The sequence below is a fragment of the Lolium perenne genome, chromosome 2 (genome assembly GCF_019359855.2).
Source record: "Lolium perenne isolate Kyuss_39 chromosome 2, Kyuss_2.0, whole genome shotgun sequence".
Lineage (NCBI taxonomy): Eukaryota > Viridiplantae > Streptophyta > Magnoliopsida > Poales > Poaceae > Lolium > Lolium perenne.
The window spans coordinates 56,424,287-56,494,369 of NC_067245.2; the positions used below are offsets into that span (position 1 = coordinate 56,424,287).

At 44.1% G+C, this 70,083-nt stretch overlaps 5 protein-coding genes and 1 long non-coding RNA gene across 8 annotated transcripts; 2 read left to right on the forward strand and 4 right to left on the reverse strand.

The window, feature by feature from the left end:
• Positions 1-2,790: 2,790 nt before the first annotated feature.
• LOC127332683 (uncharacterized) lies at positions 2,791-5,104 on the reverse strand. The gene is made up of 3 exons (XM_051359004.2): positions 4,666-5,104; positions 3,314-4,519; positions 2,791-3,232 (listed from the first exon to the last, which is right to left on the reverse strand). Exons 1-3 carry the CDS (start codon positions 4,863-4,865, stop codon positions 3,046-3,048), a joined length of 1,593 nt encoding a protein of 530 aa, XP_051214964.1. The 5' UTR covers positions 4,866-5,104; the 3' UTR covers positions 2,791-3,045.
• A 6,003-nt stretch (positions 5,105-11,107) lies between these two features.
• LOC127332684 (uncharacterized) lies at positions 11,108-12,358 on the forward strand. The gene is made up of 4 exons (XR_007870607.1): positions 11,108-11,419; positions 11,671-11,720; positions 11,872-11,933; positions 12,037-12,358. It is a non-coding gene; the product is annotated as an uncharacterized lncRNA (long non-coding RNA).
• A 546-nt stretch (positions 12,359-12,904) lies between these two features.
• Positions 12,905-20,381, reverse strand: LOC127332685 (uncharacterized). The gene is made up of 4 exons (XM_051359005.2): positions 18,089-20,381; positions 17,464-18,013; positions 17,160-17,382; positions 12,905-13,242 (listed from the first exon to the last, which is right to left on the reverse strand). The coding sequence occupies exons 1-4, from the start codon at positions 20,326-20,328 to the stop codon at positions 13,097-13,099; spliced, it is 3,159 nt and encodes a 1,052-aa protein (XP_051214965.1). The 5' UTR covers positions 20,329-20,381; the 3' UTR covers positions 12,905-13,096.
• A 2,429-nt stretch (positions 20,382-22,810) lies between these two features.
• LOC127332686 (elongation factor 1-delta 1) lies at positions 22,811-25,932 on the forward strand. 2 transcript variants are annotated; one of them, XM_051359007.1, is made up of 8 exons: positions 22,811-22,911; positions 24,109-24,218; positions 24,299-24,415; positions 24,516-24,600; positions 24,762-24,885; positions 25,069-25,182; positions 25,273-25,434; positions 25,724-25,932. In XM_051359007.1, coding segments are annotated over exons 2-8 (687 nt in total). In that variant the 5' UTR covers positions 22,811-22,911; positions 24,109-24,135; the 3' UTR covers positions 25,726-25,932. The 2 variants fall into 2 exon arrangements, with proteins under 2 accessions (XP_051214967.1, XP_051214966.1); XM_051359006.1 differs by lacking the exon at positions 25,724-25,932 and having other exon boundaries at positions 25,273-25,472.
• Positions 25,933-31,959: 6,027 nt separating this feature from the next.
• On the reverse strand, positions 31,960-35,115 carry LOC127332689 (protein NEGATIVE GRAVITROPIC RESPONSE OF ROOTS). Its single transcript, XM_051359010.1, has 6 exons — positions 33,819-35,115; positions 33,649-33,730; positions 33,002-33,546; positions 32,705-32,894; positions 32,464-32,526; positions 31,960-32,334 (listed from the first exon to the last, which is right to left on the reverse strand). The coding sequence occupies exons 1-5, from the start codon at positions 33,822-33,824 to the stop codon at positions 32,507-32,509; spliced, it is 843 nt and encodes a 280-aa protein (XP_051214970.1). The 5' UTR covers positions 33,825-35,115; the 3' UTR covers positions 31,960-32,334; positions 32,464-32,506.
• Positions 35,116-35,321: 206 nt separating this feature from the next.
• LOC127332688 (uncharacterized) lies at positions 35,322-43,312 on the reverse strand. 2 transcript variants are annotated; one of them, XM_051359008.1, is made up of 13 exons: positions 42,714-43,312; positions 41,654-41,803; positions 41,344-41,556; positions 41,155-41,244; positions 40,834-40,947; positions 40,154-40,423; positions 39,895-40,051; positions 39,518-39,595; positions 37,701-37,801; positions 37,055-37,225; positions 36,777-36,851; positions 36,039-36,125; positions 35,322-35,925 (listed from the first exon to the last, which is right to left on the reverse strand). In XM_051359008.1, exons 1-13 carry the CDS (start codon positions 43,095-43,097, stop codon positions 35,596-35,598), a joined length of 2,220 nt encoding a protein of 739 aa, XP_051214968.1. In that variant the 5' UTR covers positions 43,098-43,312; the 3' UTR covers positions 35,322-35,595. The 2 variants fall into 2 exon arrangements, with proteins under 2 accessions (XP_051214968.1, XP_051214969.1); XM_051359009.2 differs by having other exon boundaries at positions 41,654-41,790; positions 42,714-42,920.
• Between the last annotated feature and the right edge of the window lie 26,771 nt (positions 43,313-70,083).

Genomic DNA, 70,083 nt, shown 5'->3' on the forward strand with positions numbered 1-70,083 from the left:
CTTTTCCAGAAGACCCTCACGCGTTGGGGACAACGCTTCTTGAAGGGGAGAGGATGATACGGGCATGGAGGCCTATGTGGAGCCCAGATTCAGGACTCCACCAGCTTATTTATCCTAGTTTATGTAATGATCATATATGGGCCAATTAGGATTTTTAATAAATTGAATCAGTTTGGTTTGGACCTATCCAAACCAAGGTAGAGAGACCCACTAGGGCTGGCCGGCCACCCCACCCCTCATATAAGTGGAGGTGCGGCTAGGGTTTAGGGAAGAACAAGTTTAGTCTAAAGATTAGGGTTTTCCCCATTGCGTGTGTTCACGTGTATCATCCCTCCGGGGGTACGGCGCTGCCGTTTATCTATTATATCCGCTGCGAAGGTTCTTGTGTTCATCAAGGATTGTCTAGCTCAGGTTTGAGGCGTACCGTTCATCGATCCGTTGCTTGCTGGATCCGTTCCCTCTTCTCTAGGGCTGCGTTCATCGCGTTGTTGGGAGGATTTACTACCCCAGGTTCTCGCTGTGAAAGATCGGGCATCAACCAAGGAGGATCCAGTGGGTCGCTCCCTTATCAGAAATTTAATGGTGCCTTATATTTTAAGATGGAGTATTATTTTCCTCACAACTGTTAAGAAACGAAGAGGGGAAATACAAGCAAAGACTGAAAGAGCGAATTCATGTACTTTATGTAAATTGTGAACAAACTTAAGAAGTTACTATTTGTGTATCTTAGAGTAAACAAAATAAAGAATCCATCAGATGAGTAATGAGAACTAGATTATATATGGGTCACCGTATAGACCGGCAAAACAGCAGTACTCACATATACAACTCTCAATTAAAAAGGACAAAATGTAATATGTGTTTACATAGCTATTGGTCAAAGAGCATCATGTGTGGCTCAAGTAGTAACTAATTTCCACGAGGAGGGGGGCATTGGATTATCTTCTTGCAAGACATTTTGTGGGAAAAGTGTTGCTAAATTTCTCCATTCGTCCATTTCATATGCGACTGCAGGGCGAATGGAAACAAAATACTTTTCCTTGCTCTTGATAAAAAAAATTCCGTTGAACATAGACCCAATTTTTGCTATTTTTATTCCTTAGAATCTTTTTTTGTCTTTATGGTGGTATCAAACAGCCGCCTAATATCTTATCTGCCTCTTCAGGAAAATGAATATCGTTGGAAAAATATTTTGAGTTCGGTATGGCTTTTTTCTCTTCACTCGGGGGGTTTCATTATGGGGCAGCTCATGATCTTCATATCGATCTATTATCCACCTATGTATCTATTCTTTCTTAGCTAAACCGGTGGAGGATCCACCCAATTTATATCATGAACTCAAAAAAGGATCCGAATTTGACTGAAATGCACGATCTTCACAGGTATCACTTTTCACGATACCTAACAGGTGGAATAGAGATTTTCGAACCATTACCTATAAGAGAATGGTTTCCATTACTTTAATCTCGCACCACGATGACTTTATAAGCTCCACATTGTATATCCAAAACCCTTTACCCCAACTTTTGCATTCGGGATGCTCATCTCCAGTGGCGAAGCTTAGTGCAAGTCAGAGATGGGCACCGCAGCTTCGCATCAAACTTTGAAGGATTTTTCAAAAAAAAAAACTACCACTCTGTAGAGACTGTATTTACTAAACCTACCACTCTGTAGATCCCTTTTCTAAAAAAAACACTACGGATTATTGTTCATTCAATAATCCGCATTTAGGCTAGCAGTTTGTTTAAAAGACTCTTTCAGATACAAACCTGTTGTATGAGGTGACTGTTATGCTCTCTCTAGGTGACGTGGTAGAGCCTTAGAGACAACCTCCATCTAAACAATTGTACATGCCTTACAGGTGCCACGAAATCGATCATGCGGCAACTACACTCGGGTGTCCTCTTCTAGCTAAAATTGGATTCGACAGAAATACAGCTTTAACCTTCAAACATACATCGGTTGTCGTACTAGTTTGTTTTTATGGATTTGTGGGGACTATCTTGGCTAAACCTCGAATCCCCACTTATTTAAAAAAACATGTTTAGTTCTAAAATATTGGGTAGGTTTTATTACTAACTTTCCCGAGAATTTTCCAACTAGTGGTGTATTTTTCTTCAATACCTAAGGGCATGAGCAATGGTGGCATACATAACTAGTTGCTCCATGTCAGAAACAACATGGTGAATTTTATCTCTCCAATGGAAGCTGCAACTTTAGTTACTTCCTCCGGTTCACATTAATTGACTCTAATATGGATGTATCTAGACACATTTTAGTTCTAGATACATCTATATTAGAGTCAATTAATATAAATCGGAGGGAGTAGAAAAAAGAGAGAATGGACCCCACAAATATGACACTATGTAGCTCTTTCTCTCTACAAAAAGCATGCTTTTAAAACTTAAGACCCCACTTCCTGAAGAGGAGGTTGCCTCTTTATCCGAACCTACTTTGAACCACCCGAACCTAGCTAAAGTTGTGAGACGGTAGCTCTAGGGCAGTGCATTGGGCATTCCCTAATGCACTACCCTTTCTATTGGATTGGGAATTGAAATAATATGGGGATTTAAGGGGATTATTCGATGAACGTATGGGTTTTACCGAATCCCTGTGTGGATTATTTTTCCAATTAATCCCCTTAAATCTTCCCTGGCTTGAATGTTCGGTAGTCTTCTTAACATTTCAAGCTAAACATTTACAGTATTTCCCTTTACTTCGAACAGATCTGCTATATATGTTTTTTTTTTCGAAAAGGGGAAGCCCCTCTGCATCAACCTGCTATATATGTATGTATGTGATGATTTCTTCCAACTGTCCATTTGATCAGTTACACGCACTGCATGAAATTTGTACAAACTGCAACTATGAGCTATATACGGAGTATATGGCATTATGTTTCTTCTTCTGCCGTGCTAACTGAAGAAAACCAGCAGCATGGCATGTGCAAGTTTCTAAATCAGCGTCCTAAGCCACCTCTGCGAGGACGCTCTTGGTTCGTGGTGCTGCTTTGGGCTAGACAGCGCATTAAACATGGTCAAGGAGCTAAACTCTTTTGTCCTCCTCGCCGGCTTTGGCATACACGCCGGAGTCGGTCCTGAGGATGATCTTGGCGTCCTGCGTCACGTAGCACGCCCAGTTGTCCACGTACGACAGCGGCCCAGCCCTGATCATCACCGGCCTTGCGCCATCCTCGCCGTCGTCGTCGCCGCACTCGTCGGAGCACGCGAACCTGCGCAAAACACATATAGAATATTAATTAATGAGCTCAAGTCATGAGCAGATGATGGGCAGGAGGAATGGGATGGTGTACCTGGTTGAATCATGGGACGGCGCCCATACGAGGCAGATGGCGCAGAGGAGCGCGAAGGAGATGAGCTGCCACACCGCCGGGATGACCCACGCCACGCGCCACCGCTCGCTGTGGTACCCGTCCGTCGACTTGAAGTGCACCTCGAACGTGATCCACCCCAGCGACACGGCCACGCCGATCGTCAGCGAGGTCGCCAGCCTCCGGTACGTCTCCACCTTCGCCGTCATTCTCCTCGCCTTGAGCCTGCCGATGGTCCGCGACAGCGCGGCGAAGATCCAGCAGATGAACGCGGCGTCGAGGGCGGCCACGGTGAGCACCAGGAAGAGCCTCCTCGTCCTTGAGTGGTCGTGGTCGCTCACGGCGCCGACGTGATCGCCGACCTCCAGGGCCTCGGACGCCGCGAAGAACGCCGCGCCGAGGGCGGCAACCCTCGCGCCGGCGCCGCCGCCTCCAGGGAACGTTGGACGTACCACGCCGTACCCCATGGCGACGAGGAGCACCAGCACGCGCGACACGGTCCGGCGCACCGCCCCCGCCGTGGCCGCCCAGAATGTCGTCCCCGCCGGCCGGACGCCGGACTCGCTGAACTCCGCGAGGTCCAAGTACCAGGTGGTCACCTCCACCATCCCGAGCGCGATGACGACCGTGACGAGGTTCTGCAGCGGCGTCACCTCCCGCCAGAACCGCGTGTACCGGAGGAACCAGAACGCGGCGAGCGCGGCGAACGCCAGCGACATCGCCCCGTAGAACGCCAGGAGCGGTGCCATCCGGCCGGGGAGGTAGCCGTAGCCGCGGCTGTTCTTCCATATGGTCTTGCCCTCCGCGGCCACGTCCAGGGACGCGTCGCAGTGGACGAAGCGGAGGCTGTACATGCCGGTGCGCGACACGGCGACCGTCTCGTCGGGGAAGACGGCCTCGAGGGCGCCCGGGAGGAACGATGCGGAGAGCACCTTGGGCCAGCTGCCCGAGCTGGCGGTGCCGTTCGGCGCGCGGTGCACGAGGGAGCCCTCGGTGCACGCGCCACGGCTCGCCATGTCAGGCGTGCAGCAGAGCGCGCGCACGCCGGTGGCGGTGACGTCGGAGCCCCCGACCGCGTCGCGGTCCGCGGCCTCGGAGACGACCGCCGTGATCGTGGCCGTGCGGTTGCCGTCCTCCTCGGCCGCGGCCGCCGACTCCGGCGTCCTCTTGAACGCGACCTTCTCGAATCTGCACGCCACGCACGCACGCGCCCGTCACTCCTCCCCGAGAAGAAATCCAAGCAAGAAAAGAGATGGCGATGACGAAATCCACACAAACAGTAACTTCTCGCCGTCGGCTCAGGCTTCAGACGTGCATTTGATTTGCATACATACCGGATGAAGGAGTCCGCGGCGGGGGAGGCGTAGACGCCCTCGCTGCCGCCGTCGAGGACGAAGGCGTTGCCGAGGGCGGCGAAGCGCTCGCCGGTGTAGTCGTGCACCGACGCGTCGGCGCAGAGGAGGGCGCAGCACAAGGCGGCCACCACGGCAGAAGACGCTGGCATTGGCATCGAAAGAGATGAGCGAGCTACCATTCTTGCGTGTGGAGTGTGCTCGTGGAGTTTACTAGTACTGCTAGAGCATTGAGTATGATCTGGACGAGTGAAGTGGAAGAAGAACGTAAGAAAAGCGACGACTTGGACGTGCAGATCGACCCGACGAAATGTTAGGTCCACCCCCAAACCCTCTTGACCGGCAACATGAGGGAACTGTGGCGGAGTGAGATGGAAGTAGGGAATTAGGCAGCATTGCACGACAAAATGAAGAGGGAGAAGGACAAGTGACAGGAACCAAAATTAGGGGAGAATTTGCAAATTCTGGGAGCACTTCTCAAATAGTGTGGTTTTCATCTCTCGGCTATAGCATTAGCGCACGACATGCCCTTGAACTCTAACACAAGACAAATCAAATCCTCAGCTATATTATTTGGGAGTGAATTCAAGTTTATGCCTCTGTTTTCATAACTCTACACATATTAACCCATTTAGGGTTTGTTTGCTACTAGAGTTTTCGTGAAAATTAGTGGGGGTAATACTCTAAAGTATTGGGTGAAATCGCTACCGTCACTCAATCCCCATAAAATCTCATCCCAATCCACTAGGTAGGGACAGAGTATTGGATATTGAGAAAAATACACTAAGATTTGAGAAAAAAAAATAGAGATAAAGGAGGATTAAACTCGCTCAATACTCTAGTACCAATCATTCTTTTATATAAGTATAAGTGGGGATTTAGAGTTTGGTGGGGATTATCCTCACCACCCCCACAAATACTGTAGTACCAAATAAGGCCTTAGGCCTTGTTCGCTTAATCCCCTCCCATGTGGACTGGAGGAGATTGGAGCCTGGGAGGGGATTTCAACTTACCGAGGATATAATTCCCTCAATTCATGTCAATTCTCTTCAAACCCCACCAAACCTAACACGCCCTTTGCAGATTTCATCCATATTATCCTAATGTATAGAAGCTAGCTTTACCATTTTTTACCCTTCATAATATATTGGGAGCACTCTCCTAGGTTGGTTGCATGCCACATGTACCTGAACACCAGAATCCACATAGAAAATCGTCCCCAAAATACTAGAAAGGGTAAAATTGACCATTTTTTTGGCTAATTATGGTTATCCGTTAGAAAGTTGTTAACATTGGTAACATGTGTAAAAAACGTGAAAGAATGGGTCAAAGTTGGTATTCACTCTAAATTTGGCTACACCATCCTTGTCCATTTTGACGTGGTTTTCACCATTTTGCAGTGTTATAGGTGGCACACGAAAAAAGTTGTTACGGGTGATGTGATGTCACTTCACGGCCCTAGCCCCTCTCTTTGTAAATTTCTTCCTTTTCTATCATTTCTTAAGTATCCGTCTTCTCGTACCGAGTACTAAGAAAACCAATACTTAGCGTGTCCACTAGGTATTGCTGACTATACCCACATATATGTTATTTCTTTTGTTTTTAGGAGGGACAAGAGCCCCTCTACAAGATAGAGGTTCCAAGAGAAGGAGTTAAGGGCACCTCCACATCATCAAAACGATATAATCACATGTATATATTGTAGTTGGAATGATATTTCTGGTTAAAATTATACCATCTTCACTTCTATTTTATGATAACATTTATATTTATGGAAAAATTATGTGAAATAGTTGCATGGAAAATAGACAAATATTAGAGCTTCTCAGTGCTTTTGAAACCGAAAACATTTGACCAACTTCGTTTTATAACCTGGTTTTGGTAAATGAAGATTCAATTTGCCAGGTATTAAAAGTGGTATTAAAAGTTCAGGCGTAATATATATGGTGTTAGCCATTAGTTAAGGTGTGCAAAAATGTACTACCTTTTCTCGTACAGAAAAGCACACAATATATGTACCTTTTTAAAGGGGATGTGTGTAACTTTTTTTACTTACTAAAATTGCTAATGATAAAAATATGTTTCTGACATCTTAGAAAAAAAAAGAGCAATCGTGAAACAGGTGATCTTCGTTAGAAGCTTACTTTCATAAGTTTAAGCTATGCTTAAACCGATAAAGATGATAATGTAGGTATGCACACAGTAACCAAGAGAAATGTTCATGCATCTAAAGGTATAAACGATGCCCCCCATAGGGAGCATCACAGAGATTAGCACCTCTCGGCCGTCGGATCTTGTCTTCAAAGAATCCTGGCCATCTATTTTTTTCACGTTCAGTATAAAAAGGAGCAGCTCCCGGCTCCCGCAGTGAAACCCTAGCCGCCAGCCCCCCAATGACGTCTCGATGCGCCTCCTCCAATCTATGGTTCCGCTCCTCTCCCCAATCCCCATCCTTCTGCTTCTCCCCCAACCCTCTTCCTCCTCGCGTCGCCGCCACCACCACCAGCCACAACCTCAGCAACATCCCTCTCCTCAGTGCGCCTCCTCGCATCGTACCGTACTCCCAAGAGCAGAGCAGCTCACCGTGGCGGGTTGTGCCGTTGCCGCACGAGCGGCTGAGGGCTCGCAGCTGGAGGAGCGGTTGGGGGCTGGAAGGAGCCTCCCAGGTCGTTGGGATGAGCCTCCTCCCGCCATACCATTGGAGGAGGAGCGGCTGGTGGCCATTGAGAGAAGCAGCTCGCTGGGACCATTGGAGGAGGAGCGGCTGGTGGCCATTGAGGGGACCAGCTCGCTGGGATGAGTCTCTCCTTGTTGTACAGTCGCTAGACGACGTCCGGGTTTGGCTCGACATACAGGTCTCTCTCCCTCCCTCTCCCTCTATCTCCATGTTTCTTTCTCTCACACAAAATATCACTGTCCTTCTAGAAATTCAGGAGGGGAAAATGGGAAGGTTGCAGGGAGATGAGATAGACCACATGGATTTGCCTCTAGAAGACATGAATAACTCGATCCAGTGACGGTTAGCTTCTAGGGAGATCTGTGCCTTTTATTTTGGTTGTTCTGATGAATGAATTGCTTGGATATTTTTCAGATTATTGCTAATTATTTTTCTATGAAAATCGAAGTATACTATATGTTCTGTATCCATGTAGACCTGATGGTTCTCAAATTTACACTTTTGTATAATGAGTCTTGATTTGCATCCATGAGTTTAGTTTTGATCTTTCTGTACATATCTTGACATTTAGCTTAGATCTTAGTGCTTGAGCATTTCTATTGTAAAATGTTTTCATAGCACCATCTATAGAACTTTTCTGGAGTAAGAGGTGAAAGCTTGGTTCTTTTCTTTTTTTACAGTTGTGGCTAATTTTACATGTCCATTGTCATGGAAGAGATAGATAATAACTTCAGGTAACTACTAAATTGTATTTCACATTTCTTATTTTGGTGGGTTCTTCTTAGGTACCACTAAATTGATCTGATGCCTTTATCTGTTCTACATATTTTGTTTTGATCCGTGTTTTTTACTGTTCTAAATATCCTCTTTTTTGTTGCAGGCACATAATGTATGTCTCCTTTATTTGTTTGAGAAACTACTATTCCCTCTTGTGTGTGATCCCATTGTAAAGTGTGTGATCCCTTTTTTTACCGCTTTGCTCTCCACTTTGCAGGTTCTGATAAATGTCTACCTATCGACTGATATTGTACCATGAACTTTCCTGTTTGGTGATCATGTGGGTGCTTATCAGCGATCTACGCCTTGAATACGTAAAGCGTATTGTTGGGAAGGTAAAGTAACTATGCAGGCTCTCGGACGATCTTAATTTGCATGAAATCATTTTTGTATTGTGATTTAGTTTTGCTGATTGAGCTAGAATTAATCATCTATCACCAAACCTTCCACCTGGAGCATGCTTGTATGATTCTGATGTCGGTAGTAGCAACGACCAGCATTGGTGGTGATTGTATGATTTGTTTTAACTGTGCTCCCATTCTCCCATGCTCCCTTAGATACTCCATATATTAGGAGATCTAATGATTTTATTCCAAGGTGCCATAGATATTATAGATTATGTTTGTCTTCGCTACTGGGTGCAGACCTTCAATTGGCTATTTGACATCAATGCACTTTACTTAAATCTGCAAGCCGTATGTGGATATCTCTTCTATTTGATTTCTTCCTATGAATTACTATTTGGAGAGCTAAAACATATCAAAAGCTTATTGATTCGAATTATGTTATAACTTCAATAATAAAGCAGGTATGGGACTTTCGCAGGTGAGGTTCAGCATTCTAATTATTGATCCTTCTCTAGAAATGAATCATGGTTATTTATGTTGTACAAAGAAAAGAAGTGTCAAGGTTTCACCTTCCCTTTTAGGAACGTAGTATTGCTAGGACTTCACTGCATACTATTCTTGTTCGGTTATGATGTGTTAGTAGTCAGAAATATGTACCGAGATTGTGTTGTAGAAATTAAATAGAGATATGCTTAAGCATATGACTCTGGGGCAGCAGGTTCGGTTGCTAGCTTTTTATCCTCTCTCCAGATAGCCTGCTCTCAAATTGAAGCACAGGGGCCCTGCAAAAATAGATTACAATAACCATCCATCTCTTCTTTTTATGCATCAGTTAAAGTCCAACTATAATGCAAAATTGATGCGGCGTTTGTTTTTTTTACATTGTTGCTTCTACAGGTTCTAAAAGTTTCCTTCATGGATCCAGAGTTTTCTGGTGTGACTTACAAAGCTTGGTGTGATCAGTACCACATGATGATTTGGTTTGTTTCATTGTTGTGCGTCTTTGAGGCAAGCACTTGCATTTGATTTTGTAATTGTGAAGATGGATGGGGCAGACCAACATGATCCACCAGGGCATCCCTGCTGGTGCCGTGGGAGAGGCCAGATTGCCAGGTTGTCGGTCCAGTAGATCGCTCCGGAGGACAGGTCAGAATTCAGAAAGAGGTACTTCCGAGTTCCGATGAGGGCCAGGATCGATTTCTAGAGCTATGCATCATATTTGTTGGATTTTTTATTCTTCCTTCAGTTTGTGCAGTCAAATTTAAGAAACAGCTACTTATCTAGCAAGCAACACACATGTTAACTCTAAGGGAGTATCACTGACCTATATTTTTATGCAAATCTGAATAAAACGTATGCTTTCCCTTTATCGAAGATAATCTCACAACTGTGCTGAAAATAAAATGGTGTTAGTGCATTATTGTGGTTGGATCATATGTACCTAATTACAGTATTGGTGTAGTGAAGAGACGAACTTTAGTTATAATCTAGCTTACTAGGTACTTACTTTTTTTCCCTCAAAATCAACTTCTGCATATCCTAATATGCCATTTGGTATATTTTTTTAGCAGTATTATGTTATCCAAGCTTAATTTTCCATGTTAGCCACAAACCTAGCCATCTGTCTTTCAGTGACTGATACACATTTTCACCTTTAAAGTGTGAACAGGGGCCAGTGTGTTCCTGCGTTGAGGCAGGTTTCCATCTGATGTGATCAACCAATCATTGCATCTTATTCAAAGAGGTCTCTCATTTAGTATGGTACTGTTTTCTTTTCTGGTTCTTTTAATTTTGGCCACTTCATTGTTAACTCAATGTTTCCTCTTTAGATTTTCTTCTTTTTTTACTGATTCTCTGTTAGTGCATTTCCAGATTTGAAAACATGAAATCTGAGATATGAACCATGCAAACTGAAACTATGTTATGCTTACCGCTCTTTTGCTCTATATTTTTGTAGCTCTAATGCTCCAAATATTATTATTCCTAAATTAGGATGATCGGCCCCTCTCAGTTAAGCTATTGCATAACCTGGCCTGATATATTTTTACATTTCATGCTGGAACGTACTTTTGCAGGCAGCATAGGAAATTGGAGTTTATATACAGCAGCCGAATGAATCAAAATAATATCTCTGCTATGTTTTTTTTGCAAGGATTAGGATTTCCGTTCCTCATGTGCATTATTACTCCATAGACAATCTCACTAACAAACGAATTGGATTTGAGCCATCCTACTATCCATTCTTAGTGTTTCAGTAACAATCTCACAACATATATTTTGTCGAATTAAACTTTGCTTTTATTTTTGTTGTACTGTTAAACTTTGCTTTTGTTTCAGTGACAATCTCACAACAAATCATTAAATTCCTAGGACTGGAACCTTTGCTTTTGTTGTACTGTTAATTTTTATCGTGAATAGTGATGAGCGCTTGTTAATCATTTGCTGTTTTGGGAACCCTGGCAGGATGATTTTCTGTTTTGGGAACCCTGACAGGCTAAATGGATACTCCCTGGCAGGATGATAGCCAACCTGCACCAGAGGAAGGGCCGCCGCTGCACCGCGGGAGAGGCCGATGCCGTGAGGTTTTTCTTCCCCCATTGAATTTTCTTGGCACTGTTTTTGCTCTATGTTTTCTCGAGCTCTCCATCTTCACAATAATCCCTTTTTTTCTCCATCTCTTGACTAGGAGAGGGACCACGGAATCGTCGCTCGAAGAAGAAGGAGCGCCAGCTACAAACGGAGCTGCAGCGTTGGTGGCCTCTGATGTGCCGTTGCCGCCGCCCAGAGTCTGTTGCTGCCATCCAGAGTCTGTCGCTGCTCTTTGCCTTTCTGTTAGGAAGGTACATGGGTAACGCTCACATCGCTGCTGCTCTGCCTCTGCGTCCTCTTCGATGTTCAACATGAGGATCATGTGCTGCTTCCACATCGAGCCAGGGTGAGCAACTGCCTGCCCGCTTTCATCCAGTGCTCTCTTTTGATTTAGTACGCATATAATCTCTGTCTTTGTTTGTCCAACTTTTTAAATTAATACTTACATGGCATTCGATGAAAAAGCAAGGCTGTAGGGGAAGATTAATCTCTATAGTATTCATTCTACCAATAGGTTCTCTTTTCTGAAATTTAGTTGTAGTTATATTACCCCTCAGCTATGTGACCTGAGATCGCAAACTTGTGTTCCTGAATCAGGGGATTTACACAAGAGACGGGTATCAATCTACATTAACAAGAGGTCACAGGTAGGGTCATTTCCCTCCAGAGCTTAGTTTCTAATAGTAGTACAAAAGGCTTATTGTTGTTTAACTCTTGCCAATTATGGCGAGTGAATATGAAAAGATGTACATTGTATACATTCATATATTAATTAAGAGTAAATCTGGATAATTACAGGTCATACTGAAGTTAAAGAGCAAACACATTGGAGGTGCGCTATCAAAAAACAATTGAAGTAGGTTCAAAATATTTAACAACTTAGCTCCTTCATACCTCAACAATTAATACATGGCAATGCTTCTTGAATCTGAGTTTTGACCTGATGCTTGAAAATACTTGCAGGTGTTTCAAAACCTATTTATTGATATGATAGGGTCCTCACTAGGAGGCATAAAAGGCAAGCATAAGATCACCTCAGCAGGCACTCCTGATACTAGACCACTTCTTCTTGACAATACATGCTGTTGCTCAAGTATGTCAAGAGGTAATTTTATCTTTGAGCTACTGGAAATGGATGCAAAATTAGTGTGGCCTCCTGTATGTAGCTCTAGGTTGAACAAAATACCGGTGGATACGCTAATTTTACATCATTCCATCCAGTGTTTGCTACTATAATATATTCCTCTCTTTTCCTGGTTGTATATAAATGTTTCCTACTTTGTAATTTTGTGTGCTTTATCCTAAGATCATCATATCGACTTCGTTTGCTCAAACCTAAGAAACGGATTATTATTTTCCACCTAATTTTTAGCAGTGTTATACGAAGTGTGCATCGGCACGAGTTTCACGGGATCGTGCGCCAAGACGCACATCTAAATCTAGTTCATGTCATGTTTACCTAGAGATGGTGGCCAGGTCGATAAGAGTATAGATTAGGATTATCTTACTGATCGTGTAGGAGCATGCACAGTCGATTTACCTGTACGTGTTAGAGATGCCAAAACGGAGTGTAAGCAAATGTTTTTGGTACCTAGAGCGAATAAACGTCTCTTCTAGGAGTACTCTTGGGCGGGGAAGACGACCTCGGGAGAAGGAGATTTTGACACGATCATTTGTTTACGGTTTGTTTACTGCCGTCTTACTGGCATCCTGCGTGAGCGTGCAGCGCAAGTCCAGCTGAAGGTGAAGTAGAGGTTTGGGGCGTGTGATCAGGGTTTCAGGCGTGGGGAACCACGTGTCCGTGATGATCTATCGTGCATGACTTTTTTTTTTCGATAAAGGAGCAATAGCCCCAGCCTCTGCATCAATTGATGCACACGGCCTTTTATTAAACATATAAAGTATCAAGTATCAAGTAACAAGTACGAAAGAAAGAAAAACAATCATGGGTCCGTCATGGTTGCCACATAAACCAACCAACGGAACAGCAAACATCTAAATAGGCTAGCCATACTCTATCATATTAATGTGTCGCCACCCAGTAGCCCGGTAATAGAAGTCCTGAGTAAGCACCAGCAGTCTGTTGCAACCAGTATCCATATCCTTGCGCTGCTCCTCCGGTAGCAGGAAAGCCCATAACTGTATCCAATGCACAGCTCGAAGAATGACCTGCAAAAAGTTAGTACCCTTTTGATTATTAAAAATCATATCATTTCTAGTATTCCATATTGCCCAACATATAGCAGATATACCAATCCTAATTTTCTGCTTATCTTTCTTCGGAACTCCATACAACCAGTTCCCAAACATATTATTAATACTAGTTGGTGGCGGAATATTATAAGCAAAGTAAATCATCCGCCAAATAATAGTAGCAAAGGGGCATGTAAGAAACAAATGATGGACCGTTTCATTAGTACTACAGAAACAACACTTTTGAGATCCTGTCCACCTACGTTTTGCCAAATTGTCCTTAGTAAGTAAGACCTTATTATTAAGAAACCACATGAAGATTTTTATTTTTAAAGGGATCTTGAGTTTCCATAAATATTTGCGTAAGAATCTAGTATGACCATTCATATAATCAAGATACATAGACTTAACAGTGAACATTCCGGAATCTGTAAGCTTCCATATAAACTTATCAGGTTCATCTGTGAGATTAATGGTAATAAGTCGTTGACACAAATGCAACCATTCCATATATTTATGGTCATTAAGGCCTCTCCTAAAAGTAATGTTCAACGGATTTTGAGCCAACACTGTGGAAACCAGAACATCTCTATGTTGTGCAATATTGTAAAGAGAGGGATATTGTTGTGATAAAGGAACATCCCCTAGCCACACATCCTCCCAAAAGCGCACCGAACTACCATCACCAACATTGAAAAATCCTCTACTGAAAAAATCAGATTTAACTTTCATAAGACCTTTCCAAAAAGGCGAATCCGTTGGTTTCGCCTCAACTTGCGGTAGAGTTTTAGAATGTAAATACTTGTTGTGCAAAATTTGTTGCCACATACCCTCTTCAGTTAAAAGTTTGTAAAGCCATTTACTCAGTAAGCATTTGTTCTTTAATTCCAGAACTTCGATACCCAAACCTCCCTGATCCTTCGGTCTACATATTATATTCCATTTAGATAGTCTATATCTTTTCTTTTTCTCATCAGATTGCCAGAAGAAATTAGATCTATAAAAATCTAGTCTTTTTCGAACCCCCACCGGAATCTCCATGAAGGATAACATAAACATTGATAGACTTGTTAAGACCGAATTGATGAGAACTAACCTATCCCCATAAGAAAGCATTTTACTACGCCAGCATCCTAATTTTGAAGCAAAACGACTTTCAACCGGATTCCATTCAGCATTCCTCAAAATTCGATGATGAATAGGTATACCCAAATATTTAAAAGGTAAAGCGCCCGCTTCACAACCAAAAATCTGCATATATTGTTGTTCAATATCCTTTGCTTTACCAAAACAGAATATCTCACTTTTATGAAAATTAATTTTCAGACCAGAGAGCTGCTCAAAAATACATAGAATTAATTTCATATTTAGTGCTTTGACAATATCATGTTCCATGAATAAAATTGTGTCATCAGCATATTGTAGGATAGAAATTCCCCCCTCGACTAAATGAGGTAAAAGACCCCCAATCTGACCCGCTTCCTTAGCCCTTGCAATAATAATAGCTAGCATATCCGCCACAATGTTAAAAAGAATTGGAGATAAAGGATCACCCTGTCTCAAACCTTTCCTAGTTTGGAAATTATGTCCGATATCATCATTCACCCTAATCCCCACACTTCCACCTTGCACATATTGTCTAATTCGATCACACCAGATTTCATCAAACCCTTTCATACGCAAGACTTGTTGTAAAAATGGCCATTTAACTTTATCATATGCCTTCTCAAAATCAATTTTGAAGAGCACACCATCTAATTTTTTCCTATGCAGTTCATGAATGGACTCATGAAGCACAACCACTCCCTCCAAAATATGTCTGCCCGGCATGAATGCAGTCTGAGTAGGTTTGATCACATTATGAGCAACCTCCGAAATACGGATAGTAGCCACTTTAGTAAAGATCTTAAAAATCACATTAAGTAAACAAATAGGACGGTACTGTTGTATTTGTGTCGCATTATCTTTTTTTGGAAGCAGAGTAATAACCCCAAAATTAAGCCTATGTAACGGTAACTCTCCTCTCTGGAAGGACATAAAAAGCGCCATTAAATCCAATTTTATTACTTCCCAAAAGGTTTGATAAAACTCCGCCGGAAACCCATCAGGCCCCGGCGCTTTATTATGTTTCATCTGTGAGATCGCCTCATAAACTTCCTCGAGAGAGTAATCTTTGATCAGAAGTTCATTTTCAGCCGCAGAAACTTGAGGAATATCATCAACTCTATCCTCCACCATTAGTATGGAATTGTGTTGCGGCTCACCAAAAAGTTTTTTGTAATATTCAGTAATGTAAGTTTTTAGGTTATCATCCCCAACAATTGTACCCTCGTCCTGTTCTAATTGAAAAATCTTCTTCTTCCTATGCTTCCCATTAGCAATTAAGTGAAAATATTTTGTATTATCACCCCCTTCCTGTACATACTTAACCTTGGCTCGTTGTGCCCATTTTGTTTCCTCCGCCCTTCTAAGTTTGTTCAACTTATCATTAGCCAATTTCAACTCATCCCTTTCAACATTAGATAGCGGACAAGTTTCCGCTTTAATATCCAGGAAATCAATAATTTGAAGTAACCTCTCCTTTTCTAGTTTATATTTTCCACTAAGATTTTTCGCCCATCCCCTTAAGAATCTTCGTAGGTGTCTAATCTTTTTTTGCCAAGTGTCTATTGGTGATACCCCCATTGGAGCTGCAACCCACTCAGCTGCCACCAAATCATAGAATCCGTCTTGTTGCAACCAAGACAACTCAAAAGAGAAACGAGCTTTGTTTCCTAAATGTGCATGGTTTCCTGAATCAATAAGAAGAGGTGTGTGATCAGACCCCGACCGAGATAACGCCCTAACCGACACCAATGGAAATTTTTGTTCCCACTCCACACTAGCAAGCACACGATCCAGCTTTTCATAAGTAGGGGTCACTCGACGACTAGCCCACGTATATTGACGGCCCGAGAGAGCAATTTCTTTCAAATTTAAACTTTCAATAATGGCATTAAAAATGAAGGGCCATCGAGGATTATAATTATCATTACTTTTATCCTCGGGTTTTCGAAGTATATTGAAATCACCAGCAAGAAGTAAAGGCAGAGTCTCGGCCTCACATATCCGCACCAACTCAGACAAGAAAGCATGTTTAAGAGAATCCTGTGCAGCTCCATACACTGGTACCAAAACCCACTCAAAACCATCAATTTTTGATTTTAAAGATAATTTGACACAGAATTCACCATTAACTACTGTATTAACTTTCAAAGTGTTAGTATTAATGCCGACCAAAATACCTCCCGACCGGCCCTGAGGTGGCAAACAGAACCAACTAAACTCCTTCCCACAAGATAAGTCTCTAAGGAAAGGAACAGTAAAATTTGATCTTCCTGTTTCCAAAAGCGCTATATAGTCTAACCGATATTCCCTAATAGCTTCTTTGACAAACAGGTGTTTTCCCGGATCACCAAAACCTTCACTATTCCAAGTTAAACCACACAGAGAATTCATCGCCATCTAACTATATTTTTTATTTCTGATTCTGTTACTTCGTCTAACCTTAGTCTTATCATAAGACTTTTTCTTTCTATTACATCTTATCTTATTTGTTACAGTGGATGCACAAGGCAAATCAGTATCTAATAGAAAATCCTCATCATCTAGATCTCCAACTAAATCAGACGCACGTGAGACAATAAGACAAGGCAATTGTTCCGCACTTTTATCTAACACAGACTCATTCTTTTTTAGGATCGTTAGTGTCCTTTGGAATTCATTCTCTTTAATTATATGCGCCGCATTAATTTGCGCTGTAAAAGAACTACCCATAGAGACTCCCAAAACAGTAGCATTATGGATAATCTGTTCATCTGAAAAATTAAGTAACGAGTGTGGCTGAGAGATACCTTGTGCAAAGCTTTCATTACGCCTTTGAGCCAGTAGCATAGCTTTTTCTAGCTGAGTCGCATCAGCATTTGGTTGCGCTCTAAGTCTTCCACTTGACCGAATACCTTTTGCCTCTTGTGATTTAATGCCTCCATACGCAATCACCTCATCAGAAAATAAAGCTGGAGATACCGGCGTGGTCATTATACCCGGTGTGGTACTCATCTTGGTAGCCAAGCCTGCCTGTGATACAAAAGAATTTGAACATGCTGTACCAGAATCATTCTCAAGTGAAACAGAAGATAGAACAACATTATCACTAACCATATCCTTAACCGGCAATGGCAAGGTAGAAACAGTTGTATTCGTCGTAGAATTCCGTTTTGGTGTTACCGTATGCACATACGTACGCTTTGAAGTACCCAGAGGCGAACTGGTAAGGCCCTTTGTTGCATTAACCAGCGATGAAGATATAGGCGTCGAGGACAAAACCCGCGCCGTCGACGAGGAGACCGCCCGAGGCATGGACGACGCGGTGCTGCATGCGCCATTCGCCGCGCTGATCGGCGTCTCAGTCGACGCACCGACGTCCCCCCTGCATGCGCCATGCACAGCTCCTCCCGATGCCCCGATCGACGTCTGCTGTGTGCATGTGTCAGGCACACACACAACAATCTCCTTCCCTTGTGGCGCTCGCTGTGTGCATGTGCCATGCACACACACAGCGGCCTCCACCACCCTCTGATCAACAAGATTAATCCTGCGGCTGCCTTGTTCATCATACATAAGATTAGCCTCCAGTTCATCAACACTGGTCTCAGCCGGGTACAAGGAGTCACCATTCCCATCACACAAGTCCAGGTCCGCCGCAGCACTAAAAAACGGTTCAAGCCATTTAGGATTCGAATCAACCAAATCACAAACTGAAGATGTAAAAGCATTATCATACCTAGGTGTAGCATGCACAATCAAATTCTCATTATTTTGAGCCCCTTTAAATGGAGAAACAGCAATAGATGTACCAGCAGAGGGATCCGGATGAGATGGTTCATAATCAGAATCTTTGCTTTCCTCCTCATTCTTCTTCCTCTTGACTTCTCTGTCGATATCATCACCAGAGTTCTTAGTAGGGCCATCATGGTCCATGTCATCATCCTTATGCATATCTTCAGACACACCATCGTCAACTGTTGTTGGAGCCCTTAAGCCCTCCACTTCAAAACTGAGTCGGAAGAAATCATTACGAATCTTGACATCAAGGCTAGTGGGAATAAGAGCAGGATCCAAACAACTTATGCGGATTCGCAAAACATTATTTGCCCTTGTGTAAGGTATATCAATATCTGTAGTCTCACCAAAAATATCACCAAAAGCCCATAAAGCTACAATCTCATCAAGAGCAAAAGGAGGAAAACCATGCACTCTGACCCACACCTCTTCTGCCGTCCAAACAGGTTCTACATCTTTTCTCCAAAAATCAAAGGACAAAGTAATTTGTGATTTCGGTACACAAAATTTGCCAAAATGCTGAGCCTTAACCAAGTCACTTCTACTTGGAAAATTGACCCTGAATACATTATCTTCCATTTGCTGAACATCCCATTGGTACTGATCATCAGGCATCAGAAACTGCAACTGTGCTATTAATTCAGGTATGGTCATGATCCCTCCTTCAACAGCCACCTTACCCAACCTAGTGTTCTCAACACGAGGCCGAACATCACCAGACAGTGGTATCTTCCAAAAAGTTAAATCTACATGTCCAACCCCATAAACAGCAATTCTTGGTCTTGGAGCACGCAAAGTAGGGCAGTCTCTAGTTGCATGATCAGCACTCTGACAAACATCACATAAAACTGCTATACAATCATTGATACAATGCCCAGTTTTGTGGCACCGAAAACACTCCGGGCCTTTCTTTTTTGCCGCAGCAGCCAAAGCCAAATCAGAGGTCATATTTGGCACAGTATTCTGCGAGAGCCCAGCCCCTGTATTTCTTTCTGCCGGAGCCCCTCCTTGTACCAGTACCCCAACAGTATTAGTACCAAAAGTGCGAGAAACCTCAGAAGGCCTTGCTACCTGCGTCTGTCTCACTGTGGGTGTAACCCGCCCAGATTCTCGAGCAATTGGCAAAGCAGCATCATGAGGAACTGAATCAGAACTAGAAGTAGCAAGTATCTGTTTAGCAAAAGCTTCAGCTGCTTCCTTAACTATGCGTCTTTGGGCATCATTGAGACCACTAAGATCAGGACCATCCCTAGGCGGATCATCCCGCCGAACATAAGTGTTAGAAGGACGGCGATTAAAGTTATTACCTCCGAAACTGCGGTTGTACCCTCTGTTAAAACTTTGCTGATTCCTGAAGCCGCCCCCAGCATTATTGGGGCGCCCATGACCAGCCCGAAAAATACCATCACCGAAGACATCGTTGGAGCGTTCCGCCCCAGCACCATAGTTCCCTCCATGTCCGGCATAACCACTTGGGCCGCCCTGCTCGAAACTGGATCTACCGCCTTGCGGCGGACCAGTTCCACCCCCTTCCCACCTCCCATTTCCACGGCCTCCCCTCGTCGGATTACCTCCACCGCGATTCATGACGGCGGCGACAGCAGGAACGAGCGGAGGAATACGTGGTGCGGGACAGAAAGGGGACTTACCGAAACCTAGCCTACACGGTTGACCACGATCAAAACGAGTCACGCGTGTAGGCGCACGAGACGCGATCACCCGTTCCGGGCCCATACTGCCCTTTCCTGGAACATGGCAAATCGGCTCGTCATCGTATGCGCAAGCAATGGCCCGGCCCAACTCAAAAACAGGATGTTCAAAATTCGAATTTTCCTTGTGCTGAATCTGAGATGGCACATACGTCGCCGACCATCTCTGCCGGCGATGCACACTGTGATCTAATGTCCACCTGTTTTTCACTGGCCCTGTCCTCCGAAACCGTCGCCGTCTCCGCTGAACAAGCACCCACTCAGCAGCATCAAAATTTTCGAGCAAGAAGGTCGATGGCGACATAATCGGCGTTGGAAACCTTGGTCTCCTCACCGTCGATCCGGAATCCTGGACAGGCACAGCAGAAACTGAATTGAAATACTCACCTGATCCGAGCGTGATCGCCGCTAATCTCTGTCTCCTCTTCTTCTCTTCACGTCGCCGTAGCGAAGCAGTAGCCGCCTCCTCCATCGTGCATCCTTCCGATGCAGGCGAGCAGGCGTAGTAACGTGTAGTCTCAAAGGCTGCAGGGTCATCCTCAACGTCGCCGGTCGCCGAGTACAAAGTCAGCGTCGGTTGTTTAGCTTAATTGCATTTTTCCACTGCGATAGAGTCACGTTAATTAACCATGGAGCATTTTCATCGTATCGACCAAAATTGGAACTATACTTGTCTTTTCCAACCAGATATATAGACCACAATTACTATTCTTCTTTAAGTCCAAACTCTTAGATCACTGAACGCGGACAAGGGCATCACTTAAGATTTTTGGATTTCAAAAATCAACACCTCTGCTGGTATCACAATGGGGCACATCTCCGAATTTGTTGATCTCTGGACAAGGATCAACAAGGTTAACCATGTCTAAGACACCCCGAATGACATCACATGGAAATTCATAACTTCGGGGTATATATGGTGGCCAAGGCATACACGTCCCCAATTCGAAGGCATAATCCTTTCCTAAATGCTCGAGGTGGTTTGGAAGAATTGGGCTCATCCAAATTGCAAGCTCTTCGCATGGCTAATCCTACAAGACGAGATCATCTTAAAAAAACACGAATGGTCAAATTGTGGACGTTTAAGCTTTGCAATCAAGAAAATGAAACCGCAATACATCTTTCTTTCAATTGCCGATACACAATACGTGTTTGGAATATGATCGTCGCATGGCTATGGCTTACTTCGGTGTACACATAACTTGAGAAAAATTGCAACTCGGTCAAGAAATGGCGAGAGTCGGTTATATACACCAATGGAAGGGCTAGCTCTGGCCATAGGCGACCATGGGCAACACCCATGGGTCACAGCCGGGGGGGGGGGGGGGGGGGGCATAAACACATCGCTCTTTCATACCGTCATGCTGGAAAAATAAATCACGAGAAGGGCCAAAGGTCCAGCGGAATGGAACAGAAAGAAAAGAAAAGAGGTCAGGGAGCAGAACAAAAGAGACAAGGAAAAAAAAGACAGATAAAGAAGCGATCGACTCGACTCCATCGGTTGTTGTTCCATCCCGAGTCGATCGACTCTAGATCTCCTCTCGGCCTCTGCCTCCGCAGCCTTGCGCCCTCGCCCAGGACTGCCCAAATTGCCAGCGGCCAGAGCCTGCCGCTAGGGCCCTGCAGATCGTCATCGCCTTTTATTTTCGACCGGCTCCTGTTGTTGCTGCATACTGCTTAGCAGCTTAGGTAATTCTGCTAATCTGCTCCGCTTTTTTTATCGATCAGAAATTCAGTGTGTTCTTGACTTCTTGTCATCTGTGTAAACATTGTGACTTGTGAAAGATGTATTTAATTTATTATTTCTTACGGCCGTAGATTGCTACCTAAATGTATCAGTTGCTTATCGGAACCTCTTGACTAAACTACTGAAAAATTGTTTGAGGTCAACTATGTTACAAGACATATATAATGGCTTGGCTACTATGTTGAGAAGGATATTTTGGTTAGTGTTAGGGTTTAGGGTTAGGGTTACATCAATTTTGAAGTTGTCCTCAACGAGTTCACATCTAGAAATGCGTGAAGAAGTTTTTTTGTGAAGCAATGAAGCATTATTGTCGACCGAGTCATTGGAATTTGGTTTCGCTGGAGGTAATAATTCTATCAGGGAATATTACTTCTTAAATTTTTCTACTCCTTTTGTCTTTCAATACTTGCATGACATTGCTTAGTGGTTAACAATTATCTACATAATCTTAGACTATACGAATATAGTTGGATGTTAACTTTTAATATTTTGCTAGTAAAACTTAACACATATATGTCTATATATATACTTGTATGCATACATACATTTTTAGGGGCCTCTTTCACCATCTTGCCCAAGAGCCACACGAAAGATAGAGCCAGCCCTGACCAATGACACTAGAAAATAAATCTTCGGCGTCCCTCATCATGCTCATCTCATGGGAGCTTTGGAACGAACGAAACCGTGTGGGCGTTTCACAATGTTTTTTTTCATGCCTACTTTAGTTACGACCAATATTAAATTGAAGGTGGAGTTGTGAAGTGTGGCGGGCATAAAACACTTGGGTTCAATCATGCCACAAGAGTAGGATTGTGTTTTCGAGCTTTTGTTTGCTTGTGCTTTCTATAAGAATCCTTCTTAATCAATGAGATCGTGACGTGGACTATCAATTTCTTTGCTAGATCGGATTTGATTTTTTTTAACGTTTTCAATTTGAAACAAAAATTCTTTTTTTTAGAGATGAAAAAAAATTCATTTGAGAAGCTCATCCTGCGAAGGACCGGTAATATACCGGAAATCCCAGCCCATCCCGCAAAATCTTTTTCCAAATTCTTGTCAAGAAAAACTATCGCTAACGGTTCTGCAAGTTGGGCCTAATTAAGCGTACATAGATGAATTTACGAAGGCGTGTATTATGGGCCGGCCAAGTCGTCGGGTTCTCACAAACACAGCCTAATGGGCCGTGAGATGCAGTTCCAACCGTACACGGCACTGCCCGTCTCCCCGTTTTAATACCCCAAACCCTCGCGAGTCCCGAGCCTCTATCCCCCACCGCTTCCTGCGCCGTCGCCTCCACGCTCCCTCGAGGTAACCAGTCCGTCGAAACCCTACTCCCCGGTCCCTCCTCTTCTCCCCGTTGCTTAGATCCGCGCGTAGCTATTCTGGATCTTTGGTTTTGGGTTGCATCTTCGATCTGTTCGCGGCGAAGCACGAGCTCTTAGTTTTGCTTCCTAAAAGTTTCGCGTGGATGTGTGATGTTCTGGTCTGATCTGCAAGCGCTGTTGGGCTAGCTAGTGCTTGATCCAGTAGATCTCGGTTATTCACTGCGGAGGTTTTGTTGGTTGTTGATGCTGGCATGGTGTTTAGGGTTTTTGGATGCGTTGTGTCTTCTAGTCGTGAAATTGGGCATGTCTTACAGACTCTTGCGTTTGGAAGGAATAATTTTCGCCGAAGAGCATGCCCGGTGCTCTTGTTGGATTTTTGCTTATGTTGCTTGTCAATTTACATGGCTGTGCCTCTGTCTACCTAGTTAATTTTAGTGCATCACAGCCTTGTGCACAATATCGTTGGAATTAGATATATTATTTTGCGTCAGTTAGTTACCGATCATCATGCCATGGCAATTGTTCTCATTAGCTTGAAGACGTCGGTTCCCATATCGCATCTCAATTTTAAAAGCTGAATATCAGCAGAAAATACCATCCAATTGTATGCTCATGCGTTTTGGAAAGCATATGCGTAGTGGTGATGCACGCTGTGTAATGCTATGTATTTTGCTTGTATTTTCTTTGACCCTTGTCTTCTGCTGAACTCTCTAGCTGCACATTGGTGTTGATTTGATTCCTTGGTTCTCTCCAAATATTCCCAATGCGGTATAACAATTCATAGCTTGACTGTTTGAGCTCTTGGTTGTACTGTATCTCATACGTGGGCACATAGCTCTTTGTGCTGAATGTTGTTGGCGTAAGATGCCAAGTTTTTTGGTGTATTATTGCGCTGTTTGACTTGTTGTTTCTGTTCTACCCAGGGTGGACTGTTTGGTTTGTAATTAGTTACAATACATTGTCAAAAGCTATTACTTCACACTGTACATCAAAGCTGCGAGATAATGAAACAAAACTATGATTTGGCATCAGGATTTAGGCACCATTCATTTCTTACTTTGTTTTGTTATGATTGGTTGCAGTATACATTGTGGTTATATTCTAAATTTCCTAGTGATCCTCTGATATCATGATTTTGCCTTTTGCGTTGTTCTTACACCAACCTCTTCTATGCCTTTAGATCACTACGACATTCTTTTGAGGTAAGATGGCGCCTTCCTTCAATGTCAACTCCGAGGCTGGCCTTAAAAACCTTGATACATACCTTCTGTCCCGCAGCTACATCTCTGGGTATGTGTTTCACACCATCCTATTTACTTACCATCTCTATATTTTAGCACCAGTCTTACCCTGTAATATGTTTCCTCTAGATACCAAGCTTCCAAGGATGACATGGCTGTGTTTGCTGAATTTTCGGTTGCCCCTCCCTCAAAGTACACCAATGTTGTAAGGTGGTACTATCACATCGATGCACTCCTAAAGCTGAGGTATGCACCCAACCTAATTTTAATTCAAAATAGTCAGTTCATTTCTCCTTCGTCATCTCTAGTGATGTTTATTTTGCTAATGATATATATTCATATCCAGTGGAGTTACTGCAGCTGGTCAAGGTGTCAAGGTCGAGTCTTCAATTGTCCCTGAAGCATCTACTTCTGCTGATACCAAGGGAAAGGTTACAACCATAACCTTCTATTTTGGATAAAGTTATGAATTGCATACTCATAGTTGTGCCACTGACTGAACTGTTTCATGTTGTCAGAAGCTATTGGTCATTTGTGTGGCTTGATACCTTCCATTATCAAAAGTATAACAAAATATATCTTGTAATTGCAGGCTCCTGCAGCTGATGATGACGATGATGACGATGTTGACCTTTTTGGTGAGGAGACCGAGGAGGAGAAGAAGGCAGCCGCAGAACGCGCTGCTGCAGTTAAGGCTTCTAGCAAGAAGAAAGAATGTATGTTATCCCGATTTCTTTGCATTTTTTTTCTCAATTATTTCTTTGTGTGGGAACTTTATTTGGAAAGCATGTATAGTCCTAACATCCCTCAAAAATAAAAATCTCAGTATTTGTGAAAGATTTTATGTTCTACAATCTTTCCATTGCTCACTTATATCTTCTATTGTTTCATTGTGTCAGCTGGGAAGTCCTCAGTTTTGCTTGATGTGAAACCATGGGACGATGAGACTGACATGGCCAAGCTGGAGGAAGCTGTGAGAAGCGTCAAGATGGAGGGCCTTCTGTGGGGTGCTTGTATGTCGCTATGCCCTTAGATGCACATTCTATTTCTGTGTAAATATTACCTGTGTTGTGTAACATGGGAGTATTTTCCATCCTGTGCAGCCAAGCTCATGCCAGTTGGATATGGCATCAAGAAGCTTCAGATCATGATGACCATCATTGATGATCTTGTCTCTGTTGACACACTAATTGAGGACCATCTGTGTGTTGAACCAGCGAACGAGTACATCCAGAGCTGCGACATTGTTGCGTTCAACAAAATTTGTGAGTTTCTTCAGCTCCTTTAATTTCATATCCTGGCTTTAATGCACTGGTTATACCTGGCTGATCTAGATGTTATGACATGATGGATGTCCCTCTTTCCTTTACATATGTTTGGAAGTCATACTACACTATTGTGTGTCTACTTCTTATCTCCACTTCATCTTCACTGTCCCTGTTTTTATAGTTATGCAAGAAACAGATCTGAGCACATCAATTTTGATCAGAAAAACTATCCCTGTGTTTCTTTAGACATGCTTGTACAAACTCTGATAATCCTATTTTGTTGCAGAAATCTTCCCGAGGCAGACAATGGTGGTCGGTGGACAATGCAGCAGCGCTATATATCTACAGTTTTTCGTTGCTATGATTGTCTTGGTGTTAGGAAAACAATTCCTGTAAGGTTTTTGGACTAGAGTTGAGTGGAGTCGTAGTATTACTACCGAGTGTGAATCTCTCCTTTGTTATAAGACTGGGTGGTTCAATTTCTGTTTATTTTCTTGTCTGCTGTTTTCCTTAAGCTTGCTTGTGTGCACTCGAGAATGAAAATCATGTACTCAAGCATGTGGAGTACTCCTGCACCAGTAAAATCGTGGCCATTAGTTATGTTGACGTGCCCTACAAAATTTCTACCTTGCAACGGGAAGCCCTTAGTCCTCAAATTCCCCATTGCGCTCACTCACCAAGATACGGTTCTAAATGGTACATGGACCTGAAATTACCTTCAGTATCAAGGTGTGCTGTGCAGAAGTTAATGGAAATCTTTCATGATTGCATCTGTCATGTGCCATTTTCATGTGCTATTTTGTCGATGAGGTTTCGCTCACGCTGTTCGATGGCCGATGGGCAGCAAAGTCATTTTGTGATAATCCGGTGCATATAATTCTCATGTGCACTCATGGCTGCTGGCTGGAAACCTTACCTGTGTCCAGTTTGGCGGTTCTATCAGCACCTTTGGTGTTGCCTTGCTACTATCCTGTGTGGCACTCTTTTGAAAATTCTACATTAACTTAAGAAGTTAAACCCAAATTATGTCTATGCAGAGAAACACTACATCGACTTAACTTAAGAGGTTAAAGCCAAATTATGTCTACGCAGAGAAATACAGAAATCCAGCAAAATATATGAACCATCTATGTATTTCATGTCAACTTTACCTATTTTTCATCGAGACATCAACACTCACCTCTTACGTGAGACTAGCCAAATGGCAGTTAAAGTTGTACGTTCAAAACCAAATAGCATTCGCAGCACATGTATACCGGACAAAACCTGCTCCCCGAGTGACTCGCATCAAAGGTATAGCTGCGATCTCTTTCCGATTCATCGAACATTGAACAAGATACGCTGCCCAAAATCTGAACCCTCGTCAGGACTGTCTGCTACAGACTGGCATCAAAGGTATAGCTGCGATATCTTTCCGATTCATCGAAGATACGCTGCCCACGCATCAGAGTTGATCTGGCTCTTAGGGCATCTCCAGCGGCGCGACGCATTTCGGACACGCAAAATGTTCGCGGACGTCCGTTTGCGTCGCGAGGCGGACGCGGAAATGGTCGCGTGTCCGTTTGCGTCTGGGGCTGGCTCCAGCGGGGCGACGCATTTTGGGCGCAGGCCAGAATTTAAAAAATAGAAGCACGCATAAACTTTTGCACCAAATTTACAGCCGCATTTTGAGGGCTGAAACAAGTTCACCCCACTTTGCATATCGGACTGCGCAAAGTGGAGACCAAAAGGGGCACAACAAGGCCTGTGCAGCAATAAAAATGTCCAAAAGGAGGCCAAGGTGTTGGGCGCATGGCGCCGGCGATCAGGCGTCTCGCGCGCGGATTTCGGCGCGCCTCTTCATGAACCAGGCCCTGGTGTCGTCGTCGACGCTGCTCAAGTCGGCTAGCATGATCCTAGTGTCCTCCGCAAGGATCTTGGCCTTGGCGTCCATCCTCCTAGCCTCGGCGTCAAGCAATTTGGCCTCGGCGTCTGCCTTTTGGACCTCAATTACCTCTTTGGTGAGGTTGTGGTAGATGGCAGCTGCGGCCTCTTTTTCCAGACGCCTCTTGTCGTCCCTAGCAGCCAAGGCGGCACGATTGTCGGCCATCATCTTCTCCATGCTCATGGTGAACGCAAGGGCCTGCGCCTCCCGCTGTAGATCGGCCTTCGTAGCCTTGTGGCCTTGTGGACGAGGTGGAAGGGCTGGACGGCCTTGATCGTCGTCCTCGCCGTCGAGGTTGATCGCTGTCCCATTCCTCACAGCTTCGTTGTAGGCCGCATAGCTTGTCATCCACTTGTTGGCGTCCTTGAGCACGTTCCAGCAATGGACCATATGGAAGCCCTTCTTATGCGTCGCCCTGAACTTCTCCAAGGCGCGGGATACCTGCATTCATAGCCGCCAATGATGTACATAGAATGATGCACATAGTGTTGAATGATGATGGTTCTATCGTGTTTACCATCATGGCCTTGACGCGCCGCTTACGGGGTTGTTAACAGCATGTTCGACCGCCGAGCAAAACTTGGCTGTCTCTTGCTTGATGTAGTTCCATCTTTTTCGGAGGGACTCTAACGTCCGAGGGCTTGTGATATTGTAGGGCGGGTGCCGCCTGGTCTCGTTGTACTGCTGCGAGACCTTGGCCCAATAGACCTTGCCCTTTTGCTGCGCGCCATTAATGCAATCATTGCTCGATGCAAGCCATGCTTCGCACAAGCACTTGTCCTCCTCGTCGACGAAGCCTTGTGTCCTGTGGCTCTCCCCCTTCTTCTTCGCAGGCTTTGTTGGCGCGTCGTCGAAGTCGTCCACCGACACGGGTGTTGGCTGCGTCTGCTAGGTGGCGAACAGGAGTGCGGTTTCGATGTCCTCCGCGCGTTCATCTGCCGTTGGCTCCCAGTCATCCAGCGGGGTCCCGGCCGGATCACCGCGAACGAAGCCGCCGCCGAAGATAATTTCCTGGATGTCAGCCTCACGGCGGTCCTTCCAATACTCCTACGAATCACCAGACGTCAGACGCATGAAACACGGCGAACGCACACATTGAGAGAGCTCACGTACCGGGTCGTCCATCGTCGGGGCAGCCGGCGCCATTTCGTCGAACAGGATGCGGGGCTGCGGCATGCTCTCCTCCGGCACCTGGCGCGTCTTCTGTGTCGCGCCCGAGCTGGAGTCACCGCTTCTAGGAGTCCGGTTGAGGTCGGGAACAGCCGCCCCGTTGAACTGCTCCGCCGCCCCGGTCAACTCCACCGGCGGCAGGCCGGACGCAAACCGCGACGCCGGGTGGCCCTGCAAGGGAGCGGGAGTTCCAGGACGCAGCTGGGAACTTACCGAGCTGACCGACGAGGACGGAGGAGCGACGCCGGCGATCCCCTCTCTCTTGACGAGCATGTAGCCCTCCGCCAAGGTCGGATGGAGGGCTACTTGCACGACGCCGGCTTTGATCTACATCTGCCACGCCTGCTGGTTGGCGGCCGCGGAAATCTTCATCTTCTGGTTCCCGCGCCGGCAGCGACGTTTCGCGGCCTCGATCGCTTTCTCCTCCGGGGAGAGCACCTTCTTTGCAGCCTTCGCCTTTGCCTCCCGGCCGCCGCCGGTGCCGGCCCGCTTTGCTTCCGGCGGACCCTCCATTGTGGCTACGGGGGAGTGTGGGGCGGCGGCGGGTGCGGCGGCGAGGGTTTGATCCGCATCCATGGCGGTGGCTGCGGCGGCGAGGACGTCCATCGCTTCTGGAATGTTTCGCGCCGGTCTAGTTTGCTTTTTCGCGCGGGGAATGGCCAGTGGCGCGAATTATATCGGCCTCGCTGCCACTGACGCGCGGGTCCTACGTCTTTTTCGGCGGTCACTCGGCGCGACCGCCGAGCGTCCGCGGAGACGCAAACCTGGCGCATATTTGGGCCAGGTTTGCATCTCCGCGGACGGGCCGGTCACTTTGCGTCGCCCCGCTGGAGCAGGGCCCAGACGCATTTCCGGTCACGGCGGACGAAAACGGTCGCTCAGCGACCATTTGCGTTGCGCCGCTGGAGATGCTCTTATCTCTATCTTTCTCGTCTGTTGGCCTCCGTTCGGGCTTTGGTTTCATCTTCTTGTTGGCACCGTTCCAATGAAGATGACCTTATCTATAATAAATGATTTTCGGCCATTTATTCAAGGACAAAGATCTTTTCTCCAATGTCAATGGTCATGCTGCATGATTAAATTTCTCTTGGTATGAGTCTCCAGATCAATTATGGTTCTTGTTGAAGTTGTATCAAATATGTGTATAGTCTCCAATTGGAGTTGAATTTTGTAACATCGACCTAATATATAAAGGCACACGGGTAGCCAAAATAGACTAGACAAAAGCTAGGTTAGACACAAGATCGATTTTCGGTGACGGTTCGGCGCCCGTGGCTGGGGCGGACCGGCGTGACGTTTGTAGATCTAACGTATCTGTGCATCGTGGCGGGCTTGTCGTCGACGATACTACGATAGTATCTGAGGAGGAGCGCCCGTAAAGCATGCCCCGCAGATGCAGGCGTTTATCAACTAACTGCATTATCGAACATCGTCTCCCGTCTACTTTATGCAATGATCTAATTTCTTACTTCTATGTAAGAGTTCTTTTCTCATGGTTGCCACGAGGAGTATTGTTCTTGCAATATTTGTCATGGTTGTTATGCCATCAACAATGGTGATTAATACTCTAGAATCCCAAGTGACCAATATGTTCGGTTGATTTTTCCCTAGCATACTCATGTTGGTACTCTTGCCGATGGTGACTGACTATTTTAACGGTTTTACACATGCATGTATCGTTGATATTGCGGATGAAATGAAAAATTACAGGTGAAACTTTGTTACTATTTAGGATAGGTTTTTTCTGCTGCCTTTAGAAAAATGTAAAATTGTATCATAGAAGAAAAAAGATTTTAAAGACATCAAAGATTTACTTGTCTGTTTTAAATTCTCTTATATTTGATGAGGACAACTCAGTTGACCTGAGTATGCATGGGATAGATATGCAGCTCGTTAAAAGATGCACATCCCGATTACATTATTGTACCTTCTTGGCCAAAAGCAACAAGGGATTCAGGACCACATCGCGGGAGCTTCTCGCTAGTTCTAGCCTCCATAGATATTTCTTTTATTGTAGAATTGCCTCCCTAGAGATCGACCACATTCTTATGTTTCGATCATTGGTCCACCCACCAGTGTTGAATCATGAGTGTCCCTGCCCTGTCCAGACATTCTTGCACAGCCATTCATCCAAATTGATTTTTTTGGTTCGCAATTTGCGACTAAACAATTGGAAATACTACTAGTAGCCTTTGATAAGCATACTTCATCAGGCCAGACAGGCTCCATCTCATGCTCTCCTCTTGTGGATCCCTAGGGCGTCCTTCCTTAACTAGCAAAGACTACATGCCTAAAGCGAGAAGAGCTCCACCAATCCTATACACTTTACCTTCTACCTTACACAAACTTTACCCCCTAGTCGTTTTCTGCAAACCAAAAAAATACTTGTCAAGAAGATTAAAAAAAGTTGTACTGCCGTTTCTAAAAAAACGAACAATAGTAAATAGTTCAGATTCATTTGTGTGCACAAATCGTATAATTAAGAGAAAACTCTCTTTGGCCCCCGTAGTGATCTACTTTTATTTTAAAAACTTTGAACGTAGTCACTGATGTATCCTACAAGTATGCAAAATCGCATTGTGAAATTATTTGTATTATGGGCCACACAAAAATGACAAAGTGTTCCAAATTGAAAAATTTCCATGTATCTATGATACATCTTAGATTCCGATTTTTCTTCATTTTTATAAAAATATGATTTTGTATTTTTTTAAATAAAGGACTTGCTAAGCTGAAAATCTTTGCTCGATAATTCAGTTCATATTTTCAAATAAAAAGTTATGTCTATAAACTGCCTTCTACATCGCACATGCATGGTTTTCTAACTACCGCAAAAAAGACAATTCACGATTCTTTTACTTCTATAAACTCCACCGCATTGCGCTAGTTTTTACAACAAAAATCGTGATTTGAGTTCGCTTCAACCCGTCAGTGTTTGTGGGGTTTTTCAGAGTCGAATGTGGTGACACTTTAAACTTGGTCAACCTGTCATTTTCTTTTACAAATACATGGTCCATCCCGGAATACATAAAAAAAGGGTCAATCATTATTCGTCAATATTTCAAGTTAAAATTAAGGTTGTGTTGGGCGAAACAAAGGAGAGTCAGCGTTTTCACCTGATACATAGGAGTATGTACTGTACTTTGTAGTGAAGATCACATTCAATGGCACATCGGCCTTTGCCAAAGGTGCAGAGTGTTGCTTGGCGCTCACTCATGTGTACCTTTTTTTCCAGAGTTGGCACAGACGCACACGAATGTGCCGGTGCTCTGCCTCTGAAGTCTGATCCAAATGCCAATGGAGATTTGGGATAGATGTGCGCCCCAGCTCCAGGCTGGCTTTCCGTTTTCGGCAGTTCTGCATGTTCCAAGAACCCTAGTTGCTGTACCCTTTCTGTCCATTCATGGCACATTTTTCATTGAGCCGTATTCTTGAGATTGGCCACATTGATTAAACTAGAACACATGAGGGTCCACTTCCACACCACATGCACTAATTACTGTAACTTGTATTACACAAAATGATAAGGAGTACGTAGTATATATATATGTGGAACATGGATATATCTGGCCTCTGAAAAAACAGAAAGGTAACTAAAGTGATTAAGCTGAAACTTAATCCCTCTTATGAACATCAGTTCAAATCTTGTGCATGTATGTAGACCGTGCGATCTTCATGCAGCAGTACAACCTGATGCATTCGGTCGTCCTCTATCTATCTGATTGATTCATCGTTCAATTCTGCACCTGGAGCATATGGATTACTGCGGATCCATCATCCTCTATCTATCAGATGCATACAATCTGCAAAATTAACATAATCCAAAATTCAGTACTTGTCAGGTCAGATTCAATCTACTGAATGAGTATTCTGGTGAACTGATTGGTGAATTCGATTCAATACTAACATGCCATATGAACTTTATAGCTTACCAAGTCACATCGTAATGATCTTGGCCTTGTACCTGGTCTCGGTTTACACCTCAAGAACAATGACTGCAAAAATAAGCAAGATAAATCGACTATCAGTTCATGCTATAATCAATAGTCTAAGAAATGCTACTTTCCATGCATGCAAGGTCTGATCTACGTGGGTGCAAAGCGATCTTTCATCTCCACTGGAGACATCTTCACCACTGTTAAGGCAGTAGTGAAATTAAATCTAGCAACTTACAGTCTGAATCTGTTTTGTCCCACTTCGAGACATCTTCTCCGTTGTCATCCTCCTCCTCCTCATCCTCGTGACAACCATCCATTTGGATCTTCTCCATTTGTTTGTCCTCTAGGTAATACTTCCTTGACGACGATGCCGCGTTGCTCGGTCGCGCGGCGCTCATCTTCTTGTGAAGCATCGTCCTAAATAACTGCACATTTAAACGCATCAACTTGCATGATCAATCATGCATAGAGACAAAATGTGACAAAGACGTAACTGAACCTAAGATCATGCATGATAACTTATGTTTATTACCTTCTCCAGCTTTGTTTCGACTGGATCCTTGAAGCTTGGCTGCGGCGCGAAGCCGCCGCCGCAGACGAACATCTTCTTGAGGAGAAACTTGAAGGACTTCTGCTTGACGCCGCCGCCGGTGGTGCTGGCGAGGAGCTCCCTGGCCTTGCTGAGTATGATCTGCGTGTCCGGCGAGAACTCCGCGCCCCCGTTCTGGCCCGCCGCGTCAGGGGCCTGCAGCCTGAGCGAGAGCCGGCGGTCGACCTCGAGGCTGGAGGGGCAGTTGAGGAACCTGTCGAGCGGCAGGTTCTGCTCGTCGTCGCCGGCGCCGGCGGTGGAGCCGCGGGCGCTGGACTTGGACTTGGCGCGCCGGAGCAGCTTGTTCAGCGCGTCCTGCAGCTTCTTCACCTCCTCGACGGTGAAGTCCGGCACCGCCTGGTCCTCCGACGGAGCCGTGGGCTGCTCGTTGCCGAGCGTCCCGATGGAGAGCATGCTCCAGTCGGCGGCGCTCCTCTCCTCGCGAGCGTCGTATTCCTGGTCGAGGCAGCGCGCCCGGGCCGGAGCATCTACACAGGCGCGCACGGACGTCAAACGCATGCATGAACCTTTACGTTCTCATCCCATGATCAGGGTGAAGCAGAAACCAATGCATGGGACAGATGACTTACTGCGAGCCGAGCTCCCGGCGGCGGCGGTGGGGCGTTTCTTGTCTTGTTTGGTATTCAAGCGATTCTGAACCCAGTTAATGAGCTGCCAAACAGAAAACACTGCAAATTACATCACTGGCACGTACATATACGTATAGTATACTGCTGCTGAACCCCGTAAGCGAGCTTACCCCCATTGATTCTTGCTTCAAGCTACCAGGTGCTACCTTCCAGCAGCGATCAGAGCGGTGAATTTAGTGCAGCGTTAGGGCCGGAAACCGCAAGAAGGATGAGCTAGCAGCTGAGCTGATGGGCACAGTTTGAGGGTTTTAGAGGTGCCCTCGGCCGGCCTGGTGATCAGCGAGGACACCGGCGCTTCTGATCTACTGCATTCATCGGGCTGAAAGCTTGGGAGCTAGCGCGTCTAGTAAAAGGAAGCTGAGGGGAGTGACTTGGATGGAGCAAGGGTCCCCTACCCCGGTGAATTAAATAGGGTGAGAGTGAGTATACAGTGATAGTCTACCCGATGGCTGGCTTGACGCTTGAGGGTAGAGTGGCCAAATTGCATCCACTGTTAGGCTTACATGTGTACTTACCTGAGGAGGGGAAAAGGACAAAAGGGTGTTTAATTAAGTGTAAACATTGTTCAACTAGGACCCGTTATATGTATCAAATTACTGCTTGTACGAATCAGCATTTCTTACCGTGGCTCGCAGCTAGTGGATCGATCTGGACTGGACTGTTCTACGCGAGTTGTCTTGTGTGTCCTATATTATAGATGGATCGTACATCTTATTAGTAGCCAGTAGCAGGCGCTCCAGGGTTCTGGAACTATTTTGGGATCACGCCCTTGAGAAAGAAAAGCTGCGCCGGCGGCATAGTTCCAGCAAAACCGGTTGAATATATACTGCCACCAGGTGCCCGGTGCAGCAGCGAAGAGCCTAAAGCCCTGGAACCGAAGCGGGCGTACGTGGCCGGTCGACATGCCCCAGTAGCCAGAACCGGGGCTCGGCCTACGTGGGCTCACACGGACCCAGCCCTCCGACCCTAGTTTAACCATGGCCGAGCTCGTCGGAGATCGGGCTCGACGCTCACACTTAATTGCCCACTGAGCCGCGGGACGATCGCTCCGGTATTTAGGACGGGGAGAAGGGTTACGGGATTGGAGGGAGGAGCCTCGTGGGGGCTGATAATTAATCTAACCACGCCGCTAATCACTATGCTCCGGAGACTAATGGTGGTCCTGCAGTGGAGGGGTTAACTAGGGGTAGACGGCGAGGAACCGGTGATTAAACAAACAGGTGTCAGCCCGACACGATGTGGTCTGGTCTGGTCGTGACACTTGGCGTCTCGGATCTTGTTTTTTTCTTTGCAGCTGGGCGTGTTGGATGGCCTGTGATTGGCCACAGCGGTGAGCTAGCTCCAACGCAGATCGCAGACAGTCATCACTATTTTAAAACAGAAAAATCGTGCATACCTGGTGCATGCGAAGTTGTGAAGGCTCTGTCGTAGGAAAAAAATGGCTCTGCTGGCCAAGTATACGCGGGAACAGATGTTTTTGCTCCAGTTGAGACGTTCCACGGCGTTCTCGTGCACACGGAGAGAAACAGTTATGTGGCTCGCTACACAATGATAACAATGAAGCAGACCTACGGGATGGTTCTTACGGTTGGGACTTGGGACGAAAAGTCTCAGGATCATAGACTGTAAACAATTTCTACCATCTGCTTCCGGAAATTCTCCTTTGCACAGTATTGGAACATTTGTGTCAGCTCAAACTATCACGAACTATCCAAAGTTGAAAATCCACCACGGGCATGGAGTACAACCGAAGAAGACCTGATCATTCTTGATCAGGTCATTCAAGCTATACAGTATGTCACGCACAGACCTCGGCGAACTCCACTATGTACACCCAAGAAACCAGATCTCCGGTACTCCACCACACAGTACAAGACGGGCCTGCCACTACGATTCGGACCCTCCACAGCACACCTCCGAGCAGCACTCGTAGCAGCCCAGGCACGAGAGTGCCGTGCAGATCTGCGCCATCACGATGGCGCACTGGTCGTTCATCCTGTTACACGCCTTGATGCAGCACATGCAGCAGAGGCAGTCGGCGACACGACTGCAGCACCCGCCCGCCTTCTTGAATATCTTCAGCGTCTCCGGTGGTTTTTCGTTGCCGAAGCCTGCAAGCAGATTTTCCCTGGTTGCTGCTTTGTCACCAAATCCTAGTTTCAGGCCATGAAGCGGGATTCGTAGTGGCTCATTAGCTCCTTTTTGTTTCTGCTTAACCTGTTAAAGCAAACCACAGAGTTTTGTTAGAAACATTCCAAATCAATTTACACAACTCCAACAATATACACAACGGTAATTATCTCTACAAAGAGATTATCAATGGGACCTACTTTTTGTGGTGCGTCCAAATTGGTTTGAAGTGCAACCATGCTTGTGTACTCTGAAATAACGCTATGTTGTATGCTTAATCTCATCACCTGTGAAATAGAAGAAAACGAGTTACTCAAGAACTATGGATACTATCAATTGAATCAATTCAAACCAAACATTTCAAGATGCGCAACATGGATGAGAAACTATACGGTAAGCAAGGAGAAACAGCTCCGATCCATAAATGAAATGGAAAATGATAAACACAACAGCATGTAGCAAGTCGCAACTTTTCACAGTTCTTCAGAACAGAAAATGTAAGAAGCATACATCAACATCAAAGCCTTTTTCCCAAGCAAGTTGGGGTAGGCTAGGTATGAAACCGCAAAAAAGGAAATGTAAGAAACATACCCCCAAAAAAGGGAAATGCAAAGAAACAAAAATTGCTTCGATTGAAATATCACCGACTTGTCAAAACCATTCAACAACCTTTTTACTTGTCTAGATGTTTTGGTGCTACTCATGTTTTGGTGTTTCTTCAACTTTGTCTACCATACCAAGTTGTGGTTACAGAATAACTCATCAAATTCTAACTGTATCACACAGAAAGTAGATGTTTAAATTTACAAAAAAAAAACGCAACAATTGCCTTAACTGCTCACCTTTCTCTCCAACTGTTCAAATCTCTAATTGTATTACACAGATAGATGTTTAAATTTACAAAAAAAAGCAAAGCAACAATTGGCTTAACTGCTCACCTTTCTCTCCAACTGTTTGTCTGCAGAAAGCCATGCCTTCGCTGTGAGAAGAGCAATCTGCTGTGCCGCCAAAAACTGGAATATATTAACGAAAAGAAATGGAGTCTTGTCAGCATATACTAGGATAACTGGATAGTCCTAAGCATTTGATATCACTTAGCCTGAGGTTTAAATATTCCTGATAGAATTAAATAAAGACGTTGGCAAATCCACAAATGGATAGTAAAAGTAGCAACTCCTAAGACAAATGTATAAAGTAGCAAGTTTGGGCATCTTACATTATCAAGAGGCATGTCTGTTACATGCTGGACCTTCAATTCAATTGAGATTTCTGTCATGTCAGCCAAGTTACCCTTTGCTATAACCGTATCAGGGAACTTGCCTCGGTATTTTCCAGATACACACAAAGGAGACTCTGCCGAAATGTCTGGGATGTACTCAGAATCCACCTGAACAGAAAAATAAAAATCAATAACACGACCATCAGACATACTAGATTTTTTTCTAGCTACGCTTGCAAGATCTAGATTTTTTTTCTAGCTACACTTGCAAGATCTTGCCCCACCTCCCGTTCATCTAACCTTGCACAAATAAGATAAGGATACCACAGCTTAAAAGAATCTTACAGAATAGGTCGGTTGCTCAAAAAAGCGGCATAAGAAAGTTTAATGAAGATGGTAAGCGTGTATGGTTTAGTCCACATCTATGCACTGCTGGAAAAAATTATCTGAACTGTCCTAAAACATAATATGACATGAACATGATGCCAGCAAGAACTGCATAATGCAATTTATCGCAGCCAATAACTCTAAGGGATAGCTTTTTTTATTATAAGAATCCCTACTACATAATGAAATTCACACAATTAAGTAATTTTAGATTGACAGGGCATGATAAAAAAGGAAATTAACTATGCAGACTCACTTCAAAATCATCAAGATATTTTGTAGCGTCAATGGAGATATTTGCCACTGCTGTATTTGATGCTTTCTTGAACCACTTAAGTATTCGACTCTCAACTGATCCTGGATAAAACATCAGAAGAATCGTTACTATCATGAAGGTTTAATAGTCCAATTCAGCGTACAATTAATGTTAAGTACAACAGCGTACAATTAATGTTTTTATAATGACAGATGAATTACACAGATCTCCAAATCAATAATGCATTAGTAGAATTTTCAGGATAATTTGCCATCAAATTATTGAAGCAGAAATGGTGATTGTAGGAGGCATAAAAAAAGCGCAGCAGAGTTATATACAAAAATAGAATAAATCACGGATTGGGACAGCTCTCAGTCTATAAAGCAAAGAGGTTTCTGAGAAAAACTTGTGTCCCATTCAAGAAAAACTTGGCCCATATCAGGACTTCCGCATATAAATAGTTTTTTAGGTGGAAAGATTGATATACTTCTGAGCAAACTTGGATAAACTTCGAATATCAGCTCCATAAAAGTTGGAAAACATCACAGTTAATACTTCATATTTGCCGCATACCATCTACTCCCTTCGTCCCAAATTCAGTGACTCAGATTTGTCTAGACACGTTTTAGTGTGTACATACATACGAATCTAGACAAATCCAAGTCACTAATTTGGGACGGAGGAAGTAATAATTTTCTCCTTTTGAAGTTATAATATCATCTCATGTCATCTAATCAAATACTAAGGTGTATACCTCATAGTATATACTCCCTCCGTCCCGTTTTAATCAACGCGGGAGGAGAAAAACGGTTCACTAATCTCATTTTACAGTCCAGTCCTTAACAAAAACAGTAATCTCCGTCCAGTCCGTGATCGAGTGTACCTCCATCCAGCACTGGATCGATCGAGCCAGCACCTCCGCCACCCGCATCCGCCCGCTCCTGCTGGGCACGCCACGCACAGAGCACCAGCTCTCCTGCTCGACGGAGCACGCCACGCTCTGCCACCCACCTCCGCCCGTTCCTGCTTTGTACGCCACGCTCCAGCTCCTGCTCGTCGGAGCACTGCCATCGAGGCACATGTAGTGGACAGATGTTGATCGGTAGGGGTGGGAAAAATCAAGTCCCCGTGTGCAGGTTGTCCATCGATCGGAAGTCGAAGCCAACTTTGATTGGAGTCCTGGCGGAGGGTTTGTCTACCTCACCGATTCACGGATTCGAGCGGGGCGTGGAGATGCTTCACATGGCCGGGAGAAGAAGGGGACGGGGATGGGCAGCGGCGGCGACGATTGGGGAGAAGGCGGCGACGAGGAGGAGAAGGTGGCGACAAGGAGAAGGGGACGGGGAGCTGCGGCGGCGGCGACGGGGAGGTGGTGGGTGGAACTATTGAGGGAGAGGACTGGGAGGGAGGGGACGGGGGTAGGGGAAGGGGACGACGGGTACGTGTCGTGGGGCTGGTTTCCAGTTGACTTGGCAACCAACGGTGTACGCTCAAAAAACAAAAAAAGGTGGGGGGTTTTCGCAAAAAGACAGCCAAGTTAATTAAAATGGGACGGAGGGAGTAGTATATAGTAATACCATATAAGCCTGCCCAAAATGTCTTACAATATGGGACAGACGTAGTACTGAACTAATACAGAATATACCTTACGGACATCACCAAAACTTCCAATAATATACTCGGGATACAAAAGAATTCTCAGGGAATCCATAGAATAAGTCACATAATATGCATATCAAAGTTTCCAATTCGAAGCTCAGAAAGGGGCATTGGATATAGTTTGCTAATTCAATAAAACATAGAGGTGGGTTCAGTACCTGTTTCGAGTGCAGCATCATAATGCCCCTTGCCAATTGATGCCAGCATGCGCAAGAAATAGTGGTTGCAATATACACCTAATATTTTCAAGTGAGGAGGGTTGCAAATAGTTAGAAAAGAAAACACAGCCATTACTCAGTAAAAACATAGTTCAACTCGTAAAAATATTGAAACTAAAAAATTAAAAAGTGTGTTGTTCGTAAAGCTTCCTTGAGCTTCCTTTCACAAGGAATAAATATATGCGTACAAGCATATAGAAAGATCAGGCAATAAGCTTAAAAAAAGAATATCTGTTTTGAGCCCGAGAACTGGGATATAGTTCTACAATTCAGATACTAACATAATTGCGTACATGAAGGTTGCTCCTTAAGATTACCTAGTCCAAAAGTAGAAATCCGGGGAGATTTAGATCCTCTGCTGATGAGCTCAGTTTGCACAGTTTTGCAGATTTCATGTTCATCATCAACCGATCCATCAGTCATAAGAAAGATTTGTGGAAGCACATCATGAACACTTGACAATAAAGCCATTGCCTTACGTGAGACAAAAAAAAAGGAGAATATGAGACAACAAAAAGAGAAAGACCAAGGATAATATGGCATACCCAATTGAGATCATATTCAAAATAATAATACCTCACTTAAAGGATGCATAATATCGGTGCCGCCCTCAGCAACAAAGCTTTGGTTCATCCAATCAATCGCACCAGCTATTGTTTTCTCGTTTACTTTCTCTAAACAGGATGAGAATGAATGGAGCTCATCATTAAATGTTACAATGTTGAAGTAATCTCCTTGCGCAAGTTCTGAAAGAGCTGTAGACACTGCATTCTTCACATTCTCAAGAGGTTTCCCTTGCATGCTTCCACTTGTATCAACAACAAACACAACTGCCTTTTTGAAGACCTATTGGATTGCACATTTGCACTGATGAGATGAAGTACCAAGGCAGCAAGTTTTGTGAAGTGAAAAGAAGATGATTTTTTCTGAAATAAAAATTTATACATAAAAGTTGCTCCCTAGGTTTCTTATGACTTCAATGATGTATCAATCTAGCACTTCTTATCGGCATTTCTCTAGATGAAATAACACAATCGAATCGCAAAATAAAATCATTGAGGGATCACGATAACACTAGTGTTACATTACTTAACCAGTAAGGTCACAAGAAGAGGTCCCAGCATTCAAAATAGAACATTTTACAATTGCAGACATCGCAATCAAGGAAGACGTGATTTTGTTAAAAAAAAGGAAGACGTGATTGATTATATGAACTATGGTAGTGCAGCAGAAAAAACCAAGTAAAAGCAGCTAACCTTTTTATTTCCATTTCCAGGTAAAAGGAAAATGCTGAACCTATCTCTATCATCAGAATCTTGTGATGTTGAGGGCTGCACGAGGATACCACCAGACAAGTTGCCAGAGTAAACCTGTCGACAACATCCAAACAAATTAGGCACACACACAAAAGAAAACATAGTCAGCAGTAAACTTGGATCATTAAATTGTGATAAATCCACATGACAGTTCATAGATCATCACCCCTGCTCATGAATTATTTCCTTTAAGATGCCTTGCAACAAAAAAATCCACAGGAACTAGTGCAGCTAGTCAAGATCATAGAAGGACTAACTCACACTGTAGGAAAATGTGAAATCTTTGCTCGACCAACTCTCAACAATTGCTTCATGCAGGAAAGACAATTTATCTCCCTGCCTTGCCTTTTCCTGAAATAGCAATATGAAGATAAACATTTGGAAAGGCCATAGATGGACTCAAATGCAGAAAAAATAATGTTATCTAAGCAACAAGTTATAATATATTACCTTCAAAGGATGGCTTGTGCCCTGCAACAAAACCTCTTTACTGAATCCACTATTCACAGTCAACTGAATTTTCTCCCTCTTCATGAATACTTTTGGTAAGGGGTTGACATAGTATGGGAAACGGAAAGGTATGTCGACCGAAAAACGTCCATTGTCATAGTGTAACTTCTGAGACCATTTAACTGTGGCTAAAATATCCGCTCCACCCTCCACCTTGATTTATATGACAGCAATGCATCAGCAAAGTTACAGTTTCATTTAAAGGACAAGAGTGGAAGACTGGAAACATATATGTGTATATAACAAGTACCTGTGGTATTGTCAAGCAAAACATGTGGGGCTTCAAAAGGCTCCCACTATCAGCTTTACCAATATTCTCCATGGACTGGTCTTCTACTTCGATTACTTGAGTATTGTATGATCTTTTTCCAACTGTAACCTCAGCGCCTAGAATTGAACCCTATTAGCCAAACCGTTCTTAGGTTGAGACCATGACATAATATAATTACAAATAATAACCATATGAACAAACTAGGTACCCAATGCTTCATTTCATCTATTTGTTTAACAGTGGATGAGGAATAAGTCATATAGGAGGTGACATGTAAGTACTGAAAATAAGTTCAATGAATTTCTTCATTATTTGTACCTATCGATTTTTTAAAATTAAAGCAACGAAAGTGACTTTTTTTTTAACACAAAAAATGTAATGGCACTGCAGGTGCTTGAGATATTTTTTCTACTTAATTTGTTTATGTCCTTGTCAGCCCACTCTACAAGGCAAGATGAACAACAGGAACCCAGCAGCACTTAATAATGCTAAATAACCATCCAAGATCAATAGCTTCACTATCAAATTAATTTCCAATTCCAAGTGATGCCCTACCACATTTTGAACGAATACCAGGTAAACTTCTATATGCTGGAGTAAAGGCGAAGCTATTCCAGTACACCCCAAGTGTGTGCCTGGCTCTTGAATGACCAAAATATCACTTCCGGTGATTGTTTCCATTGGTCATTGGACAAACCAAGGAATTAGTTTCACTTGCTCATGTATTATGCAATTACCTAAAATCATGATGCCACAATATTACATCACCACAGGCAACAGCAAAAGTACACACCGGACAAAGGACTGAAGGAGCCATGTTAAATGAGTTGCAAAGTGCACCACCAAGCAAAACTGCTAATCGAGGCCGCACGCACCAAACAAGAGATTCATGGGCCACAACTGTATACAAACTCTAGTCAAACGGACTAAATAACACTTGACAACGCCAATCATGTCACCTAACTGAATCTCCCTGACGCAAGCCAACATCAATCAACAGGAAAATAAAATCGCAACAGCAGAATCCTTAACGGCTCACCTGTTCCCCCATGGGCACGATGATCCTGACGTCGCAGTCGCGGCTGCGCGTGATGCAGTGCAGCCACCATCGCGCGCGCAGGGTGACGGCGGCGACGTCCAGCGCGCAGTCCACCGCCAGGTCGACCTCCTTCATCTGCAGCGGGATGAGCGCGGGCGGGTCGAGGCGGCCGTAGACGTAGGGCTGGTAGCTGGGCACGTCGGGCGTGTCGACGGCGCCGGGGTCGGCGACCACCGCGTAGGCCATGGGCGCCGCGGGCAGCAGCAGCGCGTCGGGCCCCCGCTCCATCCCCGCGGGCGGGCGCGGCGGCGGCAGCCCGCCCGGCAGCACCAGCCGCTTCGACAGCTTCAGCCCGTCCTCCACCGCGCGCGCGAAGTCCTCCATGGGGAACGGACGCGCCGCCGCCGCCTAGGGTTTCGATGGGATGGGGAGGCGGGGAGGGCGTTCGATCTGTGTCGATGGGCGATGCGGCGGCGAGGCGGGCGAGTTTTTATTGGGAAAGGCGGAGATGGATTTGATAAAGTTGGCCGGAGAGGGAAATGATGAGCTGGGTCGGGGTCGCGAGGAGGCGATCGGGAGGGATGGCGAGAGCTGGGTGGTGGTGACAGGCTGCGGAGGCGGTGAGAATAAGGAGCCGGCGGCGTGGGCCCCAGGCTTGGTTCGATTCGTTAGTCGTTTGGCTTGCCAAAGGTTAGCTGTTCTTTTTTATTTTCTATATCTACAGAAAGGATGAAGCTATGTGAGTTGGGCTGTTAACTTGAAATGGTGGTTTGAAGGTGCTGGAGTTGGGGTTGGCATCTTTTGTTAAGCACCTGTGATTTCCTTTCCATTGTTTATCTACCAACTCATTTTCAATGTTGGGATGCTAGTGTTCAACCAATAGGGAGTTCAGATGGTTATACCATTAGTGTTCAACAATGATTTCTGAATTTGGAGGAATAGGCAATCATCTTTGGATGTTAGAAGGATAACTACTCACATGTAACATGTACACTGAGAAGCACAAATTTGTACACTCCAATGCCACGAAGTCCAAGAACAAAAGGAGCATTACAAGCATGCCGTATCGGTAAAACATAATGTGGAATTACAAATATCGACTTCTAGATACTCGCGTTGGCCGCATGGATAAGCAATGTAGCCAAGAGCCAAAGTCCAGCAGCAACACCATCGAGGGTTGTGAGAGCGCAGCCTGTTGTGGATATACTTCATAGGTGTACCATCGACCGCGCCTAGTTCCGGCAAGCCCGGGTGGCCCACAGATGGTGGTGATGCCATATGACCCACCGGGCGACCCAGTTGATCAAGATTCAGGATGGAAGAAGTCAAGCCCAGGAACAAGGAGCCGGATCTAGCCCGACCAATGCCAGGAGTCGGATCCGGCCCGACCAATGCCTCTGAGCACTGTGTTCTGAAGCTGGGTACCGCGTACCACCGTTCCAAATGGCTTTCTGCCCTATGTCCCCTACTTCTTCCCTCCTCCGGAGTACCGTTGAATAGGCAACAACAGAGCCGGTGAGGATACATCGCCACACATGCGTGACCAACCACATCATGAATATCTGACCAAATAATACAAACTAGGTGTGTACTTCAATTTGGTTTCAGCGAAACTAGTTGATCGAGTATGCAAAGGGAAATTGCTTTCTAGAGCCAAAAGGATAGAACCAACAGACTTCGCGACAATGAAGACCGACCTAGAGAAACGTTTGTATGCGCTCAACATATGAGTTGGAATGGAGATGGGGAGAGGTTGACTTAACTTACACCCTAAATAGGAAGGTATATTATTTTTATCGATAAATTAGACCTGGTGCTTGTAGATTGCTCACAAAGGAAACTCAAATTTATGCCTCATATAAGTGAAAGAATAGTCACTCCTATATATTTATTATTATTATTACAACTTCATTACTTTACTTATAGAGTAGTTTCCTTCCTTTTTTGCTTCATGATCCATGCCCAAATTTTTGTCCATGAGTCATTTGTTGAAATATCAGGTCTATGTCGTGTGTCCAATGAGTGATTTCAGATTTCCACTAAATCTCAAAACCCAAATATGCGGCACCCCAATTATAATTTAGCCCAAGTTATGTGGTAGGAGGTGGGAGCTAAGTCGAGTCTCACATTAAAAGTTAGGAGAAATTTAGACCTTGTTTCACCCACTTGGTAAAAGAGTGAGAATAGGAATTCTCCTCCTCCTAAGGATTGAGCCTCAAGCTAAGCTTTATTTCACTTATTCACGAAAACAGAGTCTTTGTCGGACGTGTCACAATTAGTCAACCCGGGTCACTCCTGGATCGTGGGATACTATAACCGACTCGAAATATGCGACCTGGGCAATTCCCACGAAATCTAGGGTTTCCTGAGCCTCTCTATATAAAGTCCTACACGGATGCCACCAAAACGACACCTTACACACAGGCTAAGATTTTGCCATCTCTCTCTCTGCTTGTGCCACCACTATAGTCTACTCTGTCCTACCTACCGGCATGCACCGGGGAATGGGAGAGCAGGTCTCCGGAACAAATCTCCTTTTGATCTTGTACATGAGAGGTTGAATTAAGTTTTTGGAAAGCGTTACGCAAATGCTCACGGTGTTCATCGTAGGTCGTCTACCTGGAAAGTTGGGTGGTGTTGCTTACCATCGTCTCCATCACCTTCTGCTTCGACCCATTTTCACTAATATTGTCATCAACAACCTCACCGCCGCGTCGACAATTACTTCACCTACAACTGATCAGTACATGCGGCATATTCTGATTTGTTTACTAATGGATGTTGTAGCGTGTACATTTATGCTATTCATGTTGATTACATCTATTATGTTTGAGTTTCAGATGTTAGTATTAGTAGATATTGTCATCGTATTTAATATTCTGAAACTAATCATGGAATTATTGACTATTTATCTAACACCGACGTCACACAGCACGAGATTGACTGGCTCTACCGGTCTAGAAGGATACCGGAGGGAGTATCCTGCCGGCTTCCCCGCGACGAGATCGAACCGGTACCCGAACCCGGTGAGTTCGTCGTGTTTCTTGCTCACTTCGAGCGTGGCTTCGGCCTTCCCGCTTCTGACTTCTTTCGCCTGGATTTTTACCAACTCCAGCCTCACCACCTTCCCGGCAATGCCGTTTTTTACATTTCTTGTTATGCCACCTTCATGGAGGCCTTGATACGTCTCCAACGTATCCATAATTTCTGACGTTCCATGCTTGTTTTATGACAATACTTACATGTTTTGCTTGCACTTTATAATGTTTTTATGCGTTTTCCGGAACTAACCTATTAACAAGATGCCACAGTGCCAGTTCCTGTTTCTGTTTGTTTTGGTTCCAGAAAGGCTGTTCGGGCAATATTCTCGGAATTGGACGAAATCAACGCCAAACATCCTATTTTTCCCGGAAGCATCCAGAACACCGAAGGAGAGTCGGAGGAGAGCCAGGGGGCCACCAGAAGGGTGGGCCGCGTGGGCCAGCCCCTGGCCGCGCCCCCCTATGGGGAGGCCACCCTGTCGACCCTCCTGCGCCGCCTCTTCGCCTATATAACCCCTTTCGACCTAAAAACGCAGTACCAATTGACGAAACTCTAGAAAGACTCCAGGGGCGCCGCCGCCATCGCGAAACTCCAATTCGGGGGACAGAAGTCTCTATTCCGGAACCCTGCCGGGACGGGGAAGTGCCCCCGGAAGCCATCTCCATCGACGCCACCGCCTCCATCATGCTCCGTGAGTAGTTCCCCCATGGACTACGGGTTCTAGCAGTAGCTAGTTGGTACTCTCTATCCCATGTACTTCAATACAATGATCTCATGAGCTGCCTTACATGATTGAGATTCATCTGATGTAATCGGTGTTGTGTTTGTTGGGATCCGATTGATGATACATTATGATTAGTCTATCTATAAAGTTTGTGAAGTTATTGTTGCTGCAATCTTGTTATGCTTAATGCTTGTCACTAGGGCCCGAGTGGCATGATCTTAGATTTGAGCTTTATAATTATTGTTTAGATTGTATCTACAAGTTGTATGCACATGTCGCTGTCCGGAACCAAAGGCCCCGAAGTGACAGAAATCGGGACAACCAGAGGGGAAGGCGGTGATGTGAGGATCACATGTTTTCACGGAGTGTTAATGCTTTGCTCCGGTACTCTATTAAAAGGAGTACCTTAATATCCAGTAGATTCCCTAGAGGCCCGGCTGCCACCGGCTGGTAGGACAAAAGATGTTGTACAAGTTTCTCATTGCGAGCACGTACGACTATATATGGAAAACATGCCTACATGATTAATGAATTGATGTTCTTTCTTAATGCTTTATCAATCCTATCAATTGCCTAACTGTAATTTGTTCACCCAACACTTGTCACTTGTTATTGGAGAGTTACCACTAGTGTAGATCGCTGGGAACCCCGGTCCATCTCTCATCATCATATACTCGTTCTATATGTCATTGGAAGTAGTATCAACTATTTTCTGGTGCCATTGCCTCTGTGTTACTATCACTGCTGCTGTGTTACTTTTACTATTGCTCTCATATTACTGCTGCTTTCACATCACCCCTGTTACTAGTGCTTTTCCAGGTGCAGCTGAATTGACAACTCAGTTGTTAAGGCTTATAAGTATTCTTTGCCTCCCCTTGTGTCGAATCAATAAATTTGGGTTTTACTTCCCTCGAAGACTGCTGCGATCCCCTATACTTATGGGTCATCAAGACTGTTTTCTGGCGCCGTTGCCGGGGAGGCATAGCTCTACTCATAAGTTCACCTGGGGAGTACACTCTACCTCTCTCTCTGTTTTTATTTTATTTTATTTTGTTTTGTTTAGTTTACTTTTGTCTAGTTTATTTGTGCTTAGTTTATTTCTGTCTAGTGTTATTTTTCTTAGTTTACTTTTGCTTAGTTTCTTTTTGTCTTGTTTTATTTTCCTCATATACCTGAAAATCCATAAAAATTTGAAAAACCAAAAAATTAAAAACTGCTATTATGGGAGAACCTATAACCTACTTGCAGCTCATAGAATATTATAATAATTATAGAGAATCAAGAACTGGTAAAGTAATGAGTGCTATGATAGAAAAATTGAATACAATTGCTAAAATTTTGCTTAAACGCTATGATATAAACTGTTGCTCTCAACAGGATACTAAACATCTTAAATTTCAATGTGGCTTTAGTGAGGAATTTTTAATTAAGAACTATAATCGGAATTGCTATATTCATTATGGGTTCGAAGAGGTAGAACAATTTGTCTTATTTATGGGAGCCTCTGAGATAGAATCCTTCATGGTTAAGAATTATGAAACTTGTGCTGTTTGTAAGGACCTTAAAGATTATGTCTCTTCTATCCTTAATTTTTTCAATGAAGGTTACAGTGATAATCCTTATATCATTGATTATAAAGAGAGACTCATTAATGCACAAGAATGCACTCACAATTTGCAGGAACCTGTGGAAGAAGAAGTTGATGAACCTGAAAGCGCATTGGATGAAAAAGAGGAGGAGAGCGACGAACAAAAGGAGGAAGAATGGATTAGCTACCCATGCCAACCTTCTAATGAGAGTAACTCTTTATCTCTTACACTATTTGATTGTCCTCCATGCTTACCAAAAGAGGTTGAATGTTATGTTCCTGTGGATTCTCTTGAAATATTCCCTATGAGTAATACTTGTGAGAATAATTATGCTACTGTTGTTTATGATAATCCATGCTACTTTGATAAATCTTATGATAATGCTTTGTTTGTGCCTGACGTCGAAATGCATGGTACTAAAGAATTTTGCTTAGCAAATGTTTATGATAAATCTTTAGATGATGGTCCTATGTTACTTGATAATATTAATTGTACTACTAATGAAAATAGGATTGGAGATTTCTTGACTTTATCTATGTGTCCCATATCTCTTGAGATTGATCAATCATCTTGTCATATTATTGATAAAAGTGAGTTTCAAAGTTTTAATTCCACTATTTTTGAGCTTGATAAAAATTATATGTTTGTGGATCATGAAAAGTATGCTGCATGTGATAGTTATATTATTAAGTTTATTCATGAAGCTACTGAAAATTATTATGAGAGAGGAAAATATGGTTGTAGAAATTTGCATGGTACTAAAACACCTCTCTATATGCTGAAGATCTTGAAATTACACTTGTTCTATCTTCCTATGCTTGTTACTTTGCTTTTCATGAACTTGTTTATTAACAAGATTCCTTTGCACAGGAAGCATGTTAGGCTTAAATGTGTTTTGAATTTGCTTTTTAATGCTCTCTTTTGCTTCAACTCTTATTTCTTGCGAGTGCATCATTAAAACTGCTGAGCCCATCTTAATGGCTATAAAGAAAGAACTCCTTGGGAGATAACCCATGTGTTTATTTTGCTACAGTACTTTGTTTTATATTTGTGTCTTGGAAGTTGTTTACTACTGTAGCAACCTCTCCTTATCTTATTTTTGTGTTTTGTTGTGCCAAGTGAAGCCTCTAATCGAAGGTTGATACTAGATTTGGATTTCTGCGCAGAAACAGATTTCTATCTGTCACGAATCTGGGCTGTTTTCTCTGTAGGTAACTCAGAAAAATATGCCAATTTACGTGCGTGTTCCTCAGATATGTACGCAACTTTCATTAGTTTTGAGTTTTCTGATTTGAGCAACGAAAGTATTTCTTTAAAATTCGTCTTTACTGGCTGTTCTGTTTTAGCAGATTCTGTCTCTGTTTTTTTGCATTGTCTCTTGTGGACTTTAAGCAAGGCTTTCTACATGTGGAGAGCTGTAGCTAATGTTTTATTGAGTTCTTGCAATGTGTCACTACAGGACCAAGGTGGATTCAAATTTTTTGAGTACTAACCCCTCTAATGAAGTTTATGAGAAGTTTGGTGTGAAGGAAGTTTTCAAGGGTCAAGAGAGGAGGATGATATATGATCAAGAAGAGTGAAAAGTCTAAGCTTGGGGATGCCCCCGTGGTTCATCCCTGCATATTTCAAGAAGACTCAAGCTTCTAAGCTTGGGGATGCCCAAGGCATCCCCTTCTTCATCAACTTATCAGGTTTCTTCTATTGAAACTATATTTTTATTCGGTCACATCTTATGTGCTTTACTTGGAGTGTCTGTGTGTTTATTTTCATTTTGTTTATGTTTGAATAAATTCGGATCCTAGCATTCCGTGTTTGGGAGAGAGACACGCTCCGCTTTTTCATATGAACACTTGTTCTTCGTTTTACTTTTAATGTTCAATGATAAAAGTTGGAAGCTACAATACTTATGGTTATTTGGTTGGAAACAGAAAATGCCTCATAATGTCTTGAATAATTTGACACTTGGCAATTGTTTTGAGATCTCAAGTAGATCATGATTAAGTTTTTTCATGTAGTTTAAACCTATTAGTGGAGAACTACTGAAGAGCTTGTTAAAATTGGTTTGCATAATTGATCTCTCTCAAGGTCTAGATATTTTCTGGTAAAAGTGTTTGAGCAACAAGGAAGACAGTGTAGAGTATTATAATGCTTGCAATATGTTCTTATGTAAGTTTTGCTGTACCGGTTCATACTTGTGTTTGCTTCAAACAACCTTGCTAGCCTAAGCCTTGTACTGAGAGGAAATGCTTCTCGTGCATCCAAAACCTTGAACCAACCACTATGCCATTTGTGTCCACCATACCTACCTACTACATGGTATTTCTCCGCCATTCCAAAGTAAATTGCTTGAGTGCTACCTTTAAACAATTCAAAATTTATTACCTCTGATTTGTGTCAATGTTTTATAGATCATGAGGAAGTATGTGGTGTTTATCTTTCAATCTTGTTGGGCAACTTTCACCAATGGACTAGTGGCTTCATCCGCTTATCCAATAATTTTGCAAAAAGAGCTGGCAATGGGATTTCCAGTCCCAAATTAATTAACCAAAATAGACACTCCTCCATGGTATGTGATTGTTGGACGGCACCCGAAGGATTCGGTTAGCCATGGCTTGTGTAAGCAAAGGTTGGGAGGAGTGTCATCATAATAAAACTAAAATAAAAAGGCACTCCTTCATGGTATGAGATTGTTGGCAGGCACCCGAGGATTCGGTTAGCCATGGTTTGTGAAAGAAAGGTTGGAAGGAGTGCCACCCAAAAATAAAAATAATTCATGGGAGCCGCTCTTTGAAGGCTTGTCTGGCGAGGGGGTTAGAGTGCCCACTACCATTCGTTGACAACAACAAACACCTCTCAAAATTTTACTTTTATGCTCTCTTTATGTTTTCAAAACCAAAGCTCTAGCACAAATATAGCAATCAATGCTTCCCTCTGCGAAGGGCCATTCTTCTACTTTATGTTGAGTCAGTTTACTTACTTCCTTCCACCTTAGAAGCAAACACTTGTGTCAACTGTGCATTGATTCTTACATACTTGCATATTTGCATTCATCATATTACTTTGTGTTGACAATTATCCATGAGATATGCATGTTGAAAGTTGAAAGCAACCGCTGAAACTTATATCTTCCTTTGTGTTGCTTCGATGCCTTTACTTTGAATCTATTGCTTTATGAGTTAACTCTTGTGCAAGACTTTTGATGCTTGTCTTGAAAGTACTCTTCATGAAAAGTTTTGCTATATGTTATCTATTTGTTAGCAACTATAGATTATTGCCTTGAGTCACTTCATTCATTTCATATGCTTTGTAATAGTATGATCAAGGTTATGTAAGTAGCATGTCACTACAGAAATTATTCTTTTTATCGTTTACCTACTCGAGGACGAGTAGGAACTAAGCTTGGGGATGCTGATACGTCTCCAACGTATCCATAATTTCTGACGTTCCATGCTTGTTTTATGACAATACTTACATGTTTTGCTTGCACTTTATAATGTTTTTATGCGTTTTCCGGAACTAACCTATTAACAAGATGCCACAGTGTCAGTTCCTGTTTTCTGCTGTTTTTGGTTCTAGAAAGGCTGTTCGGGCAATATTCTCGGAATTGGACGAAATCAACGCCAAACATCCTATTTTTCCCGGAAGCATCCAGAACACCGAAGGAGAGTCGGAGGAGAGCCAGGGGGCCACCAGAAGGGTGGGCCGCGCGGGCCAGCCCCTGGCCGCGCCCCCCTATGGGGAGGCCACCCTGTCGACCCTCCTGCGCCGCCTCTTCGCCTATATAACCCCTTTCGACCTAAAAACGCAGTACTAATTGACGAAACTCCAGAAAGACTCCAGGGGCGCCGCCGCCATCGCGAAACTCCAATTCGGGGGACAGAAGTCTCTGTTCTGACACCCTGCCGGGACGGGGAAGTGCCCCCGGAAGCCATCTCCATCGACGCCACCGCCTCCATCATGCTCCGTGAGTAGTTCCCCCATGGACTACAGGTTCTAGCAGTAGCTAGTTGGTACTCTCTATCCCATGTACTTCAATACAATGATCTCATGAGCTGCCTTACATGATTGAGATTCATCTGATGTAATCGGTGTTGTGTTTGTTGGGATCCGATGGATGATACATTATGATGAGTCTATCTATAAAGATTGTGAAGTTATTGTTGCTGCAATCTTGTTATGCTTAATGCTTGTCACTAGGGCCCGAGTGGCATGATCTTAGATTTGAGCTTTATAATTATTGTTTAGATTGTATCTACAAGTTGTATGCACATGTCGCTGTCCGGAACCAAAGGCCCCGAAGTGACAGAAATCGGGACAACCAGAGGGGAAGGCGGTGATGTGAGGATCACATGTTTTCACGGAGTGTTAATGCTTTGCTCCGGTACTCTATTAAAAGGAGTACCTTAATATCCAGTAGATTCCCTAGAGGCCCGGCTGCCACCGGCTGGTAGGACAAAAGATGTTGTACAAGTTTCTCATTGCGAGCACGTACGACTATATATGGAAAACATGCCTACATGATTAATGAATTGATGTTCTTTCTTAATGTTTTATCAATCCTATCAATTGCCCAACTGTAATTTGTTCACCCAACACTTGTCACTTGTTATTGGAGAGTTACCACTAGTGTAGATCGCTGGGAACCCCGGTCCATCTCTCATCATCATATACTCGTTCTATATGTCATTGGAAGTAGTATCAACTATTTTCTGGTGCCATTGCCTCTGTGTTACTATCACTGCTGCTGTGTTACTTTTACTATTGCTCTCATATTACTGCTGCTTTCACATCACCCCTGTTACTAGTGCTTTTCCAGGTGCAGCTGAATTGACAACTCAGTTGTTTAAGGCTTATAAGTATTCTTTACCTCCCCTTGTCGAATCAATAAATTTGGGTTTTACTTCCCTCGAAGACTGCTGTGATCCCCTATACTTGTGGGTCATCAGGCCTACATCGGCATCTGTCCCACTCGTGAGACTTTTGCTCGCTTTTTCTCTCTTCGGATTAACTCCGTTCAGGGCAAGGACATTCCTAAGCCCAAACCCCCCGTACAATGCGGGTCTTATATCATCGGCTCCCGCCAAGGGAGCCCCTTCTTTAAATTCTCTGGTCTCGAGTCATGCCGGTAATGGCAAGGGACCTTCTTCTACGTGAAGAACAACGGCGCCGCAGATCTCATCAATCTGTCGGCCTTCAATCCGGCGCCACCCACAAAGGTCAACTGGAGCTACTTTCCCGGGATGAATCACATTGAAACGAACCGGGTAGTACGCTTCATGGAGAAGCTAAGGAAAGAGACAAACATCTGCTCTGACGACATCATCCGCGCCTTCATCTCACGCCGGGTGCTTCCTCTTAAGCGCCGAGCTCATAAGATGAGCGAGATGTACGGTCCCGGCGATCCTACCAAGATCACCGGTCTCCCTCTAAGCAAGGAGGACATAGTCCTCAAGGCTAAGCAGATCTGCCAGACTGCCATGCCGGATGACTGGGAGTGGGGCTTCCTGCCTCTTAGCTCCACTAACCCTCCAACCAAAGAAGTAAGAGACTGTGCAACCCGGGTTGTTGTTCCGGTAACTTTTACGTTGTGGCTAATTGATTCTCCATTTGTTTTCAGGCCAAAGACCGCTTCCCTCGCATCGAAGCGGATCGGCGAGGCCCTTGCCGGAAGCGCCCTCTTGACCAGGTGGACCCAGATCCTTACATTCACTGGACTGACCTCAAGATGGGCCGGACCCACACCTCGCGCCCTGGTAACTTCTCGTCTGAAGCTCCCGGTTCCAGCGACGATCTCACTGTGCTTGAGGTAGCTTTCTTTTCTGGTCTCTCATGCTTTACTGTTATTCCTCCTCTATAGATGCTCCCTCAGCTAGCACCCAACCGCAGGTCCATGAGCACGCGGCTCCTTTGCAGGCCGAGGCCGGCCCCGAGTTCCTGGATAAGCTCGTTCCCCAGGGCAAGAAGAACAAGGCCCCGGCACCTGATGCCAGCTCAAGTCAAGCTCCTCCCGCCAAACGCTTCCGGACGGAAGTTTTTGCGGGGAAAGAAGCAGGCAAGAGGCGCTACAAGGGGAAAACGATGCCGGTCTCTTCTGGGTAAGCTTATGTTCCTCTGTTTGCTTTGTCTTTCAAACTCTTCCTTTTGGTTGCTTTTTCCGATCTTTTTTCTTTTTCTTGTTCAGCCCTGCGCTTAAGCTCTCCAAGAGCGCCTGACAAGGTATCAACTTGTCAATGCCTATGGATTGTAGGCTAGGGTTTAGTTGGAAGTAGAGGGTAAGTAGATCTCGAAGGTTTCAGCCGAAAAGTACTCGACGATTGTGAAAACTAGGGTTTGTAGACAATGATTCGATTATCTCTTCGTCCCTCGACTCCCCCTTTATATAGGAGGTGGAGCCGAGGGATTCGTGCTATACAAGTTACAGAGTCCGGGACGGTTTCTAACTCATCCCGCCAGATTACAAATAACACTTCCTATTACAACTCTTAACTTTCCTTAATATATCTTGGGCTCCCGAATCTTCTTATTCTTCGGGTAGTGGGCCTTCAGTAAACCCCGGGTACTATCTTTGGCAGGCCCATTTGGTATGCCTATGTCAGTAGCCCCCGAGATTTTGCTTGAATCGTAGAGTCAGGGAAAATCTCCACTGTTTATTTTTATTTCGAAAGCTTTAACCTTTTTATACTTCTTCACATAAAATTCTATATTGTACAGGGATAATGGTAGTTGGGGCTAGTTCATCTGACGGATCAGGTACTAGTTAACTGCTCTAGTGGCAATCCGCAAAAACCTACTTCAAGATCACGTCCCTGGACATGATCTCGGGATACTGGTGTAAACTTCGACAGGTGCCGCTTAAGGTCTTACCATTCTGTCGAGTCCCAGTCAAATTTATCGGGTACCTAACGCGTCCGTTAGGATTTTTCTTCGTATCTGTTGATACAGATAAAAGTAGCAGAGCGCAGTCTTTGGCGATGCCACGCCCAGCAGAACGGATCTGGGGTCTTACCTTCGCAAATTTGCGGCATTCAGAAATTGATCGCAACTTTGGCGTTCTGAGAATATATTGTCGAGTGCTTTTCCGGCTGTTGGAATGGCACATTTTATCGAGTCAAATATGACTTATATTGCTCTCCCGATGGGAGTATATGTAGAGTTAATTATAACTCGAAATATACTCTCTTGCTTTTCTATCTTTTATTTTTGAACTTCATCGGGTACGCGAACAGCGTTCCCGATGGGAGTAGCCCCCGAGGCTACAGCCAAGAACTTGTGCTTGGTTGTAGGCTCAACATTTTAGTCCACCTTGTCACTATATTGTCATTATGTTCCAATATGATCTTCTTTTTATCTCTCGGGTGCGCGAACAGCGCTCCCGATGGGAGTAGCCCCCGAGGCTACAGCCAAGGACTTGTCCTTGGTTGTAGGCTCCCGCAATTTCTATACTGCCATACTCGAAATTTTACTTTTTGTCGAAGTAGCCCCCGAGCATTTGGGCAAAAACTTGTATTTGATCAAAGGCTCCCGAAGTATTCAAATAACTCCTCCTGTCGCCAATCTTCTTTTATTTTCTTGTCGGCATGCTTACCTTAATCAAATTTACTTCATCTCTATTTAATAGTTGTGATTTTTCTGCCCTGTGGGTCCATTGCTTCTACCACGTTGACACGTCGTACAAGTGGGGGACACACGTCCTCCGCTTTTCCTGGCGCACGTACTGTAACGCTTATCTCAGTAAAAATACCTTTTTACCCTTTTATCTGGAAGATTTGTTGTCACCACACGATTTCTTCATCCAACGGTGCATTGCTTCACCCGATTCTTATATAAACCTTTCTTCAACCTCCGTTCACTCCCTCGCTTGCGCCGCACATCTGTTCCTCTTCGCAAAAGCTTCCCCTGCGCCCAACTCTCTCTGATCTTCCGCACTCACGAACATTGCTTTGCCCATTGCCGTTGATGCCACCGCGTACGCGACTCACTCGCCACAGCACTCCAGAATCCAAGATGGCCGCCGAAGATCTTGAGTGGGAGAGATCTAAAATCTTCAACCAGGACGTCAACACTCTGAAGAGGCTTGGCCTCATGAAGAAGGAAGACGCCATCCGCTTTCCCAGCGAAGAAAGCTACCCCAACCCTCCAATGGAGTACCGGGTTAGTTTCGTTGATCACCTCATCCGCGGCCTTTCGGCCCCAATTCACGATTTCCTCCGCGGCCTTCTTTTTGTTTACGGGATTCAACTGCACCAGTTGACCCCCAATTCCATCCTTCACATTTCCATTTTTATCACACTTTGCGAATGCTTCCTCGGAATCCCTCCTAATTGGGCTCTGTGGAAACGCATTTTCTGCCTCCGCCGCAATGGCTCCCACAACGCCACTTATAACATAGGCGGCGTTGTTATTTGTGTCCGAACTGACGTTGATTATTTCGACGTCAAGTTTCCTGATTCTGTGCAAGGATGGCGCAAAAGATGGCTCTACATTCACGAAGAAAGTGCCAACTCTGTGGAACACAACATAATCCCTTTCGACGGAAGTGCCAAAATTCAGCGCCGCCGTTCCTGGGACGCTGAAGCTTCCGAAGAAGAGAAAAAGACGACAGAAGCACTTATGTCTCGTATTCATCAGCTTCAAAATACTCGAGGCAAAGAACTGTCTGGTGTTCAAATCACTGCCTACTTCCTTAGGATTAGAGTGCAGCCTCTTCAGGCTCGCAAAAATCCCCTTTGGACGTATTCCGGAGAAAACGACGCCAATAGAATCTCCAGTGATCTTTCTGCAAAGGATTTGGAGAAGTTGATTCGAAGAGTTTCCCGCTTGGCGAAGAAGGATCCTATTCCCTCCTCTTATCGCGTGGAACCATACAGCTCCGCCAATCCTCTCCCCGAGGTATTTTGTCTTCTCGAGTTTCTGTCTTGTTCCGAACTTTCCTTGCATCTTATTGTATTGAAATCTCACTAATTTTTTCTTTTATCGCTATTTTCTTGCAGAACCATCCTACTATGGCTTCCCTTCCTCCTCTTCCTGAGGATGGAGAAGTCGAAGAACAGGCTATCGTTGCCGAAGACACCCAAGGTTCTTCTATTCCTGAAAGTGAAGTTGCGGGTTCTCACAGATCTGCGGCTTCCCATGAAAAAGAAATTGAATCTGAAGCCAGCGAGTCGACGCAATCCCTTCCTCCTGCTGTTTCCCCAAGGAACAAAAGGAAAAGGAATGATGTCGAGGATTCTGGCACTTCTAAGGCTGAAAAAGTTGTTCCTTCTCATCCGAAGGCAGCTTATGATCCTTATATTGAATCCCTCGTCAGCTCGTAAGTCACCTTTATTTCTCCCTTTTTCTGTACTCGATGTGTTTATCTTGTCTTACTTTTTATGCTGCCAATTTTTGATCGACAGTGATGACGAGGAAGAAGTACCAACTGTTGACGTGGCTCCTCGGACAAGCACGTCACATACTGTACTTGCCTCAGACACGCTAGTTGAAGGAGAAGAATCCTCGCCTCCTCAACAAAACGTCGTCACCACAACTCCGCCGTCAAGCCTCCTTGCTCCTTCACCAAAAAGGGCAAGGATTGAATCGTTTGTTGAACCTGCCCCTCAATTGGGCAGCTCGTCGACTCTGCTCTTAGATGATGTAAGTTTGTCGATATCTATATTTCCCCTATTTTGCTTTTTCATGCCTTCACTCTCTTTTTCATGCCGATGTGTCTCTTCCTGTGTTCTTCTTTAACAGCCCATGATCAAAGAGCTTCTCCGCATCGGATCCCAATTTATTGGGTACCGTGAATATGCTAGCAGAGCCGAAGGTAACAATTTTTATGCTTGCCGTTTTTCCTTGACTTTTTGCGCCTGTTGCTTGTCGTGATTTTTGATCTTTCTTCTCTCTTTTTTTTTATCTCGACAGAGAAACTTGCAGAGGCCAACGAACGTGCCGACGCACTTGCTCAGAAACTTGAGCAAAGTGAAGCGGCTCGCAAGAAAGCCGAACTTGTTGCTAGCGAAGCCAAAGCCGAGGCTGATGAAGCCAAAGCAAAAGCTGCTAGTGTCGAGGAACCTGAGAAAAAACTTGAGGATCTTGCATACGCCTTAAACGAGCACAAAGCTGCACAAGCTTCTCGTGAACAGGGGATCCTCAAGCGCCTGAAATCACAAAGTCGACGCACTTACAGTAATATTATTGATCCCTTCTATTTTTATGAGAGTCGCTATTTCTTGTTGTTTGACCAACGTTTTGTTTTCTTGGCAGATCAAACAAACCAAGATTTTGATCTGGAGAATCCTGTCGATGACCCTCTCCTTGACGCACTTTCCTATCTGGAGCTGCATGGGTCCGAAATTCGTGAAGGCGTGGCAAATGCTAATGCAGGATTGTCGGCGTTGTTCCCCTACTTCTTCCCGAAGAAAGAGGAGCCCTCGACTTTCCTTAACCTTGCCAAGATGTTCAATTCACCAGAAGACCTTGGACTGAAGATGTGATACGTCTCCGACGTATCGATAATTTCTTATGTTCCATGCCACATTATTGATGTTATCTACATGTTTTATGCACACTTTATGTCATATTCGTGCATTTTCTGGAACTAACCTATTAACAAGATGCCGAAGTGCCGATTCTTTGTTTCTGCTGTTTTTGGTTTCAGAAATCCTAGTAAGGAAATATTCTCGGAATTGGACGAAATCAAAGCCCAGGGGCCTATTTTTCCACGGAGCTTCCAGAAGACCGAAGAACACACGAAGTGGGGCCACGAGGTGGCGACACCACGTGGCGGCGCGGCCCAGGGGGGGCCCGCGCCGCCCTATGGTGTGGCCCCCTCGTCTGGCCCCCGACTCTGCCCTTCCGCCTACAAATAGCCTCCGTGACGAAAACCCCAGTACCGAGAACCACGATACGGAAAACCTTCCAGAGACGCCGCCGCCGCCGATCCCATCTCGGGGGATCCAGGAGATCGCCTCCGGCACCCTGCCGGAGAGGGGAATCATCTCCCGGAGGACTCTACGCCGCCATGGTCGCCTCCGGTGTGATGTGTGAGTAGTCTACCCCTGGACTATGGGTCCATAGCAGTAGCTAGATGGTTGTCTTCTCCCCATTGTGCTATCATTGTCGGATCTTGTGAGCTGCCTAACATGATCAAGATCATCTATCTGTAATTCTATATGTTGCGTTTGTTGGGATCCGATGAATAGAGAATACTTGTTATGTTGATTATCAAAGTTATGCTTATGTGTTGTTTATGATCTTGCATGCTCTCCGTTACTAGTAGATGCTCTGGCCAAGTAGATGCTTGTAACTCCAAGAGGGAGTACTTATGCTCGATAGTGGGTTCATGCTCGCATTGACACAGGACGATGACAGAAAGTTCTAAGGTTGTGTTGTGCTGTTGCCACTAGGGATAAAACATTGATGCTATGTCTAAGGATGTAGTTGTTGATTACATTACGCACCATACTTAATGCAATTGTCTGTTGCTTGCAAATTAATGCGGAGGGGGTTCGGATGATAACTTTGAAGGTGGACTTTTTAGGCATAGATGCGGTTGGATGGCGGTCTATGTACTTTGTCGTAATGCCCAATTAAATCTCACTATACTCATCATGATATGTATGTGCATTGTCATGCTCTCTTTATTTGTCAATTGCCCAACTGTAATTTGTTCACCCAACATCTTTGTTCGTCTTATGGGAGAGACACCTCTAGTGAACTGTGGACCCCGGTCCAATTCTCTTTCTTGAAATACAATCTCTTGCAATCTTGTTCTACTGTTTTCTGCAAACAATCATCTTCCACACAATACGGTTAACTCTTTGTTACAGCAAGCCGGTGAGATTGACAACCTCACTTTGTTTCGTTGGGGCAAAGTACTTTGGTTGTGTTGTGCGGGTTCCACGTTGGCGCCGGAATCCCTGGTGTTGCGCCGCACTACATCTCGCCGCCATCAACCTTCAACGTGCTTCTTGGCTCCTCCTGGTTCGATAAACCTTGGTTTCTTTCTGAGGGAAAACTTGCTGCTGTGCGCATCATACCTTCCTCTTGGGGTTGCCCAACGAACGTGTGAAATACACGCCATCAAGCTCTTTTAAAGGCGCCGTTGCCGGGAGATCAAGACACGCTGCAAGGGGAGTCTCCACTTCTCAATCTCTTTACTTTGTTTTTGTCTTGCTTAGTTTTATTTACTACTTTGTTTGCTGCACTAAATCAAAATACAAAAAAATTAGTTGCTAGTTTTACTTTATTTGCTATCTTGTTCGCTATATCAAAAACACAAAAAAATTAGTTTACTTGCATTTACTTTATCTAGTTTGCTTTATTTACTGTTGCTAAAATGGCCAACGCTGAAAATACTAAGTTGTGTGACTTCACAACCACAAATAATAATGATTTCTTATGCACACCTATTGCTCCACCTGCTACTACAAAGCAGAATTCTTTGAAATTAAACCTGCTTTTGAATCTTGTCATGAAAGATCAATTTTCTGGAATTAGTTACGATGATCTTGCTGCCCATCTTAATAATTTTGTTGAACTATGTGAAATGCAAAAATATAAAGATGTAGATGGTGATATTATTAAACTAAAATTGTTCCCTTTCTCATTAAGAGGAAGAGCTAAAGATTGGTTGCTATCTCTGCCTAAGAATAGTATTGATTCATGGACTAAATGCAAGGATGCTTTTATTGGTAGATATTATCCCCCTGCTAAAATTATATCTTTGAGGAGTAGCATAATGAATTTTAAACAATTAGATACTGAACATGTTGCTCAAGCTTGGGAAAGAATGAAATCTCTGGTTAAAAATTGCCCAACCCATGGACTGACTACTTGGATGATCATCCAAACCTTCTATGCAGGACTAAATTTTTCTTCACGGAATTTATTGGATTCAGCTGCTGGAGGTACCTTTATGTCCATCACTCTTGGTGAAGCAACAAAGCTTCTTGATAATATGATGATCAACTACTCTGAATGGCACACGGAGAGAGCTCCACAAGGTAAGAAGGTAAATTCGTCGAAGAAACCTCTTCCTTGAGTGATAAGATTGATGCTATTATGTCTATGCTTGTGAATGATAGGACTAATATTGATCCTAATAATGTTCCATTAGCTTCATTGGTTGCACAAGAAGAACATGTTGATGTAAACTTCATTAAAAATAATAATTTCAACAACAATGCTTACGGAACAATTCTAGTAACAACTATAGGCCATATCCTTATAATAATGGCAACGGCTATGGTAATTCTTATGGAAATTCTTACAACAATAATAGGAGTTCACCCCCTGGACTTGAAGCCATGCTTAAAGAATTTATTAGTACACAAACTGCTTTTAACAAATCTGTTGAAGAAAAGCTTGGGAAAATTGATATACTTGCTTCTAAAGTTGATAGTCTTGTTGCTGATGTTGATCTTTTGAAATCAAAAGTTTTGCCTAATGAGAATCATCATAATAAAATTACTACTACAGCAAATGCCATTCAAGTTAGAATTAATGAGAATATAAGATTAATGGCTGAACTGCGTGCTAGGTGGGATAGAGAAGAAAATGAAAAACTAGCTAAAGAGAAGAATATAGCTAAAGTTTGGACTATTACCACCACTAGTAATGCTAATGCTACACATGTTGCTGCACCTTCTACTCATACTAATAAAAGAATTGGTGTTAGCAATGTTTCCACTTCTAATGCAAAGCGCGAAAAACTGCTCGAAACTGCTAAAACCGCTGAAACTGCACGTGATAAAGCTGCTGAAATTTTTCCAACATTGGGGATGATGATCCCATTGCTTTAGATTATAATGGTTTGAATTTTGATGATTGCCACATCTCTGAAGTTATAAAGTTCTTGCAAAAACTTGCTAAAAGTCCTAATGCTAGTGCTATAAATTTGGCTTTCACGCATCATATTACAAATGCCCTCATAAAAGCTAGAGAAGAGAAACTAGAGCGTGAAGCCTCTATTCCTAAAAAGCTAGAGGATGGTTGGGAACCCATCATTAAGATGAAGGTTAAAGATTTTGATTGTAATGCTTTATGTGATCTTGGTGCAAGTATTTCTGTTATGCCTAAGAAAATTTATAATATGCTTGACTTGCCACCGCTGAAAAATTGTTATTTGGATGTTAATCTTGCTGATCATTCTACAAAGAAACCTTTGGGTAAAGTTGATAATGTTCGCATTACCGTTAACAATAACCTTGTTCCTGTTGATTTTGTTGTCTTGGATATTGAATGCAATGCATCTTGTCCCATTATATTGGGAAGACCTTTTCTTCGAACTGTTGGTGCTACCATTGATATGAAGGAAGGTAATATAAAATATCAATTTCCTCTCAAGAAAGGTATGGAACACTTCCCTAGAAAGAGAATGAAGGTACCTTTTGATTCTATTATGAGAACAAATTATGATGTTGACACTTCATCTCTTGATAATACTTGATGCACACTTTCTGCGCCTAGCTGAAAGGCGTTAAAGAAAAGCGCTTATGGGAGACAACCCATGTTTTTACCGACAGTACTTTGTTTTTATTTTGTGTATTGGAAGTTGTTTACTACTGTAGCAACCTCTCCTTATCTTAGTTTTGTGTTTTGTTGTGCCAAGTTAAGCCGTTGATAGAAAAGTAAGTACTAGATTTGGATTACTGCACAGTTCCAGATTTCTTTGCTGTCACGAATCTGGGTCCACCTCCCTGTAGGTAACTCAGAAAATTAAGCCAATTTACGTGTGTGATCCTCAGATATGTACGCAACTTTCATTCAATTTGAGCATTTTCATTTGAGCAAGTCTGGTGCCATTTTAAAATTCGTCAATACGAACTGTTCTGTTTTGACAGATTCTGTCTTTTATTTCGCATTGCCTCTTTCGCTATGTTGGATGAATTTCTTTGATCCACTAATGTCCAGTAGCATTATGCAATGTCCAGAAGTGTTAAGAATGATTGTGTCACCTCTGAATATGTCAATTTATATTGTGCACTAACCCTCTAATGAGTTGTTTCGAGTTTGGTGTGGAGGAAGTTTTCAAGGATCAAGAGAGGAGTATGATGCAACATGATCAAGGAGAGTGAAAGCTCTAAGCTTGGGGATGCACCCGGTGGTTCACCCCTGCATATATCAAGAAGACTCAAGCGTCTAAGCTTGGGGATGCCCAAGGCATCCCCTTCTTCATCGACAAATTATCAGGTTCCTCCCCTGAAACTATATTTTTATTCCATCACATCTTATGTGCTTTTTCTTGGAGCGTCGGTTTGTTTTTGTTTTTGTTTTGTTTGAATAAAATGGATCCTAGCATTCACTTTATGGGAGAGATACACGCTCCGCTGTAGCATATGGACAAGTATGTCCTTGGTTTCTACTCATAGTATTCATGGCGAAGTTTCTCCTTCGTTAAATTGTTATATGGTTGGAATTGGAAAATGATACATGTAGTAATTGCTATAAATGTCTTGGGTAATGTGATACTTGGCAATTGTTGTGCTCATGATTAAGCTCTTGCATCATATACTTTGCACCCATTAATGAAGAAATACATAGAGCATGCTAAAATTGGTTTGCATATTTGGTTTCTCTAAGGTCTAGATAATTTCTAGTATTGAGTTTGAACAACAAGGAAGATGGTGTGGAGTCTTATAATGTTTTCAATATGTCTTTTATGTGAGTTTTGCTGCACCGGTTCATCCTTGTGTTTGTTTCAAATAAGCCTTGCTAGCCTAAACCTTGTATCGAGAGGGAATACTTCTCATGCATCCAAAATACTTGAGCCAACCACTATGCCATTTGTGTCCACTATACCTACCTATACTACATGGTATTTTCCGCCATTCCAAAGTAAATTGCTTGAGTGCTACCTTTAAAATTCCATCATTCACCTTTGCAATATATTGCTCATGGGACAAATAGCTTAAAAACTATTGTGGTATTGAATATGTAATTATGCACTTTATCTCTTATTAAGTTGCTTGTTGTGCGATAACCATGTTTACTGGGGAACGCCATCAACTCATTGTTGAATTTCATGTGAGTTGCTATGCATGTTCGTCTTGTCTGAAGTAAGGGCGATCTACTCTGAGTTGAATGGTTTGAGCATGCATATTGTGAGAGAAGAACATTGGGCCGCTAACCGAAGCCATGTTCCATGGTGGAAGTTTCAGTTTTGGACAAACATCCTCAAATCTCTAATGAGAAAAGAATTAATTGTTGTTGAATGCTTAAAGCATTAAAAGAGGAGTCCATTATCTGTTGTCTATGTTGTCCCGGTATGGATGTCTAAGTTGAGAATAATCAAAAGCGAGAAATCCAATGCGAGCTTTCTCCTTAGACCTTTGTACAGGCGGCATAGAGGTACCCCTTTGTGATACTTGGTTAAAGCATATGTATTGCGGTGATAATCCAGATAGTCCAAGCTAATTAGGACAAGGTGCGGGCACTATTAGTACACTATGCATGAGGCCTGCAACTTATAAGATATAATTTACATGATGCATATGCTTTATTACTACCGTTGACAAAATTGTTTCATGTTTTCAAAATCAAAGCTCTAGCACAAATATAGCAATCGATGCTTTTCCTCTATGAGGACCATTCTTTTACTTTCAATGTTGAGTCAGTTCACCTATTTCTCTCCACCTCAAGAAGCAAACACTTGTGTGAACTGTGCATTGATTCCTACATACTTGCTTATTGCACTTATTATATTACTCTATGTTGACAATATCCATGAGATATACATGTTACAAGTTGAAAGCAACCGCTGAAACTTAATCTTCTTTTGTGTTGCTTCAATGCCTTTACTTTGAATTATTGCTTTATGAGTTAACTCTTATGCAAGACTTATTGATGCTTGTCTTGAAGTGCTATTCATGAAAAGTCTTTGCTATATGATTCACTTGTTTACTCATGTCATACACATTGTTTTGATCGCTGCATTCACTACATAAGCTTTACAAATAGTATGATCAAGATTATGATGGCATGTCACTCCGAAATTATACGTGTTATCGTTTTACACCGCTCGGGACGAGCAGAACTAAGCTTGGGGATGCTGATACGTCTCCGACGTATCGATAATTTCTTATGTTCCATGCCACATTATTGATGTTATCTACATGTTTTATGCACACTTTATGTCATATTCGTGCATTTTACGGAACTAACCTATTAACAAGATGCCGAAGTGCCGATTCTTTGTTTCTGCTGTTTTTGGTTTCAGAAATCCTAGTAAGGAAATATTCTCGGAATTGGACGAAATCAAAGCCCGGGGGCCTATTTTTCCACGGAGCTTGGAAGACCGAAGAACACACGAAGTGGGGCCACGAGGTGGCGACACCACGTGGCGGCGCGGCCTAGGGGGCCCGCGCCGCCTATGGTGTGGCCCCCTCGTCGGCCCCGACTCTGCCCTTCCGCCTACAAATAGCCTCCGTGACGAAAACCCCAGTACCGAGAACCACGATACGGAAAACCTTCCAGAGACGCCGCCGCCGCCGATCCCATCTCGGGGGATCCAGGAGATCGCCTCCGGCACCCTGCCGGAGAGGGGAATCATCTCCCGGAGGACTCTACGCCGCCATGGTCGCCTCCGGTGTGATGTGTGAGTAGTCTACCCCTGGACTATGGGTCCGTCGCGGTAGCGAGATGGTTGTCTTCTCCCCATTGTGCTATCATTGTCGGATCTTGTGAGCTGCCTAACATGATCAAGATCATCTATACGTAATTCTATATGTTGCGTTTGTTGGGATCCGATGAATAGAGAATACTTGTTATGTTGATTATCAAAGTTATGCTTATGTGTTGTTTATGATCTTGCATGCTCTCCGTTACTAGTAGATGCTCTGGCCAAGTAGATGCTTGTAACTCCAAGAGGGAGTACTTATGCTCGATAGTGGGTTCATGCCTCGCATTGACACCGGGACGATGTGAGAAAGTTCTAAGGTTGTGTTGTGCTGTTGCCACTAGGGATAAAACATTGATGCTATGTCTAAGGATGTAGTTGTTGATTACATTACGCACCATACTTAATGCAATTGTCTGTTGCTTGCAACTTAATACTGGAGGGGGTTCGGATGATAACCTGAAGGTGGACTTTTTAGGCATAGATGCAGTTGGATGGCGGTCTATGTACTTTGTCGTAATGCCCAATTAAATCTCACTATACTCATCATGATATGTATGTGCATTGTCATGCTCTCTTTATTTGTCAATTGCCCAACTGTAATTTGTTCACCCAACATGCTGTTCGTCTTATGGGAGAGACACCTCTAGTGAACTGTGGACCCCGGTCCAATTCTCTTTACTGAAATACAATCTCTTGCACATCTTTGTTCTACTGTTTTCTGCAAACAATCATCTTCCACACAATACGGTTAACTCTTTGTTACAGCAAGCCGGTGAGATTGACAACCTCACTGTTTCGTTGGGGCAAAGTACTTTGGTTGTGTTGTGCAGGTTCCACGTTGGCGCCGGAATCCCTGGTGTTGCGCCGCACTACATCTCGCCGCCATCAACCTTCAACGTGCTTCTTGGCTCCTCCTGGTTCGATAAACCTTGGTTTCTTTCTGAGGGAAAACTTGCTGCTGTGCGCATCATACCTTCCTCTTGGGGTTGCCCAACGAACGTGTGAAATACACGCCATCAAGCTCTTTTTCTGGCGCCGTTGCCGGGGAGATCAAGACACGCTGCAAGGGGAGTCTCCACTTCTCAATCTCTTTACTTTGTTTTTGTCTTGCTTAGTTTTATTTACTACTTTGTTTGCTGCACTAAATCAAAATACAAAAAAATTAGTTGCTAGTTTGCGATAGATGTCGTCTTTTTTGGGTCTGTCGGGTGAATCTGCACCTCTTTTGAATTTTTCTCGGTATTGAAAGTTGATTCTTTGTTTGGCCTTCCAACGTCTGGCAGTACGTCGTAATCAGTCATGCTTTTTGACGCCAAGTACTCAGCTTGCATCCCGAAAGTTTCTGACAGCCGGTGAAAGTCCTTATCGCACTTATCGGCTAAGGCAAAGCTTCCTTTGACTGTGATTGGTCCCTTTGGTCCAGGCAACCTCCACAGCAGGTATGTATAGTGTGGTACCGCCATAAACCTAGCATATGCTGGTCGTCCCAACAGAGCGTGGTATTGTGACGGAAAATCCACGACTTCAAATTCCAGCCTCTCGATTCTGTAATTTTCTCGGGTCCCAAACTGAACGTCGAGATTGATCTTCCCCAATGGATAACTTGGTTTCTCCGGTGTGATGCCGTGGAACCTTGTGTCTGTTGGTTTCAAGTTTGCTAAGGATATGTTCATCTTCCTCAATGTATCTGCATACATAAGGTTTAGGCTGCTGCCGCCGTCTATAAACACTCGGGAGACATCAAATCCTGCGATAATCTTTGGCGAATAAGTGCTTGACTGCCCTGGTCGAGGGACTTGCTGCGGGTGATCTGCTATTGTGAAGCCAATATCTTGTCCCGACCAATTAAGGTACTCAAGCTGTTGGTGGAGGCATTTTTTCTGCCATAAACACCGTCGTGAGATTACTTTCTGAGCTCTATTGGACGGCCTTCCCTTCGAATCATTGACACCGCTCCGTTGGAGTTAGGATCAACATAAGGTGGTGGTGGAGGTGCTGCCGCTATTACGAGCCGATGCCGATTGTCGTACGTAATCGCGGGAGGAGGCGGCAAGTGAATCTCGCTTACGGGTTCCCGAGGATTTCTCTGTGTTGCTCGCGCGTTAGCGTTTCGCATACCGCAACATTGCATGAAAATTTCGACAGTCTTTCTGCAGGTGCCCTGACTGGCTTTTACCGGTGCTATCGAGGAAAAAGTGCATCTGACACGGTCCATTCATCATCTCTTCAGGGGACACAAAAGGCCTTGGGAGTCTAGGCCCGCTATTTTGCACATTGCGTGAATCATCCCTGTTATCACCTCGCTGCTCATTGCTTCTCTCGATAATCATCTCTGTTGCTTCCTCCTGTGTTTGCCCGAAAGCCCGCCGAAATTTGCCCTGGAGCGTCATAGTTCGGATACCGCCGAGGAAATCGTCGCCTTGGTTGATAGTTTCGACCGCGGTCCTCCTACGGTGACTGTGCCGTTTGTTGTGGACAGCATCTTCTCCATCTGCCCATCTGTTTGCTATCTCCATTTATGCGGATATTGTGTTTGGATTGGTCATTCCCAAGTCCTCGACAATATCTCCACGCCTAATTTCTGCGACAAACGCATCTATTGCTCTCTCGTGAGATATATTTTCTGCCGAGTTTTTGATGATATTCCACCTTTGGATATACTTTCTCATTGGCTCGTCGGCTTTTGTCGACATGCTCTCAACTCCTCTAACGATGCGGGTTTTTTGCACGTGGATGCGAAGTTCTTGACGAACACATCCTCGAAACTTTCCCATTTGTCGATGGATCTGGAGTGAGTTTCTTTATCCAAGATCGTGCGGCTCCACTCAAATGCACCCGGATGCTTTGCATAGCTGTTGCCCTGGTTCCTCTGTGAGCTTCACCGTCTCCAGATAGTCGACTAGCCAATCCTCTGGATCTTGAAGGCCGTCAAACTTTTTGAAATTATCGGGTAACTTGAATCCTGAGGGGACTCGAGTTTTTCGGACTCTCCTCGTGAAGCATGGTAAGCCGCACATATCTTCGTCGTTAAGCTACGGAGATTGCCGATGATCCCTTCGCTTTGCCACGCTACGTTGACCCTTGCTTGTCTTCTTTGTGTCTCTTGCTCCACTTGGTCCTTCGAAGTCGCCGCTGTTCAGCTGCTGCGGTCGTGGACTATTTTGCCTTGCCGCTCCTTCGGGAGGCGTTGATACAAACACTGTCCCCATAGCTCCAACTCCTGCTACCGCCATATTGTACAATGTTTCCCTTGGATCACCTGGAGGTGGTTTAGATGCAAGGATAAAAGCATGTGTCGCCATATACCCAGCTTCTGGTGTCTTAGGGATGATGTTTCCTCTTGTATCTATCGACATGAAGGACATGTCGAGGTTTTGGACCAAGTGTTCTCTTTCTGCTTCGGGTATGTGTTGCAGCCTTGATCTTGCTCTGTTCCGTGCCTCCCTGTGGCTATCACCCGAAGTTCTAGATTGTCGACTTAGATCTGCCCTTCTCCTGCTGGATGCAGAAGCTGCCTCCTTTCTCCTGTTCAACTCAGCTGTCTGTTTTTCCAATTCCCTGGCAGCTCGTGCAAGCCTATATTGATATGCTTGTAATTCCTCTGGTGTGGCCGTGGTAGCCATTGGTTCTGTACCGTTCATAGCTCTCGCGGCTCTGTCCCACGCTGCTTGTGAAAGTTGAACTCTATCTCGCGGCTCTGGCCCGACGTATTTGTTGCCCAGGCCTTATCGCAGATTGGAGGGATCGACGTATGGATTTCCCAGATCGTCGAAAGCCTCAGATGTTTCCTCTTGATCTTCAATGGCATAAATCTGATGATACTTTGTACTCAGATCTATGTTGGGTTTGGTGACATCATCGTTGAGATTGATGAAGACCTTGCCCACTGTGATAGATTTGTCGATGAAGTCATAACTGTCGACATCGCTTGAGCCATCGCTTATATATGAGTCCGCAGATGACTCAAACGACATGTCGTTGAAGATCTTGGCGAGTTTCTCTCTTGCTCTGGTGCTGACGTAGCGTGTCGCCGAAGTTTCTTCTTCTCCTGACTCGGTTGACGATGCATAGCTTGAAAAATCGGAATCGACCGCCGACGATCCCGATGAATTCGGAATTTCGGCACGATACGATCCCACCTTCTCGACGCGAAAGTGAAACCTTCCGAACGTCATCTCCATGGGCTCCGCCAGATACGCATATGCATCCAAACGGGAGGGTGGGTGAGGAACAAAATCGACAAGACCAGCAGCGATCTGTTTACCTCGATCCATTGTGTTGCTTGCGGTTGACGATGTCGAAGATCTTGAACGTGCCATCGAGATCAGATCCTTACGCCTCTAGTCCCCACAGACGGCGCCAATTGACAAGGTATCAACTTGTCAATGCCTATGGATTGTAGGCTAGGGTTTA

What these genes read in the sequence shown, in the direction of transcription:
- LOC127332683 (XM_051359004.2), bottom strand. Translation starts at nt 4,865, where the DNA reads ATGGTAGCTCGCTCATCTCTTTCGATGCCAATGCCAGCGTCTTCTGCC. An exon ending in GCCGCGGACTCCTTCATCCG is followed by an intron (nt 4,520 to 4,665) that starts GTATGTATGCAA and finishes CGTGGCGTGCAG; the next exon opens with ATTCGAGAAGGTCGCGTTCA. An exon ending in CCGTCCCATGATTCAACCAG is followed by an intron (nt 3,233 to 3,313) that starts GTACACCATCCC and finishes TGTTTTGCGCAG; the next exon opens with GTTCGCGTGCTCCGACGAGT.
- LOC127332685 (XM_051359005.2), bottom strand. Translation starts at nt 20,328, where the DNA reads ATGGAGGAGGCGGCTACTGCTTCGCTACGGCGACGTGAAGAGAAGAAG. An exon ending in ATTGTGCATGCTACACCTAG is followed by an intron (nt 18,014 to 18,088) that starts GTATGATAATGC and finishes ACCGTTTTTTAG; the next exon opens with TGCTGCGGCGGACCTGGACT. An exon ending in CATTGCCGGTTAAGGATATG is followed by an intron (nt 17,383 to 17,463) that starts GTTAGTGATAAT and finishes TTTGTATCACAG; the next exon opens with GCAGGCTTGGCTACCAAGAT.
- LOC127332686 (XM_051359006.1), top strand. Translation starts at nt 24,136, where the DNA reads ATGGCGCCTTCCTTCAATGTCAACTCCGAGGCTGGCCTTAAAAACCTT. An exon ending in GATGCACTCCTAAAGCTGAG is followed by an intron (nt 24,416 to 24,515) that starts GTATGCACCCAA and finishes ATTCATATCCAG; the next exon opens with TGGAGTTACTGCAGCTGGTC. An exon ending in CTGCTGATACCAAGGGAAAG is followed by an intron (nt 24,601 to 24,761) that starts GTTACAACCATA and finishes TTGTAATTGCAG; the next exon opens with GCTCCTGCAGCTGATGATGA.
- LOC127332689 (XM_051359010.1), bottom strand. An exon ending in CGCCGGGAGCTCGGCTCGCA is followed by an intron (nt 33,547 to 33,648) that starts GTAAGTCATCTG and finishes GCGCCTGTGTAG; the next exon opens with ATGCTCCGGCCCGGGCGCGC. An exon ending in TCGAAACAAAGCTGGAGAAG is followed by an intron (nt 32,895 to 33,001) that starts GTAATAAACATA and finishes TTAAATGTGCAG; the next exon opens with TTATTTAGGACGATGCTTCA.
- LOC127332688 (XM_051359008.1), bottom strand. Translation starts at nt 43,097, where the DNA reads ATGGAGGACTTCGCGCGCGCGGTGGAGGACGGGCTGAAGCTGTCGAAG. An exon ending in TCGTGCCCATGGGGGAACAG is followed by an intron (nt 41,804 to 42,713) that starts GTGAGCCGTTAA and finishes TTTGGCTAATAG; the next exon opens with GGTTCAATTCTAGGCGCTGA. An exon ending in CAGACATGCCTCTTGATAAT is followed by an intron (nt 36,852 to 37,054) that starts GTAAGATGCCCA and finishes AATATATTCCAG; the next exon opens with TTTTTGGCGGCACAGCAGAT.